Source organism: Pseudophryne corroboree, chromosome 3 (assembly GCF_028390025.1).
Source record: "Pseudophryne corroboree isolate aPseCor3 chromosome 3, aPseCor3.hap2, whole genome shotgun sequence".
Classification (NCBI taxonomy): Eukaryota; Metazoa; Chordata; class Amphibia; order Anura; family Myobatrachidae; genus Pseudophryne; species Pseudophryne corroboree.
Window position 1 is genome coordinate 499,431,497 of NC_086446.1, and position 72,089 is coordinate 499,503,585.

At 47.8% G+C, this 72,089-nt stretch overlaps 1 protein-coding gene across 2 annotated transcripts; it reads left to right on the top strand.

The window, feature by feature from the left end:
- Nucleotides 1-12,261: 12,261 nt before the first annotated feature.
- LOC135056155 (uncharacterized) lies at nucleotides 12,262-39,130 on the top strand. Of its 2 annotated transcripts, XR_010243903.1 has the most exons (7): nucleotides 12,262-12,623; nucleotides 20,186-20,987; nucleotides 21,076-21,438; nucleotides 22,198-22,279; nucleotides 22,397-22,521; nucleotides 30,334-30,768; nucleotides 38,171-39,130. XR_010243903.1 is itself a non-coding variant. In XM_063960994.1 (2 exons), exons 1-2 carry the CDS (start codon nucleotides 30,454-30,456, stop codon nucleotides 38,459-38,461), a joined length of 606 nt encoding a protein of 201 aa, XP_063817064.1. In that variant the 5' UTR covers nucleotides 28,693-30,453; the 3' UTR covers nucleotides 38,462-39,130. The 2 variants fall into 2 exon arrangements, 1 of the variants encoding a protein (XP_063817064.1); XM_063960994.1 differs by lacking the exons at nucleotides 12,262-12,623; nucleotides 20,186-20,987; nucleotides 21,076-21,438; nucleotides 22,198-22,279; nucleotides 22,397-22,521 and having other exon boundaries at nucleotides 28,693-30,768.
- The last annotated feature ends 32,959 nt before the right edge of the window (nucleotides 39,131-72,089 follow it).

The window sequence follows — 72,089 nt, forward strand, 5'->3', positions numbered from 1 at the left end:
GAAAATAAGAGAGAAAGAGGAGAAGAGAGAGAGAGAGAAATGGCTCACAATAACAGTAAGAACAATATGATTGCGGAGAAACACTTACGCACAAGGGGAACGATCGCATGCGCCTCTGGACATCCAGCTCCCGATTTTCAGCAATGATAACCGTTGAAGAGTGAGCTGGATGTGATCGGCTTGTCTATTTATGCCCCACACACAATACAATTCAATGGTCCCTACAATCTCATTGTTCATTGGACATAGGAATTCGGCTTCGCACTATAACAAAAGGTCATAGGTTGATTCATACAGGTGGGCTGTGACGATTTCCAACAGCTCAGGTGGGTGGGATACTGGGTTTCCCGCCGCATGGCTAAGTAAGAGCAAATAATAGTAAATGGACATAAACTTCTTATGTCCATAACTATTCGCACGAGCGATTAATCCGCTCCAAACCAACACCGGAATATTGCTAATTAAATACTCTTCCGATGGGTACTAAACACCACTGTATGACTCCTGTTAGACCCTTCGTACAATACAAAGAGGGATCCCTCTGTCCAGGAACATGCTATATTAACTAAACTTTCAGAATCTATCAAAGGGACCATGATCTACAAAATACATTATATAGTTAAAATATGTAACGATTGAGTCGCACGCTACGATCACATAAACTCTACCGTAAATACGCATACCGTGCGCCTGCGGGTGCCCGCGACTGTGAGTATGCGCACGCACGGGAGAGCGTACGCATGCGCAGCGCGGACGTGTATGAGGTGCAAATATGGCAGTGTGTATAGAGATATTTTTCTGACTTTGACAGTAATCCCATATGGGGACTTTGCAGTAATGGCGGCAGTGGCAAACCCCCAGAGCCGGCGGCAGAGGCCACAGCGGGCGAGAGGCACCACACAGACCTGTTAGTGCTTTGAACTGTAATAATAGCGGCAAAGGCCGCAGCTGACAGGGGACGCCACTCTGGTCCATCCAGGCGCTGAGAGCGCAGCAATGGCGGTGGAGGCCGCCATGGGCTAGAAACGCCATTCCACTTATAAGAGTTCCTTGTGACAGCATCTGCAGACTGGCAGAGAGGAGATATGAATTAAGGATGTTTAGCAGCATGATTGAGACCCGGCCCTGGAACGCTGAGCCAGCTTCAGGAGACACCTGAAAGGTAAATAATGGTGTCCTGTAACCCGGATCGTGACACCCGTGTGTCAACAGTGACCCCCACGTCGCATGTGGCAATTCTCAAATTGCCATATTTGTGGAATTGGCCGGCAGCGTTGTGACAAAGTGGTGGCAAGCGGTGGTATGATAAGTGTTTGTTTTTATCTAAGAACTTAAGTGAATGTGGTAATAATTCCATGAGCGGAACATCCACTTCACCAGAATCAGAACTCAGAGCTTTATTATAATTTTAAAATCCACACAGTGAGTTGCAATCTCTGTTCCCCTCCCCTTCTCTTGTTTTTCTTTACTATTTTATTTTGGTGAAAATGAGATCAAAGATGACCAAGTCTAAGCATCTGATGAAGGATGGCAAACTTGGGCGTGTGAATGATGCATCGGCCTGTGCTGCTGAGACAGTAGGGGATGTATTGCGCACTGGACTGTTACGTACTGCGGGTAGTAATGGTGCCATGCTGATTTCTGATGTGGACTCTGTTATCGACGCGTGGTCTGTGCATATGGCCTTGGACAAATATTCGCTGACTGATATCAAGTATGGGAAAGATACAGAGCATCATGATGGCTGCAAACCTGTGCTTGGGAATGATAAATCGGCCTGGGCTGCTGAGACAGTAGGAGATGTATTGCGTACTGGTCTATTACATACTGAGGGTAGTAATAGTGCGACGCTGGATTCTGATGTGGACTCTGTTATTGATGAGAGGCCTTCTGTGGCTGCCTCAAATGTGGATCTTATCCCCCCGTTCCTGGAAACTGTTGGAGCTGCGTGCTGGACAGGGAGAAAGTGTTCCAGTGCATGAGAGGAGAGAGAGATAGGGCCTGCCAGTGCTGCACACCTGGTGCAGAGGGAGAGTTCTATGGCAGAAACGAGTTCTGCAAACCGAGTAGCTGAGAGAATGTAAGCTACAAATTGCATCGCGACAAGAAAGTGATTGCTCGTGATACCATGAGACCAGGGAGGTCACCGTTAACCCTTGCCTGGATCAAGGCCCTAGTATGACGGACTATGGGAACTTGGACAGTACTGCAAATACCCAGTGGAGGTCGGGCACCTCATATCTACACTGAAGGTCCTGACCTGAATAAGTATCTACAGAGTGCAATTACATCTATGAAGACATATCCAGACTGGGCAACCCTTATGCAGCTGGTGCAACAGTTCCTTGCCGAACGCCAAGCAGCTCTAAAACGTAAGGCTGCCAGGGAGGAAAGGCAAGCTGACCGCCTATACCAGCTGGAGCCGGCTAGGCTTAAAAGTCAGTCCGCAGGCAAAGACTCTCCTGTTAGCAAGCCCTGGTCAGAGGATTCCACTGTGTTGCAACGGGACGGAGGCAGCCAACCAAATGCCCGCTGTGTTTTGGAGAATCAGCTGGCTTTGAACAGTACAACAGATTCTAGATAGAGGGCTGACACCTCTGCCAGTACCAGGGAGATGGCAGAAAGTACTGCAGCCGGGGAGGCTGCAGGGCAACCAACCGAGACAGCGTCGGAAAAGCAATGTGGGTATGGCCCAGATGACCTGTTTTCCAGGATGAGTACGGATGAGCTAATTAAAGACTATCAGCTGCAGGGTCTTGCCTGCAGTGACAATACCTGCAGCGAGATGCTCAGGCAGCTCTGGCAGGTAGAGGAGAGCGAGTGCCATGCCTTCAGCCAGTATAGAATCTCATTTCTGTGGTTAGGTCCCAAGGTGAGTCCTGGATACCTGCTGCATGTGCTGGAGGAATGTTTTGAAGACACATGGAGAGAGGCACGCAATTTTAGGAAGCTCGATACCCCATTCTGGCACGATCACTGTCGCAGAGTGGATGATGAAAGGGGTTCACTATGGCATGCCGGCGGTCGGGCTCCCGGCAACCAGCATACCGGCGCCGGGAGCCCGACCGCCGGCTTACCGACAGTGTGGCGAGCGCAAATGAGCCCCTTGCGGCACGGTGGCGCGCCACGCTATTTTAATCTCCCTCCAGGGGGTCGTGGACCCCCACGAGGGAGAATATGTGTCGGTATGCCGGCTGTCGGGATCCCGGCGCCGGTATACTGTGCGCCGGGATCCCGTCAGTCGGCATACTGAAGACCACCCGATGAAAGACGTCTGCGAAAGCTTCTTTTATCAGTAGAAGCAGTAGTCAAGCCTGCAGGGGTGCCTAAAGAGGAACAGGTATCCCCAACATCTACAGTCAGTGTGGACTATGTTACGGAGTGCTCACATCCCAAGGTGCAGTGTACCCTACTGGGAGGAGCTGTTGGTGTGAACAGCATACTACCAACGTCTGCGCAGAATTTGCAGCTGGAAGAGGCTGATTTCCAGGAGAACCCAATTGTGGAGGAAATTATGTCGACAAGAGAGGTGGGAGTGTCGGATATTATTCCCAAGAATGTGTTCATGAGAACTGACTTTGGACAATTGATATCACAACCTGTGCCTGACATTTCTAAATCTGTGGAAAAACGTGAATGATCTCAGGTAGTATGTGATCATGCTAAACCTTGCAATGGTATTGCTCTGTGTACAGTATCTGTAATGCTATGTGATACTGCTGGATCTTGCACAGAAGTGACTCTGGGTCAAAACGTAATGCCCTGTGAAAATTTAGCATTTTCTACTGTGAAAAAAACCTTGTGATAAAACCAGTGAAATGAACTGCATTGCTGCAGGAACTAACCCTTCTTTTCCTCAGGGGACACCTGCTGATCCGCACAACATTAATGACAATGTATGTAATGCTGAGACTGTTACCAACCAGTGTGTACTAGAAGATAACTCTTTGTCGTTACACAGGGCTGAATCTATAGTCAGAAAGTGCATGCCCTGATATAGAGTTGTGTGGGGTGCAGTTAGCAGATTATGTTCCACCTGTATCAGTAGTTGGTTTGAAGGCTGTATGCAACAATGTGTCCCGCGCCATCCCGATTAATGTGACAGGATGTAACCCTGTTTGTCCACAGGCATCTTACCATGAGGTAGGGATAGGGCACCCTTTCCCATATGTGTGCTACCCAACCTGCCTAAGAGTGAGGTACTTGAATCTGGTTTGGGGCGAACGCACTCCACCTACATGAAGGATAGTGATGTCATTACTGATACTGCAACGTCGCCAGCTTTTCTTGCTATCACCAGTCTCCCTCAGGTCCCGGGTAATCCGGATAACATGCCAATGTCTATGTGTAGGGACAAGGAAATGACTCCCTGTATTGTTGAGACAGCTCAGGTTGATTTGCAGGTACAGCAGGACCAAGATGAAATGTAAATGTTTGTGTCCAGGGAGGGCAGTGAATCCAGGTGTTGAGGAAAGTGCTCAAATTGATTTGCAGGTACTGAGGGGCTCTGAAAACATGGAAATGTCTATGTGTAAAGGAGGGGCAATGATTCTTTGTATTGATGAAAATGCTTGTGTTGTGTTGCAAGTACCCCAGGATGATGCACCAAGTCAGGATAATAATGGGGATGATGTATTGTCTTGTACCCGTGTTACCAGTAATTCTGATGATGCATGTATCAATGTAGGAAATAATGTGTCTGTCGGGGGTGCTGCCAGCATCAGAATCAGCTTTATTGGCCAGGTTTACTTGCGTATACTAGGAATTTGTCTTCGGTTTGCTATACAACAGCCAAGTAGGTAACAGACTCCACAAGATCCCAGTCTTGTGGAGATGGGGCAGAGTGACAAAAGCCGTAGCTGTGACGCAGCTACAACACATGCAATAATAGCAGAGATAGCAACACAGGGAGCATAGTGTATGAAAGAGTGTGTTCCCATCACAAAACACATATTTGCCCACTATAGCAAGGAAGGGCAACCAGCTGACCCTGACTTAGCATCTGTAAGGACGCAGAGCAGTCAGACAGGCTGGGGAGATAAATCAGGAAGAATTTCTCTTAGAATGAGACATTTAAGTGACAATCCCAATGTCCTAGATATACCCCAAATGTGTACAAATGTGTCTGATGCAAGTCAGACCCCAATCACCCCCCTTGGCCCTGGCGCTGAGCAGCTAGCAGAGGGTGGCGTCGGTCAGAGTGAACTTAATAGATTGTCTGGAGACAATGGGAAACTCTTGAGATGGAATCTCACCTTGCAGCAGTATATCTTTACCATCCAGCACAGAAAGGGTTCTCAACACACTAATGCAGATGGTTTATCACGGCAAGGTGAACAAGTAGCGCAGCAATGAGTCGGTGATGTGGGTCACCGTCCCTTGTGTGCCATTTGTTGGGGCAGATGTCATGTTTAAATACAGAAAGGAGGATCAGAAATTATATGTGATCTAAGGTGTGGTGATTACCTGCAGGAATAATCACCAATAATGTTTTCAAGTGACTGTATACATATACTTTTGTATTCTTTCAGCTTCAATGTGACACAATGGCTGACAGGTAATGTCCTACATTTAACCTCCATACATCCAGGCTGGGGGAGATCTGCAGACGATAAAGTTTGAGATGACATGTGCAATGACCAGACCAGAGGCTATAAACTCTGATAAGAGGGAGAATTGTATATTGTCCAAAATATAAATGATCTGTGGTCTGGGATCCTGACATGACCATTGTAAAAGAGAATTGCATTTCTACATCAAAAGCAGATATTGCCAAGCTCTGGACATTGAGGTCTGATAGGCCCAATTAGTTTGTTATGTCAACAAGGGGGGGGGCTCTGTAAACAGACCAGGGAAGGGTGACCAAATGTCCTGATGGGAATGCAGGAGTCCTGTTTCCTGGCTAATGTCATAAACCTCTAAAACATCACATCCACAACTCCAGGCTTAGGAAGATGTGACACCCCCCCAGGGCCCAGATCTCACTTTCTTTGAAAGAGATTCCTACAGTATGCCTTTGGGCTACACCCCTTACCTTCCCCCTTGCCAAGCACCAAGTATGTAAAACTGGTGTATGTGTAGTGTCTAGCAGGGAAGTAGTTAAAAATCTCAAGGGAGGGGTCGAGCTGAAGACTATATCTGTCTCCCTCACGGGGACAGAAAGGGGGTAATTCCAAGTTGATCGCAGCAGGAATTTTTTTAGCAGTTGGGCAAAACCATGTGCACTGCAGGGGGGCAGATATAACATGTGCAGAGAGAGTTAGATTTGGGTGGGTTATTTTGTTTCTGTGCAGGGTAAATACTGGCTGCTTTATTTTTACACTGAAATTTAGATTGCAGATTTAACCCACCACACCCAAATCTATCTCTCTCTGCACATGTTATATATGCCCCCCCCCCCCACCCCCTGCAGTGCACATGGTTTTGCCCAACTGCTAACAAATTTCCTGCTGCGATCAACTTGGAATTACCCCCAAAGTGTAATCTCTTGGGACTCAACACTGTTGGAGATTACCGGAGCTATTCTGTGAGTAAGTGAGCTAGGTTTTCTGTATGTTTAGTTCCTTTCATTTATTGAGATGGCTGTTAATCTTTGTAACCTTTTTGTAAGTAAAGCTCTGAAGTATTATTGAAATTAAACATCTAATTTTAGTTCTGATTCCGTGATTCTTATCAACTCAGGGCCCGTATGGCTCATGTCTACCTACTTTTTTAAGTATTGCAGTGTGTGTGTGACAGGTAGAAGTGAAGGCTACCTTGCGTTTATACGCTAATTTCCTCAGGTCCAATCACATATTATTGGGGAAGAGGCAGGGAGAAGTTGGTTAGAGCTGGAGGTAGAGGCAAGGAGATGTTGGGGTAGGCAATAGAGGGGCTAAGGACAGACAATGCTAGGGATAGGGAGTGGGTAAGTGCAGACAACAGCTGGGGCAGAACTAGGGGTAGGGAAGGGGGTAAGTGTAGACAGCAGTTGGGATAGTGCTGAGGGGAAGGGAGGGGCTAAAGGCAGGCTGTGCTGAGGGTCTAAAGGTAGACAGCTGGGATAGTGCTGGTGGGTAAGGGGCAGGCAGTACTAGGAGTAAGGGGGATGCAAGGGTGGGTAGTAGCTGGGGCAGTACTTGGGGGTAAGGAGGAGGAAAGGGTAGGCAGCCATACTATAACAGCACAAAGCTGTATGAATGAGGGGCAGCCTACACAGTGACGTGACGGGGAATAAATGTTATGTGTAACATGATCGTAGCACTCCATGGGTAACAGACAACTTGGATTGCCCTAACACACTCCACTGACCTTCAGACCAGCACCGCCGACACCTGCCGCAAGCACAGTATGCAGCACAATAATGAGGCAGCAGGGATCCTGGCACACTGTGCACAGAGTGGGCACGCAGCACAGAGCAGTTTGAGCACACACAGTAGCACACCCTGATCCTGTCCCCAATCACTCCCTGTTCCTGAGTCCATGCGGTCTAATCTCATTTTGACTACATTTTAGTATTGGTACATCGCATCCTGTGTGTGTGCAGCCTACACGTCACACAGTTCAGGCAGGGGTGGTTTAAGAGAGAGTCTGTAGGCAGGCTCTGTGTGGGCCCCTTCCTCTTTGGTAGCACAATAGACTTCTATGCATGCTGCACCATCTGCTCCCAAACCTTGTCTGCATATTGGAGGTGATTCAGACCTGATCGTATATTAGCACATCTACAATCAGTTTCTCTGACATGCAGGGGGACGCCCAGGACAGGGCTAGTCTGCCCCGCATATCAGGCCCTAACCCCGCTACACGGGTGCAAAAGCCTTGCACGCCGGCAATTCTTTCGCACCCTCCAAGTAGCTTCCTACCTGCGCAGCTTAGCTGTGCTGGCAGGCGGCTACCCGGTGCGTTCTGGGTCGCAGTGGCTGTGTGTGACGTCATGTAGCCGCCGCGGCCCGCCCCCACAACAGTCCGGACACGCCTGCGTTGTCCGGACCGCGCCCCACCAACGGTGTTCAAATACCATTGGCACGCCCCCTCCTGGCCTGCGACCGCCTCTGCCTGTCACTCAGGCAGAGGCGATCGCACCAGTGAGATGCTTTTGAATCTCACTGGGTGCATACACTGCGCGTGCGCACAATCAAAAGGGCTTCAGGCTGTGATCACTGTTGTAGCAGCGATCGGTCTGAATTAGGCTCATTGCACCTACAACCTCTCTATATACTGCACTTTCACCTTCTTTATATACTGCACCTACTCCTCCTCTGCATGATGCTCCTGAAGAGAACTTTTTATGTATTGTGAACCTTGCTAAACCAACAGAAGAAACCAGAACTACATGGCTGAAGTTTCTCTGCAAAATGGGATTGTCCTGGGGGATAAGGAGTTAACTGTCACAGATTCCCATGCACAGGGAGGGAGGGGGCAATGTAGCACATTCCAGGAAGCTGTGGCAGACAGTACTGTGTGTGCATGGGATCAGTACTAAACCCCGCTGGACGGGATTCCGGCGGTCGAAATCCCGACCACACAATCCCGACAGGGGTGGTGAGCGGAACGCAGCCCCTTGCGGGCTTACCACGCTGTGGGCACGGTGCCTAGCTACGCTCGGCACACTAATTTATTCTCCCTCTATGGGTGTCGTGGACACCCACAGAGGGAGAATATGTCGGGATTGTGCCGGTCGGTATTTTGACTGGCGGGATTCCGTCCGGCGGGATCTTGTTGCCTCCCGTGTGCATTGCTTCAGTTCAGTACACGTACAGCAGAGACCCATGACCAGTCAGTCGGAGCTGGAAACGGAGAGCAGCAGAGTATACAGTAGCTGGGTTGCTTAGCCCAAGGTGTTGTTGTCTGTGTTAGGCACAGAGGCACTGCCAGGGGCAAGAAGAGATCGACAATGCAGCATGCTCCCGCTATAGTGTCTTCCCCTCCCAGGACTGTAGTAACGGAGAAAACTCTGTCTCTCCCGGAGAACTGTGTGCCCTGCGCTGCCTGCTGGTTCAGGCTGAATGTGTACAGTATGTCACAGCACAACAGACAGAGCCAGTGTGACTGGGAGTTACCTTAGTTTGTTCCACATTGCGCATTTTGGCCCTCATTCCGAGTCGTTCGCTCGTTCTTTTTTTTCGCATCGCAGTGAAAATCAGCTTAGAGCGCATGCGCAATGTTCGCACTGCGACTGCGCTAAGTAATTCTGCTATGAAGAAAGGATTTTTACTCACGGCTTTTTGTTCGCACCGGCGAACGTAGTGTGATTGACAGGAAATGGGTGTTACTGGGCGGAAACACGGCGTTTTATGGGCGTGTGGCTGAAAACGCTACCGTTTCCGGAAAAAACGCAGGAGTGGCCGGAGAAACGGGGGAGTGTCTGGGCGAACGCTGGGAGTGTTTGTGACGTCAAACCAGGAACGACAAGCACTGAACTGATCGCACAGGCAGAGTAAGTCTGGAGCTACTCTAAAACTGCTAAGTTTTTTTTGTTCGCAATATTGCGTAAACTTCGTTCGCACTTTTAAGATGCTAAGATACACTCCCAGTAGGCGTAGACTAAGCGTGTGTAACTCTGCTAAATTCGCCTTGCGACCGATCAACTCGGAATGAGGGCCTTTGTCTGTGTGCTCTACTGGAACAGTGGACCAGGTGGAGGGTGATGTGAACGTCGGCGTGGGCGCTGTTGTTGTTCCTCAGTTCCGGGGGCGGAGAGAGGATGGGCTGTGCAAAATCCACTGGACGCGCTCCACTGATATTGGCTACAGTTAATGATTGAGGTCTACCTCACCTGGCTGGCTCCTCCTCCACTTTTGCAGCCGGGCGAGGGAGACATCAATCATTAACTGTAGCCAATATCAGTGGAGCGCGTCCCAGGGGACCCACCCTTTCTGAAAAATTGAGTCCCTGGTCTTCAGTATCGCATTTGCGAATACTGAGATCGTTTTTGCGGACAAATGGGAGCAGATTGAGACGCTGGTTTTGGGCCTGAGGGGCAGATGTATTAAGCCTGGAGAAGTGATAAAGCAGTGATAAGCGCGAGGTGATAACGCACCAGCCAATCAGCTCCAATATGTAAATTGAGTTAGGAACGAATTGGCTGGTGCATTATCACCTTCCACTTATCACTGCTTTATCACTTCTCCAGGCTTAATACATCTGCCCCTGAGTCTCTATTCATAAACTCATCCACAGTCTGTCTTAAGTTTTGCGTCTCTTTCTCATTGCGGGCTAGCTTCGTAGAAATATTTGAGATAATTCCCTTAATGGAAGTAACCCAATCAGGTTCAGCCCCGCTATTCTGGGAAGATGCACTGCCCTAAGTACCCAGTAGTGAGCCCCCTGGTGAAGAGGAACACTCCGCTGTACAAGAAACACACTCCTTGCCTGACATAATGTAAATGTGACAGCACACACACACAGGAAAAGTTTAAGTACAATTAACCCCCAAAGAGCGCTTCAGGGAGACAGTTATTTGGAGCCAGCCCCCACCACACCCTTATTGCTAATGCCAAGCTTAGCCGGGTCGCAGACTAAGTACCCTCATAGGGGACTTAACACACTAAGAATCGCTCCCCACCTGCTATGACCCACTGGTACCGCTGCACGTCCCTGTCAGTCAACGTCTGTGTCCACTGCAGAGGGAAAATGGCGCTGAAGAGCTGCTGGATCCTCTCATAATGAAGGCCCCGCCCCTTCAACGGCGTGGTCTTCCCGCTTTTTTAATACTGGCTGAGGTAATCTGGTGCTTAAAATAGAGAGAAAACCGTTTTAAGGCTATTTTTGCCAGTGTGGGTACTGTGTACAGTGTACTGAGACGCAGCTGTGTACTGTGTCTGGAGACACAATCGCCCTGGTTAGAAGCCATGCGTCTCCGTACCCTAATGCCGCCATAATGGCCTACGACCTGCTAGTCGGCACGCCGACTTAGTATTCACCACTCTTCTTTCTTATGGCTCTGTTAGGGGTGGCGGCGTGCTGCAGGAATGTACGCTCGCCATGGTGGGGCTTGCGAATAGTTCCCTCAGGAGCTCAATGTCCTGTCAGCGTGGAACGGGACCATTAACCCTTCAAGAGGTTGGGCCATCCATCGATGGCACAGCATAAACATTTTTTTTTTTTTTTTGGGGGGGGGGGCGAGGTGATGGGACTCCGAGCATAGTCCCGCCCCGGGGTTGTGATTGAAGTGCAGCTTCTGATGAAAGACTGCCCAGAAGGAAATGTTCCCTGAACAGGTGGAGTCTGGTCGAAGCTGAAAAAGAGGTCACAGTTGAGAGGAAAGGGCCAGGGGCAATGCAGTGTGTTGAAAGGTCATCCTGTGATGGGCGATGTTCGAATGGAAACTAAGAAAATGGTTATGGCTAAAACCAAGTTGGAAAAAGGACCTCTGATATTGCCAGGGGAGGAGCTAGGGCCAAACAGGGTACCCGAAATGTAGCCTTGGTGGCTTGCTTCGCTCACCACGCTTCGGGCTCAGTGGCTCACTTTGCTTGCCACTGGGTTACTAAAGGGAATAGTTGGTGGAGCGGATAGTGAAAAAACTTTTCCGCCGGCCTAGCTCCTCCCCATGACATCAGAGGTCCTTTAGCCCACTTGTGCCCTTATTTATCAATGAGTGATAAATTTCACTGTGTGTGATAAATTTCACCAGCCAATCAGCTCCTAACTTACATGTCACAGGCTGTGTTTGAAAAATGACAGTTAAGAGCGGATTGGCTGGTGCAATTTATCACTCATTGATAAATAAGGGCATTGGTTCTAGCATCTACTCAGAGAAAGTGCCTTATTTACTAGAAAACGTATACAAAATAGACAATTAAAGCTTATTTTCGGGGACAGACACAAATATTTATAAATAGGCTCCCGTGAGGCCATTTTCTGCGTATTTCCAGTATTTTGGCAATACAGTGTATTATTGTTATTGCTGCTTACAGAGAATTTGGGCTTTCAGTTCCATTACTTAAATAAACAAATGTACAGACATAAATAACAGTAATACTATATAGCTTGTGTAACATACTTTGTAAGCATATTAAAAAATATTAACGATATTAAAAATGCCTCTGCCTGCTCGGAGAGGGGCAGAGAGGGAGAGCCCTCCCCGGCTATGGGGATCCAGGCATTCGCCGTCTCTCTGACTAATGTAACACTACTGCACCCCGGGCATTAGGGAAACAGAAAGGGCCCCAATAAGAAGCTGGCCGAATAAAAAGCTAACTTCAGCCTCGCCCATAGGCCCAGACCCTGCAGTACAGCATTCCCAGCCTGCCTGCTCCCGGGCGAGCAGCAGAGCCAGGATTCCTTTCCCCAGCCAGAGACAGGGAGGCCGCGGGCAAATGACTCTCACCCTGGTCACTAATGTGTAACCGGAGGTATGGCCGAGACTCCTGCAGCTGCACCCGGTCCACATGCAGCGCCGTTACAGAGACGGCGAAATGTGTTCATTTATCAAGCGACGAAAAGATTATCAGCCGGACTGGAGACTTCGTTGTGTACCATGCCCCTGAATGGAGGGATGTGTCTTCCTGGCCCCTCCCCTCCGGGCTCCGCAACGACTTCCGGTCACTGAGTAGTGGCGGCGGTAGTGATGCTAGGGTAGCGGACTAGTGGGGAGTCGGCCGGGAAGAGTGCGGCACCGGCACCGGCACCGGCACCAGCAGGTAAGTAGAATAGTGTATTTGGAATGTACAGTAGTACACATTAGTATTATGTGGTGTGGTATAGTGCAGTGCAGGCTAGTGTTACAGTATGTGGTGTTGTGCAGTGTAGTATGATGTGGTGCAGTGCAGGATGGTGTGTAATGTAGTATGATGGTTGGTTCTATATCGGAGGGGCTGAAGGGACCTTGTGACGTATTGAGGGGAGGAGCTACGTCACCAGGGGGAGGAGCTACGGGCGAACAGGGTACCCGAAAAGTACCCTCGCGGGCTCGCTTCGCTCGCCACGCTTCGGGCACGGTGGCTCGCTCCGCTCCGCTTCGCTCACCACCTAATTACTAAAGGTAATAGTTGGTGGCGTGGATAGTAGAGGAACTATCCCGCTGGCCTAGCTCCTCCCCCTTGCGTCGTAACTCCTCCCCCTTACGGAAAAGGTCCCTTAGCCCACTTGATTCTAGCATCTACCGTAGTATGATGGGCGCGCGGTGCGGGATGGTGTGATGGAGTGCAGTGTGGGATGGTATGATGTGAGCTGGGCGTGTTTGACACAGAAGTATGCTTTTTAAATTAAAAGCTGCTTAGAAGCATTTTCTAAAGATTTCTGTTTTTTACACTTCTATACGGGGCTCTGCTGTGGCATATAAGCTGTCCTCTTATCACTCATACTGTACATTACACGCGGGATGCGGTCAAGATCCCGCCGGACGGAATCCCGGCGGTCGGAATACAGGCACCGGGATCCCGACCCGCACAATCCCGACATATTCTCCCTCTGTGGGTGTCCACGACACCCATAGAGGGAGAATAAATTAGTGTGCCGAGCGCAGCGAGCCTGCAATGGGCTGCGTTGCGCTTGCTCCCCTGTCGGGATTGTGCCAGTCGGAATCCCGGCGGTAATATGTACTGTTCCCTTACACGCAGCAGTGTGTCCTATTCAGAGAACTCTGCCTCAGTGCAATTTTGATGTGTTACATCCAGTGCTTGAGATGCTGCTGTTGGCACAGCTCATTGTCATGTGGAGGGATCAGCAGGTTTCATTCATTCATTTGTTTTGTACAGCCCAGCTTCAGTTCTGGGTTGGTGCATATGTATGGTTGGGTTGGATATAGTAACTGGAATGTTATTTTACTCTTTAACTCTGTAAGCTCACTATACTTTGAGACCATATCTCCATAATGTTATTTTTGTTTGCTGCACCATACTGTTATGATTATATAAATGGCCTTATAATAATTATATCATATTTGTTGTCTGAATTACTAATACAGCACCAATAGCACTACATCACAGTATCCTGCACTACACTACATTACACTATTCTGTACTACACCGCACCACATCACGCTATACTGCACGGCAGCACACTATCCTACACTTCACTGCACCACATCACACTATTCTGCACTACACTACATCAAACTATCCTGAACTACACTACACCACAGCACATCACACCACTCTACACTATCCTGCACTCCACCACATAACATCACACTATCCTTCACCACATCACACCAAATTACACTGCACTACACCACACTACATGATATGGTCATACAGCAATGTTGACCAAGGGTCAGGACAATGTGAAAGTGAAGAAAGAGAAAATATGGGAGGTTATGTAGACTGTACAGAGAGGATGTAATTAGATCGGGAGGCATTGAAGGTTATGTGGGTGGGTCTGGAATTTGATAAGCTTGTCTGCAGAGGTGAGTTTTCAGGGAATGCTTGAAGGTTTGGAGACTAGAGGTGAGTCTTATTGTGCATGGCAGGGCATCCCACATAGTGGATGCAGCCCAGTAAAAGTCCTGTAATTTTGAGTGGGTGCGAGTAATGCGTGTGGATGTGGAGAATTGGGTAGGGAGATATTTAGAGATGAGCAAAGAGATGTACGTTGGTGCAGTTTGGTCAAGATCAGCCTCGCAGCTGCATTCAAAATGGATTGTAGTGGTGGGAGCTTTTTTGGAAAGACCAGTAAGGAGACTATTGCAATAATCAATGCGGGAGATATGTTACATGGTTTTGGGACAGATTGAATGTGGGGAACAAAGGACAGTTCAGAGTCAAGTATGACACCTAGGCAGCGAGCCTGTGGGGTAGGGTTGATTCTTGAGTTACCAACAGTGGAGTTGATTCAATTCAACATGAATTGAGTATCATTGGAAAGGAGGTCACGTAGCTATCCAATTCAGCACGCTGTTAAATGTGACTAGTGGATTTCTGCTTGCACCCATCCTGGGGCGTGAGCAGAAAGCCGTAAAAATTAGGTCCGCAATGCTGTTTTGTGCACTAGCGCAGCGGGGCACTTAAGTTAGAGAATTCCTGATTTCATGAGTACACTCTCTGTTTAAGGCACGAGTACTGGCATTCTCCAATATAGTAGTGAGATGGATTTAATAACTCCGGGACCTTCTTCCCGCCAGTATTCAATTTGCGTTGAATTGAATCAACCCCATTGATAGAGATATCAAGTTGGGAACTAGTATTGGCTGGTGTTAATATAATTAATTCTGTTTTAGAGATTATAAGTTTCAGGTGGCAAGATGATATCCAATGGCAGAAAGTCATTCAGTGATGAGGCCCGATACAGGTGGTGACATCTGGGGAGGATAAGTAGATTTGAGTATCGTCCATGTACAGGTGATACTGAAATCTGAAAGAACTGATTAGTTTGCTAAGAGATGAGGTACAGATTGAGAAAAGCAGAGGACCTAATGCTAGCCATACATCAGACCAACTTTTCTCCAACACTCCAAACTTCCAACCATCCAACTTGTCTGTTCAACTAAAACAGTGCCCCACACATCTCACCAACTTTTTACCAGTGCTCCACACATCTAACCAACTTTTCATCAGACCAACCAACCTTCCAACTTCTGTCCAACTTGTGATGTCACCGAAGTAGGCGGACAGTGCCTGCCTACAGTTCTTCAGTTTTGTTTTGTTTTTTAATTTCAAAACATGCAGAAGTGTCTTTTTTTCAGTGAAACTGGGCTTTTCTTTCACCACCATACATTTATTAGATTTACTTATTTTTATACTGAACTATGGATACCAGCATGGTTGGGCTGCCAAGGCAAATATATATATATATATATATATATATATATAAGATGTAGATATTCGGCACTCCCAATGTAGTAAAATGTACAGCTTGCCTGGTGCCCTCTTTTTTGGAAGCACAAGTATTATTTATATATTTTTTTAAAAATTATTATATATATATATATATATATATATATATATATATATATATATATATATATATATATATATATATATATATATATATATATATATATATAATTATTTTTTTTTTTTTTTTTTTTTTTTTTTTTTTTAAATGGAATGGGAAAAACCCGAAAAAAAATTGCGTGGGGTTCCCCCTCCAACGCATAACCAGCCTCGGGCTCTTCGAGCCGGTCCTGGTTCTAAAAATCCGGGGGGAAAACGGACAGGGGATCCCCCGTATTTTTAAAACCAGCACCGGGCTCTGCGCCTGGTGCTGGTGCAAAAAATACGGGGGACAAAAAGAGTAGGGGTCCCCCATATTTTTTACACCAGCATCAGGCTCCACTAGCTGGACAGATAATGCCACAGCCGGGGGTCACTTTTATACAGTGCCCTGCGGCCATGGCATTAAATATCCAACTAGTCACCCCTGGCCGGGGTACCCTGGGGGAGTGGGGACCACTTCAATCAAGGGGTCCCCCCCCAGCCACCCAAGGGCCAGGGGTGAAGCCCGAGGCTGTCCCCCCCCATCCAAAGGCTGCGGATGGAGGGCTGATAGCCTTGAGAAAATTTAAAGAATATTGTTTTTTCCAGTAGTACTACAAGTCCCAGCAAGCCTCCCCCGCAAGCTGGTACTTGGAGAACCACAAGTACCAGCATGCGGGAGAAAAACGGGCCCGCTGGTACCTGCAGTTCTAATGGAAAAAAAATACCCAAATAAAAACAGGAGACACACACCGTGACAGTAAAACTTTATTTCACACATGTCGACACACACATGTTGACACGAAGCAGTCGGTCCTCTTCTCCAAGTAGAATCCACGGGTACCTGAAAATAAAAGATAATTATACTCATCTGATCCAGCGTCCTTATACGTAATGCCACCCCTGTAGTAGTAGCATCCTTATACGTAATGTTCCCCCAGTAGTAGTACCGCCCTTATACATAATGCCCCCCCCAGTAGTAGTAGCATCCTTACATGTAATGCCCTCCCAGTAGTAGTAGCACCGTCCTTATACATAATGCCCCCCAGTAGTAAGAGTCCTTATACATAATGCCCCCCCAGTAGTAGCGTCCTTATATGTAATGCCCCCCCAGTATTAGTAGCCTCCTTATACATAATGCCCCCCCAGTAGTAGTAGCATCGTTATATGTAATGCCCCCCTGTAGTAGTAGCGTTCTTATACATAATGCCCCCCCAGTAGTAGTAGCATCGTTATATGCAGTGATCGCGCTGAGCCAAAAAAAAAGTGGGTCCCAGGGACCCTTCACTTTTAAAAATTGGGGTCCTACCGGTCTTTTTATGGGTCCCATCGGAATGAAGGTTCTTATTAATTTTAATCTTGTTTGGACACTACAAAAGTGTTGCAAGATGGGGGGATGGGGGGTGACAGTGCTGCTGGGCTGTGTAGCATGCAGGACACCCTGCACCAGAGTTGTAACTAGACATTTTGGTGCCCTTAGGCAGAAAGTGAATTGGTGTTCCACCACTCAGACCCTAAAGCATAGGTAGTGCGCGCCGTAGGCGCGCTGCAAAATTTAGGGTGTGGCTTCATAGGGAAGGGGCGTGACCACATAATAGTGTCAATTCACATTACACCACACAGTAGTGCCGCTTATACACATTGCACCAGGTAGAACCTCCTATGCACACTGCGCCAGGTAGAGCACGTCATACACTTTGCACCAGGAACAGCACGTCATACACTTTGCACCAGGAACAGCACGTCATACACTTTGCACCAGGAACAGCACGTCATACACTTTGCACCGGGTACAGCACGTTATACACTTTGCACCGGGTACAGCACGTTATACACTTTGCACCGGGTACAGCACTTTATACACTTTGCACAGGGTACAGCACTTTATACACTTTGCACAGGGTACAGCACGTTATACACTTTGCACCGGGTACAGCACGTTATACACTTTGCACCGGGTACAGCACGTTATACACTTTGCACCGGGTACAGCACGTTATACACTTTGCACCGGGTACAGCACTTACAAGTTGCAGCCATCACCTCAGACCCTCAGTCGTCGTCCCCCCCTTCCACAGCAAGCCCAGCCACCACCTGCTTGACTCACTGGCCACGGACTGCATTCAAAACATACTGATCTGCAGTAATCACCTCTTTTTTTGGACGAAAATGCAGTCAAGAGTTAACAAAAGATAAACATTGCCTTTAAACCTTTATACAATACACTATATACTAGCTTGAATGACACGATGATCTACAACCGCTGACACATGAGACCCGCTGCCTGGCCTCCTCCACACTGCCCCCATGTACTGTAATGCATGTACTGTCAGGGGAATGGCTGTTACCGGCCGGCACACACAAGGGAGACGCCACTGCCAGCACTGCCCTGACCATCCCGCCAAGCTGCTGACAAGGAGCGATCATCCCCTCACACATCACTTTTCTATCACACAAGAGCACACACCCTCAGCCACCTGCTGTCCCGCCACCTACCGCTGCATCTTCCCCCGTCTTGATCCCAGCAAATGGCTTCCTCCGCTGGCTCCTACGGATAACCGATGTGGCAGAGCTTCATGCCCGGCCGGAGTGGACAGCCCCCTGCCACATACGGCGGACTGGATGTTACGGGTCCCGTGCAGAGCAGAGAGGGGAAGGCGGGAGATCACACGCTCCATGGTCTCCTCCCCTTCCTCTGCCATTGGAGAGTTAAAGTGACTGACAGCACAGGACAGCGCTGCTGATTGGTCAGAGCGCGTCCTGTGGGACCCTGCAGTTTTTTTTTTTTGAGTCACCACTGTCAATTGTCGGGTAAAATACGCGCTATAGCGCGTATTTGCGAACACTGATATGTAATGCCCCCATGTAGTAGTAGCGTTCTTATACATAATGCCCCCCAGTAGTAGTAGCATTGTTATAGGTAATGCCCCCCCAGTAATAGTAGCGTCCTTATACATAATGCCCCCCCAGCAGTAGTTTACTGAGACCTTTTCTAAGCTGCTGCTGCTACCCCTGCAGCTATATCCGGGGCTTTTGCATGTGAAAGTGCATCAACCCAGGATTTCTGCATGTTTGAAAGGAAACAACCTAGGATTAAAGGGCCCTACACACTGGCAGATAACACTGCACGATATGAACGATATGAATATGAACTACCGTGCAGTGTGTAGGCACCAACGATCTGCGGCCCGTGCTCGTTCATCGTTGGTGCCCCATCGCTTATGCACGCAGGCCAATATGGACGAGATTGTCCATATTAGCATGTATTGCTATGGTGACGGGGGAGTGAAGAAACTTCACTCCCTCTGCCGCCGGGTCGCCCGCCTGCCGTATCGGCGGTTAGGCAGCTCGGCGGCGGGTCGCCCAGTCTGTAGGACCCATTAGTCTCTGGTCCATGACCCTGCTCCCGACCAGGGTCATGGAGCTGAGACCCGGGAATTTGTCAGCTTGCTAGACATGGCATATTCCCGGGTCACATGTCTGAAAGCAGCATGAGTATTATCTCCATTCCCTAGCGATACTGTCTAAAGGAAGACTGCACCACTTTGCCAGCCAGTCCGGATTCCTCCTAAGCCTCGACTTCGAGTCACATTTTTTCGTTGAAAAAGTTAATAAAAAAGAAAAGAAATGTGAAATAGAAATAAGAAAGTTATTCAGCTATATGCATTTAAAGTTATGTGGTTTTATCATGTTGTGCTTGGCTTGTTAAATAGGGAGAGGCTTATTTCTCTTTAAAAATTATACGACTAAGGGGTTATTCAATTAGCTCTGACAAATTTCTGAACTATCGAATTCAATCCACATGTTTTCACACCTGCGTCAGTGGAAACGCTGCCCGTTTTCGCAGATTTTGAGGCATTTTTCACCAATGCATTTTAACTAAAAAAAAAAAAAAAAAAGGCATTGGCGAAAATGCCTTAAAAACAGGCGAAAACTGCCTGCAATTGAATATGTAGGTAGTTTTCACTGTTTTAAGGCTTTTTCGCCTGGTTTTAAGGTATTTTTGCCAATGCCTTTTCATTTTTTTTTATTTTTGGTTAAAATGCATTGGTGAAAAATGCCTAAAAATCTGCAAAAAACGGCAAGCGTTTCCACCGGCGCAAGTGTGAAAACACGTGGATTTGCCGATCCACATGTTTTTCGCTCCTGCCAGATTTTTCACCTAGGCGAAAAAACCGCTCTTCTATTAAATAGGGAAATCCTCATTCGCTCTAAAAAATAATGAAAAGTGTCGTAATTGAATACCCTTAATCCCTATCTGCTTCCCCTAAGCACCATCATTTCCCCCACTCTTAAATATTTTTTTCCATGTTCTCCCTTGATAAAATATTTTATTTATCTTTTTTTAGGTTTCACATTCATTCCATCACATTTGTTAAAATCATACTAAGTTCATTATGGAGATTTTCCTGGAGTATTTAAGAATGCGTGCTCGGATACAGATTGCTACAGCCCAAGGGTCATCAGACTCACAAGTCGGAGAGCAGCAGCAGCGCCAACAGCGCCAACGCCATCGAAGACGTATGCGCAAGCCACGTACCTTTAGACCGCGACAGACTCTGGACGGTCTACATGAGGAAGACATCATAAGACTCTACAAGTTGCCTTCGGCTGCTATATTGTCCCTTTACGAACTGGTCAAAGACGAGCTGGAGCCAAAGACACGTCGAAGTAATGCCGTGCCTGGAATAACCAAACTGTTGAGCACACTGCATTTTCTGACCTCTGGGTCTTTTCAGCCGACTGTGGCAACTGAGTGTGGATTTTCACAGCCAACATTTTGCAGATTTTTTTCCACAGTTATACACGGCTTACTGAAACACGTCAAGAACTACATTTACTTTCCACGTGATCAGGGGGAGTGGCAGGAGGTGAAGCAAGCTTTTTTTGCCATTGGAGACATACCAAACGTTATGGGTGCAATAGGCTGCACACATGTTGCGTTTACACCCACCCATGATATGGATATGGTCTGTCGCAATAGGAAGCACTTCCACTCTATGAACATGCAGGTGGTATGTGATGCCAACTATAGAATCCTTAACGTTTTTGCTGCATATCCAGGATCCACTGACAACTCTTACGTACTCTGCAACTCTTCTGTTTTTCGTGACTTTGAGGATTCCAAACTGCAAGGAGGATGGTTGTTAGGTGATAAATCTTTATGCAGATTTTTTTTTATTTTTGTTAGATTTTCTGTGCCTTTTTATCAAAATTTGCTTTATTTTCTGATTTGTAGGTGATTCTGGTTATGGCTCGAGATCTTGGCTTCTTACACCCATATCTAGACCTAGTAACCGAGCAGAACGTCGGTACAACAAGGCACACCTAGCCACGCTGCGTGTGATCGATCAGACTTTTGCCATTCTGAAAAGCCGTTTCCGCTGCTTAGATCGATCAAGAGGCACTCTGCAGTACTCTGCGGTCAAAGTGTGTGAGATTTTTACCGTCTGTTGCATGTTGCACAATATATGCGTTCAGCATAACCTTCCAGTGTTGCAGGATCCAAATCTTCCTGAGGATCCTAAAGCATTGCCTGCCCGTGATGGAACTTTCTTAGGTAGTCAGGTTCGTTCGAACCTTATTGAGAATAATTTTTCATGTAAGTATGCACATTTCATTTTTGTTATTTTTGAAATTATTACTTTTTTAAATAAAATTGGAGGATTTATTTAATGTTGCTTTTTTGTTTAAATGATATATATTTATAGTTATGTCATGTAAATTCAAAGGGCCATTTAAACTCTTAAGGTACTGGGTGATTTTGAGCTCAAAATCACCTAGAGCGTATGGCCGGGCGATGACTGCTAATGTGTGCTCACGCGTCATTGCTGGCAGCCGCCGTCCCTCTGCCTGTTTTACTGGTCGAGTGAACTACTTTCCACAGTCTCCTACAGTGGAAAGTTGTTCACCCCCGTGAAAATCGCTCAGTGTCTTTGCACTGCGTGATTTTCCGGCCAGCGATTTTTCACATCATCGCTCAGCATACACACTGGGCAAAAACGCCTTTACACTGGGTACACACTAGACAATAAAGTGAACAATGTGGCCAATACTGACACATCGTTCACGATATCGTGTAGTGTGTATGCACTATGTTGCTGACGATGCACACTCTCGCTTGTCGTCAGCGACATTGCCCATCAGCTGTGCAAGCATGTCTGATAGGTGATATCGCCAGCGAGCGCAGCATGGCCCCCACCGTCGCTGCCGGCATTGGCGAGTGTGTATGAACTTGCCGATGCCTGCACAGCGCCGGGTCCTGACGCGTCGCTGGGTACACACGTCATCTAGTGTGTACCCAGCATTAGAGTAATATGTTTACATGTGTAAAAAATAAAATATGCTATCATTTTACCAGGAGAGTAATTTTGGCGCAATGCAGCGAAAGCAGTACATGGAAACCACCATTTTGAAGACTTGCGATTCCACACCTCAGGACGGTGAGCAATCTGAGTGATTAAAGTTAGTAGAGTGCAGTGTAGTTTGTTCTGACAGAGCTTTGCTGCTTAAAAGGTGACCTATGTCCCTCTTCCACGTTTATTCATGTCACTTGATAGGCACCGCTGCAAAGAAAAGCGCCAACCACTTGTACATAAGGATATGGAAATTACAGAAGATCTTTTCTGTGAGACAGTGCCTTGAAGCCACCTTGGAAGTACTTCCCACACCACATCCTAATACGGTGAGCTGATTCAGAGACTGCACTTAGCTGAGGTGGAATGGTTAGATAGTACCACTAGTTCAGTCATAGCCTATTGGTGTAATGGTAACTACTGTGTCCCTCTTGCACATTTGTGTATGTTATCTTATAGGCATCGCTACAAAGAATTGGGTCTGCAGCTCTGGATGAAAGGCTTGTTTGGAAAGAATGTAAAATAGGTTAACTGAGATGCAGCTATAGTCACACGTGGAAACCACTTTGGAAGACCTTCCCACACCACATATCAATGCGCTGTGGCTTTCTAAGTGATTGCAATTATCAAAGGGGTATTTGCTCATTGGAATTAAAAAAAATGCAAGGGAATATACTGCTGCTACGTACAAAAGTAATCACTTGCACCAGTACAGATTTAGTATATATGTGGTTGCACTATCTGCTGTCCTTATCAGATGACCATCATATTTGAAACAAAAGGGGAAGTCTTTGGCATGGGTTGCTCAGCTTAACTTGTGAAACTAGTAGTATTTTGGACTGTACGTCTGCGCTGCGGCTAGCTATCATGCCCAGCATTTGAGGATTTTTTTTATTTTTATTTTCTCTTGCGTCCTAGAGGATGCTGGGGACTCCGTAAGGACCATGGGGTATAGACGGGCTCCGCAGGAGACATGGGCACTATAAAGAACTTTAGAATGGGTGTGCACTTGCTCCTCCCTCTATGCCCTTCCTCCAGACCTCAGTTAGATCCTGTGCCCAGAGGAGACTGGGTGCATTACAGGGGAGCTCTCCTGAGTTTCTCTGAAAAAATAATTTTGTTAGGTTTTTTATTTTCAGGGAGCGCTGCTGGCAACAGGCTCCCTGCGTCGTGGGACTGAGGAGAGAGAAGCAGACTTACTTAAGTGATAGGCTCTGCTTCTTAGGCTACTGGACACCATTAGCTCCAGAGGGATCGGAACGCAGGTCTCACCCTAGCCGTTCGTCCCAGAGACGCGCCGCCGTCCTCCTTGCAGAGCCGGAAGATAGAAGCCGGGTGAGTATAAGAAGAAAGAAGACTTCAAATGCGGCAGAAGACTTCTGATCTTCACTGAGGTAACGTGCAGCGGTAACGTTGCGCGCCATTGCTCCTACACACACACACACTCTACAGGCACGGATGGGTGCAGGGTGCAGGGGGGCGACCTGGGCAGCAATAAAACCTCTTGGCTGGCAATATTAAGTATATATTCTGCAGAGGCATTAAAATATACGAACCCCCGCCAGTTTTTTGTATTTTTGAGCGGGACCGAAGCCCGCCGCTGAGGGGGTGGAGCTTGATTCCACCGCACTAACCAGCGCCATTTTCTCCACAGCACGCTGCTGAGAAGCTGGCTCCCCAGGCTCTCCCCTGCTGAACACGGTGACAGGGCTTAAAAAGAGGGGGAAGGGGGGGGGGGGCACATATATTGGGCGCAGTGAGTGTATATTGAATATATATATAAAAAGCGCTGTGTATCTGGGAATTGTTTTTCCAGGGTCATTTGGCGCTGGGTGTGTGCTGGCATACTCTCTCTCTGTCTCTCCAAAGGGCCTTTTTGGGGAACTGTCTCCAGATTAGATATTTCCCTGAGTGTGTGGGGGTGTCGGTACGGGTGTGTCGGCACGTCTGAAGCGGAAGGCTCTTCTAGGGAGGAGGTGGAGCAAATGAGTGTGGTGTCTCCGTCGGCAACGCCGACACCTGATTGGTTGGATATGTGGAATGTTTTAAATGCAAATGTGAATTTATTACATAAGAGGTTGGACAAAGCGGAGTCCAGGGAAAATGCAGGGAGTCAATCCTTGTTTTTCACTATGTCACAGGGCCCTTCTGGGTCTCAGAAGCGCCCACTATCCCAAGTAGCAGACACTGATACCGACACGGATTCTGACTCCAGTGTCGATTACGATGATGCGAGGTTGCAGCCAAAGTTGGCAAAAAGTATTCATTATATGATTATTGCAATAAAAGATGTGTTGCATATCACAGATGACCCCTCTGTTCCTGACACGAGGGTCCACATGTTTAAAGAAAAGAAACCTGAGGTTACTTTCCCCCCTTTCTCATGAGCTAAATGAGTTGTTTGAAAGGGCTTGGGAAATTCCAGACAAAAAACTGCAGATTCCCAAGAGGATTCTTATGGCATATCCTTTCCCGGCTAAGGACAGAATACGGTGGGAATCCTCCCCCAGGGTGGACAAGGCGTTAACGCGCTTATCCAAAAAGGTGGCGCTGCCGTCTCAAGATACCGTAGCCCTCAAGGATCCTGCTGATCGCAGGCAGGAGACTACCTTGAAGTCGATTTATACACATACTGGTACCTTGCTCAGACCGGCGATAGCGTCGGCTTGGGTTTGTAGCACTGTAGCAGCTTGGACAGATACCTTGTCTGCTGAAATTGATACCCTGGATAAGGATGCCATTTTATTGACCTTGGGTCACATTAAAGACACTGTCTTATATATGAGAGATACTCAGAAAGACGTTGGCCTACTGGGTTCAAGAGCCAACGCCAAGGTGATTTCTGCTAGGCGAGCCCTGTGGACCCGCCAATGGACGGGTGATGCCGACTCAAAGAGGCATATGGAGGTTTTGCCTTACAAGGGTGAGGACTTATTTGGGGAAGGTCTCACGGACCTGGTTTCCACAGCTACTGCAGGTAAATCTACTTTTTTACCTTATGTTTCCTCACAGCCAAAGAAAACGCCACATTATCAGATGCAGTCCTTTCGGTCGCATAAGTCCAAAAGAGTACGGGGATCTTCCTTTCTCGCCAGAGGTAAGGGCAGAGGGAAAAAGCTGCCAGCTACGGCTAGTTCCCAGGAGCAGAAATCCTCCCCGACCTCTACTAAATCCACCGCGTGACGCTGGGGCTCCGCTGAGGGAGTCCGCCCCAGTGGGGGCACGTCTTCGGCTTTTCAGCCACGTCTGGGTTCAATCACAGGTGGATCCCTGGGCAATATAAATTGTATCCCAGGGTTACAAGCTGGAATTCGAAGATGTGCCTCCTCGCCGGGTTTTCAAATCGGCCCTACCAGCGTCTTTCCCAGAAAGGGAGGTCGTTTTAGATGCAATTCAAAAACTGTGGTAGTCAAAGTTCCCCTGCTTCAACAGGGGACGGGGTACTACTCAACCCTGTTTGTGGTCCTGAAACCGGACGGTACGGTCAGACCCATTCTGAATTTAAAATCCCTAAACCTATACTTGAAAAGGTTCAAATTCAAGATGGAATCGCTCAGAGCGGTCATTGCCAGCCTGGAGGGGGGGGGGGGGGGGGATTTTATGGTGTCACTGGACATAAAGGATGCATACCTTCATGTCCCCACATATCCTCCTCATCAGGCGTTCCTGAGATTTGCTGTACAGGATTGTCATTACCAATTTCAGACGTTGCCGTTTGGGCTTTCCACGGCCCGAGGATTTTCACAATTATCCCATACTTGGACGATCTCCTGATAAAAGCGAGATCGAGAGAACAGTTGCTGAAAAGCGTGTCACTCTCCCTGAGGGTGTTGCAGCAGCACGGCTGGGTTCTCAATCTGCCAAAGTCACAGTTGGTTCCAACGACCCGATTGACTTTCTTAGGCATGATTCTGGACACAGAACAAAAAAGGGTTTTTCTCCCGATGGAAAAAGCCCAGGAACTCCAGAACTTGGTCAGGGACCTGTTGAAGCCGAAAAGGGTGTCGGTCCATCAATGCACTCGAGTTCTGGGAAAAATGGTGGCGTCTTACGAGGCCATTCCCTTCAGCAGGTTCCATGCGAGGATTTTTTAGTGGGACCTTCTGTACAAGTGGTCCTGGTCCCATCTACATATTCATCAGAAGATCAGCCTGTCCCTCAGGGCCAGGGTATCTCTCTTGTGGTGGCTGCAGAGTGTTCACCTTCTAGACGGTCGCAGGTTCGGCATTCAAGACTTGGTTTTGTTGACCACGGACGCGAGCCTCCGAGGATGGGGAGCAGTCACACAGGGAAGAAACTTCCAGGGACTGTGGTCAAGCCAGGAGGCTTGTCTACACATACACATACTGGAATTGAAGGCCATCTACAACGGCCTACGTCGGGCGGAGACTCTTCTTCGCGGCCTGCCTGTTCTGATTCAGTCAGACAACGTCACAGCCGTGGCTCATGTAAACTGCCAAGGCGGAACAAGAAGCAGAATGGTGATGGCGGAAGCCACCAGGATTCTTCGCTGGGCGGAAAATCATGTAAGCGCTTTGACAGCAGTCTTCATACTGGGAGTGGACAACTGGGAAGCAGACTTCCTCAGCAGACACGATCTCCATCCAGGGGAGTGGGGGCTTCATCAAGAAGTCTTTACAGAGATTGCAAGTCAGTGGGGACTTCCTCAAATAGACATGATGGCGTCACGCCTCAACAAGAAGCTTCCGAGGTATTGTGCCAGGTCAAGGGACCCTCAGGCAGTAGCAGTGGACGCCCTGGTGACACCGTTGGTGTTTCAGTCGGTCTATGTGTTCCCTCCTCTTCCTCTCATCTCAAAAATATTGAGAATCATAAGACGAAAAGGAGTACATACAATTCTCATTGTTTCAGATTGGCCTTGAAGGGCCTGGTATCTGGATCTGCAGGAAATGCTCACAGAAGATCCGTGGCCTCTTCCTCTCGGAGAGGACCTGTTGCAACAAGGGCCCTGTCTGTTCCAAGACTTACCGCGGCTGCGTTTGACGGCATGGCGGTTGAACGCCAGATCCTAGCTGGGAAGGGCATTCCGGACGAGGTCATCCCTACTCTGATAAAGGCTAGGAAGGAGGTGACAGCGAAACATTATCACCGTATCTGGAGGAAGTATGTCTCTTGGCGTGAAACCAAAAATGTTTCTCCGGAAGATTTCCATTTGGGCCGTTTTTTCCACGTCCTACAGACTGGAGTGAATATGGGCCTAAAATTAGGCTCCATTAAGGTTCAGATTTCGGCCCTATCCATTTTCTTTCAGAAGGAATTGGCTTCTCTCCCAGAAGTCCAGACTTTTGTGAAGGGAGTGCTGCATATCCAGCCTTCTTTTGTGCCTCCAGTGGCACCATGGGACCTTAACGTGGTGTTACAGTTCCTTAAGTCTCCCTGGTTTGAGCCTCTTCAATCCGTGGAATTAAAGTATCTCACTTGGAAGGTGGTCATGTTGTTGGCCTTGGCATCGGCAAGGCGAGTGTCTGAGTTGGCGGCTTTGTCTCACAAAAGCCCCTATCTGATTTTCCATGTGGATAGAGCGGAGTTGCGGACTTGTCCTCAATTTTTGCCTAAGGTGGTTTCCTCTTTTCATATGAACCAACTTATTGTGGTGCCTGTGGCTACGCGGGACTTGGAGGATTCCGAGTCCCTTGATGTGGTCAGGGCATTGAAAATTTATGTAGCCAGAACGGCTCGGGTTAGGAAAACAGAGGCACTGTGTCCTGTATGCAGCCAACAAGGTTGGCGCTCCTGCTTCGAAGCAGACTATTGCTCGCTGGATCTATAACACGATTCAGCAGGCTCATTCTACGGCTGGATTGCCGTTACCAAATTCGGTAAAGGCCAATTCCACTAGGAAGGTGGGCTCTTCTTGGGCGGCTGCCCGAGGCGTCTCGGCATTACAGCTTTGCCGAGCGGCGACTTGGTCGGGTTCAAACACCTTTGCAAAATTCTACAAGTTTAATACCCTGGCTGATGAGGACCTCATGTTTGCTCGATCGGTGCTGCAGAGTCATCCGCACTCTCCCGCCCGTTTTGGAGCTTTGGTATAATCCCCATGGTCCTTACGGAGTCCCCAGCATCCTCTAGAACGTAAGAGAAAATAAGATTTTAAACCTACCGGTAAATCTTTTTCTCCTAGTCCGTAGAGGATGCTGGGCGCCCGTCCCCGTGCAGACAACATTCTGCAAGAATTGTATATACCGGTAGTTATTGCTTGCATAAGGGTTATGTTACAGTTTTGATTTGTCTTTCATTGATGCTGTTTGTTTCATACTGTTGACTGGTTCGTATATTCCAGGTTATACGGTGTGGATGGTGTGGGCTGGTATGAATCTTGCCCTTGGATTAACAAAATCCTTTCCTCGTACTGTCCGTCTCCTCTGGGCACAGTTTCTCTAACTGAGGTCTGGAGGAGAGGCATAGAGGGAGGAGCCAGTGCACACCCATTCTAAAGTTCTTTATAGTGCCCATGTCTCCTTTCGGAGACCGTCTATACCCCATGGTCCTTACGGAGTCCCCAGCATCCTCTACGGACTAGGAGAAAAAGATTTACCGGTAGGTTTAAAATCTTATTTTTTGTCTTCTCTTGCCTCATTTCCGTCATCTGTCCCCCCCCCCCCATATGTTTTTCACCTACTGTCTGTCCCCTCCCGTCTGTGTATCATATCTCTGTCCCCCCACCTCCATCTCTCACTGTCTGTCCTCCCTATCCACCCCCTATCTGTCTATCAATAATAGCACCAATAATGCATATCACAGGTAGGTAGGCTCCAACATGACATTATTGTTTATGCACTATTGTTAAAATTAACTTAAGTCTCATATTACATATATTTCCCCACATTCTTAAAATTCTTGTGGTAGAGCTCAATTCCATTACACCCTAAACATTGTAGATTAACAGTTAAGCTTAGTACACACTTCACAATGTGTATACCCAGCGACATCGGCAGCGACAGGACCTCGCATTGGCAAGTGCATACACACTTGCCGATGCCGGGAGCAACGGCGGTGGCTGTGCTACATTTGGTTGCATGCCCTCGCTAGCGATGTTTTCCATTGGTCCTGCATGCAGGGACGACGGAGGATGTTGCTGACGACGCGCATCGTCTGCAACATAGCGGGTACATACTAGACAATGTGTGTAGCCAGCAACATCGGCATCAATTGGACCTGGCGGAGGAGCCGGCATTGGCAAGTGCATAAACACTTGTCGATTGCGGCGAATGCAGTTTGGCTCTCGTTCCAATGTCTAGCGTCTGTTCTGGCCGACAGAGGATGTTGATGACGGCGTGCAGGAACGATATAGTGGGTACACAGTAGATGATGTGCCCGATATGTTGGTGTAATCCGCCGGTTAAAATGACATATCGTGTAGTGTGTATCTGGTTTAAGGTCTTCCCTAATACTCCTATCAAAATGGTACTTAAATCTGTTTCTGTGAAAGCAGGATGTTTAAAAAAAAAAGTCAAATCTGTTTAGAAAAAATTATTTATTACTGACAATCTAACAGAATTTTTACCAGTGTTTGTGAACTAAATGTTCAGTGTGAGTCATTTATGAGGGACCTGCCTTTCAATGTAATGCTGTCTTGTTATCTTCTGTTAGTGAATAACAGGTACAAGTGAAACCAGTCTATTGTTCACCAAATTAGACAAACCCACCTTCCAATTACTGTATATAGCGTTCCCTGGAACATACAGTACTAAAGGCCCATACTCACAGAGAGATTTCTGCAAGAGATGTGTTCTGAGCAATTTATCACGGGAGATGTCCCTTGAACATCCCGGTGTCTAGATCTCCCATACACACGTGAGATCTGTGCTGAGCAATCTGTGCTGAGCAATCTGTGCTAAACAAAAAAAAAACCTATTTAAATAGTGGGTTGGTATTATAGTGAGGGGGGTGGGGAGAGTGTGTCTTTTTCTAAACAAAAAAAAGACCTTTTTAAATAGTGGGTTGGTATTATAGGGGAGGGGAGGGTGTGTCTTTTTCTGTTGTGGTGTTGCAGTGGCCATTTTAAAATCAGTGCCTTCATTGCTCTGTGTATAGTTGGTTTGCCTTCTGCACTGTGCTTTGAGAGTTTGCTGTTTATTTAAAAGTGCTTCTTGCCTTTTATCATGGATGAGTACCAGCTGAAGATATTGTACTGCCAGGCTGTTGCAGTGAATGGTTTGGACAGAGAGAGAAGGATGAGGGAGAGGAGACCTACTCGGTCTTGCTAGACCAAGCAATGGCTTTTGGAGAGGGACGCCATGTCTCATACACCGCTTCTACGTGAGCTTCGGGACAATAATCCTGAGGACTACAGGAATTACCTGCGTATGAATGATGATATGTTTCAAGAGCTGCTGCAACTGGTGACGCCTCTCATTGTGAAGCAGGACACAGTTATGCGCAGGGCCATTTCTGCTGAGGAACGGCTGGTCGCTACCCTGCGCTATCTTGCTACTGGGAGACCACTACAGGACCTAAAGTTCTCCACCCTGATCTCCCCTCAGGCTTTGGGAGTGATCATTCCAGAGACCTGCAAGGCCTTATACAGCGTCCTCCGAAAGGACTATCTGAAGGTAAGAACATGTATAGTAGCAACAGTTTGGGGACACTGTGGGGGTCACTATGTGTGCTGAATTTAAATGCAGCATATTTTAATGTTAAACCATTTCTCTCTGTAGTTGTTGTAAAAACTACATGTCCCATCATACCTAGTTACAGTCAAATTGTTTCCAAAGTTTATAAAGGCATGCTGGAACTTGTAGTTTCACATCAACTGGAGAGACAGGGGGATACTCACGGAGATCCATGCTTAAAATCTAAGCAATCGCTATCGCTGCATGCAGGCTCAATCTAGCACTCGCTGGGTGAAATTAGCGGTCCCCCGTCGTCGTCCCTCGCTCAGCACACATCACGCTGTGCTGAGCGGCGGGAGAGATGTGTGCTGAGCGGTTCGCTCAGCACACATCTCTCCCACAACGGCCCGTATATATGGGCCTTTATGTTTAGATCTGCTGTAGGGCCAGTGCTAGGATACTGCCCACCTGCAAAGTATACATTTTCACCCTACTTTACTTTTCCAAGGGACAGTGTACACGTCTCGTTCCAAAAAAAGGGGTCCTTGCGTGCATGAAACGGGGTAATGAGACAAGGGACAAGGATGTAATCCTGCCTCTGTATAAATCACTGGTACATCTGTATCTAGAATATTGTGTTAAATTTTGGGCACCATATTATAAAAAAGATATCGGGGAACGCGCTACTAAATTGATTTAAGGGTTAGAGACACTAGAGTATGAGGAAAGGATTACTAGGTTAAATATGTATTCCCAGTGCAGTTTCTAGCGACGGGCGAGCCGTGCAACCGCACGGGGCGCCCGCCGCGGCACTTTGTGACTACTCCTCTCCTCCCTCTCTCTCCCCCCGAGCGCTCCTGCTCGGGGGGCGGGGCTTCGCGGAATGACGCGTTTGCGTCGTGACGTCACGACGCAAATGCGTCATTAGGCGAAGCCCAGCCCCCCGAGCGCTCCTGAGAGGGAGGAGAGGAGATAACCATCGAAGGAGGAGGCGGCCGGCGCGAGGGACGTGAGTCGGCTGGACCCGAAGAGCGGTAAGATGTAAGTATTCTCTCTCTCTCTCTCCCCCTACCCCTCCCCCCTCCCCCCCCCCCCCCCACTTGACACCTGCCTGCCGCGCTGTGTAATATGGGGACACTTGCCTGGTGTAATGTGTAAAAATGGGACTTTTTTATTTTTATATTTTCCCCCTGTGGTGGGTGTGATATCAGACGAGGCCACGCCCACTTTAATTAGACCACACCCATTTTAATCAGGCCACACAGCCTTGTTGGGAGCGCGCGCGCATGCTTTTTTCTCTATCGTCCTAGTGGATGCTGGGGTTCCTGAAAGGACCATGGGGAATAGCGGCTCCGCAGGAGACGGGGCACAAAAGTAAAGCTTTCCGATCAGGTGGTGTGCACTGGCTCCTCCCCCTATGACCCTCCTCCAAGCCAGTTAGATTTTTGTGCCCGGCCGAGAAGGGTGCAATCTAGGTGGCTCTCCTAAAGAGCTGCTTAGAGAAAGTTTAGCTTAGGTTTTTTATTTTACAGTGAGTCCTGCTGGCAACAGGATCACTGCAACGAGGGACTTAGGGGAGAAGAAGTGAACTCACCTGCGTGCAGGATGGATTGGCTTCTTGGCTACTGGACATCAGCTCCAGAGGGACGATCACAGGTACAGCCTGGATGGTCACCGGAGCCTCGCCGCCGGCCCCCTTGCAGATGCTGAAACATGAAGAGGTCCAGAATCGGCGGCAGAAGACTCCTCAGTCTTCTAAAGGTAGCGCACAGCACTGCAGCTGTGCGCCATTTTCCTCTCAGCACACTTCACACGGCAGTCACTGAGGGTGCAGGGCGCTGGGAGGGGAGCGCCCTGGGAGGCAAATGAAAACCTATTTGGCTAAAAAATACCTCACATATAGCCTCCGGGGCTATATGGAGATATTTAACCCCTGCCAGAATACACTAAAGAGCGGGAGACGAGCCCGCCGGAAAAGGGGCGGGGCCTATCTCCTCAGCACACAGCGCCATTTTCCTTACACAGCTCCGCTGGTCAGGACGGCTCCCAGGTCTCTCCCCTGCACTGCACTACAGAAACAGGGTAAAACAAGAGAGGGGGGGCAAAATAGTGGCAAAAATTATATTATAAAAGCAGCTATACAGGGAGCACTTATTATAAGGCTATCCCTGTCATATATAGCGCTTTTGGTGTGTGCTGGCAAACTCTCCCTCTGTCTCCCCAAAGGGCTAGTGGGGTCCTGTCTTCGTTAAGAGCATTCCCTGTGTGTCTGCTGTGTGTCGGTACGTGTGTGTCGACATGTATGAGGACGATATTGGTGTGGAGGCGGAGCAATTGCCAAATATGGGGATGTCACCTCCTAGGGGGTCGACACCAGAATGGATGCCTTTATTTATGGAATTACGGGATAGTGTCAACACGCTAAAGCAGTCGTTTGACGACATGAGACGGCCGGACAATCAGTTAGTGCCTGTCCAGGCGCCTCAAACACCGTCAGGGGCTGTAAAACGCCCTTTGCCTCAGTCGGTCGACACAGACCCAGACACAGGCACTGATTCCAGTGGCGACGGTGACGAATCAACCGTATTTTCCAGTAGGGCCACACGTTATATGATTTTGGCAATGAAGGAGGCGTTACATTTAGCTGATACTACAGGTACCACTAAACAGGGTATTATGTGGGGTGTGAAAAAACTACCTATAGTTTTTCCTGAATCAGAAGAACTAAATGATGTATGTGATGAAGCGTGGGTTGCCCCCGATAAAAAGATGCTAATTTCAAAGAAGTTATTAGCTTTATACCCTTTCCCGTCAGAGGTTAGGGCGCGCTGGGAAACACCTCCTAGGGTGGATAAGGCGCTCACACGCTTATCTAAACAAGTGGCGTTACCCTCTCCTGAGACGGCCGCACTTAAAGATCCAGCAGATAGGAGGATGGAAAATATCCAAAAAAGTATATACACACATACAGGTGTTATACTACGACCAGCTATAGCGACAGCCTGGATGTGCAGTGCTGGAGTAGCTTGGTCAGAGTCCCTGATTGAAAATATTGATACCCTGGATAGGGACAATGTTTTACTGTCTTTAGAGCAAATAAAGGATGCATTTCTTTATATGCGTGATGCACAGAGGGATATCTGCACACTGGCATCACGGGTAAGTGCTATGTCCATTTCGGCCAGAAGAAGTTTATGGACGCGACAGTGGTCAGGCGATGCGGACTCAAAACGGCATATGGAAGTTTTGCCGTATAAAGGGGAGGAGTTATTTGGAGTCGGTCTATCAGATTTGGTGGCCACGGCTACAGCCGGGAAATCCACCTTTTTACCTCAAGCTACTCCCCAACAGAAAAAGACACCGACTTTTCAACCGCAGCCCTTTCGTTCCTTTAAAAACAAGAGAGCAAAGGGATATTCATATCTGCCACGAGGCAGAGGAAGGGGGAAGAGACACCAACAGGCAGCTCCTTCCCAGGAACAGAAGCCCTCCCCCGCTTCTACAAAAGCCTCAGCATGACGCTGGGGCTTCTCAAGCGGACTCGGGGGCGGTGGGCGGTCGTCTCAAGAATTTCAGCGCGCAGTGGGCTCACTCGCAGGTAGATCCCTGGATCCTGCAGATAATATCTCAGGGGTACAGGTTGGAACTAGAGACAGATCCGCCTCGCCGTTTCCTGAAGTCTGCTTTACCAACGTCCCCCTCCGAAAGGGAGACGGTTTTGGAAGCCATTCACAAGCTGTACTCTCAGCAGGTGATAGTCAAGGTACCTCTTCTACAACAGGGAAAGGGGTATTATTCCACTCTATTTGTGGTACCGAAGCCGGACGGCTCGGTAAGACCTATTCTAAATCTGAAGTCCTTGAACCTGTACATAAAGAAGTTCAAGTTCAAAATGGAGTCACTCAGAGCAGTGATAGCGAACCTGGAAGAAGGGGACTTTATGGTGTCCTTGGACATCAAGGATGCGTACCTCCACGTTCCAATTTACCCCTCACACCAGGGGTACCTCAGGTTCGTTGTACAAAACTGTCACTATCAGTTTCAGACGCTGCCGTTCGGATTGTCCACGGCACCTCGGGTCTTTACAAAGGTAATGGCCGAGATGATGATTCTTCTTCGAAGAAAAGGCGTATTAATTATCCCATACTTGGACGATCTCCTAATAAGGGCAAGGTCCAGAGAACAGCTAGAGAGGGGATTAGCACTGTCTCAAGAAGTGCTAAAACAGCACGGCTGGATTCTGAATATTCCAAAATCCCAGTTAATGCCGACAACTCGTCTGCTGTTCCTAGGGATGATTCTGGACACGGTTCAGAAAAAGGTTTTTCTCCCGGAGGAAAAAGCCAAGGAGTTGTCCGAGCTTGTCAGGAACCTCCTAAAACCAGGAAAGGTGTCTGTACATCAATGCACAAGAGTCCTGGGAAAAATGGTGGCTTCTTACGAAGCAATTCCATTCGGCAGATTCCATGCACGAATTTTCCAGAGGGATCTGTTAGACAAATGGTCAGGGTCGCATCTTCAGATGCACCAGCGGATAACCCTGTCTCCAAGGACAAGGGTATCTCTTCTGTGGTGGTTGCAGAGTGCTCATCTATTGGAGGGCCGCAGATTCGGCATACAGGATTGGATCCTGGTGACCACGGACGCCAGCCTGAGAGGCTGGGGAGCAGTCACACAAGGAAGAAACTTCCAGGGAGTGTGGACGAGCCTGGAAACGTCTCTTCACATAAACATTCTGGAACTAAGAGCAATCTACAATGCTCTAAGCCAGGCAGAACCTCTGCTTCAAGGAAAACCGGTGTTGATCCAGTCGGACAACATCACGGCAGTCGCCCATGTAAACAGACAGGGCGGCACAAGAAGCAGGAGTGCAATGGCAGAAGCTGCAAGGATTCTTCGCTGGGCGGAAGATCATGTGATAGCACTGTCAGCAGTGTTCATCCCGGGAGTGGACAACTGGGAAGCAGACTTCCTCAGCAGACACGACCTTCACCCGGGAGAGTGGGGACTTCATCCGGAAGTCTTCCACATGCTGGTAACCCGTTGGGAAAGACCAATGGTGGACATGATGGCGTCTCGCTTCAACAAAAAACTGGACAGGTATTGCGCAAGGTCAAGAGATCCGCAGGCAATAGCTGTGGACGCGCTGGTAACGCCTTGGGTGTACCAGTCGGTGTATGTTTTTCCTCCTCTGCCTCTCATACCAAAAGTATTGAGAATTATACGGCAAAGAGGCGTAAGAACGATACTAGTGGTTCCGGATTGGCCAAGAAGGACTTGGTACCCGGAACTTCAAGAGATGATCACGGAAGATCCGTGGCCTCTACCTCTAAGGAGGGACTTGCTTCAGCAGGGTCCCTGTCTGTTTCAAGACTTACCGCGGCTGCGTTTGACGGCATGGCGGTTGAACGCCGGATCCTAAAGGAAAAAGGCATGCCGGAAGAAGTCATTCCTACTTTGATTAAAGCAAGGAAGGAAGTAACCGTGCAACACTATCACCGCATTTGGCGAAGATATGTTGCGTGGTGCGAGGATCGGAGTGCTCCGACGGAGGAATTTCAACTGGGTCGATTCCTACATTTCCTGCAATCAGGATTGTCTATGGGTCTCAAATTGGGATCTATTAAGGTTCAAATTTCGGCCCTGTCGATTTTCTTTCAAAAAGAATTGGCTTCAGTTCCTGAAGTCCAGACTTTTGTTAAGGGAGTGCTGCATATACAGCCTCCTGTGGTGCCTCCAGTGGCACCGTGGGATCTCAATGTGGTTTTGGAATTTCTAAAATCTCATTGGTTTGAACCACTAAAAAAGGTGGATTTAAAATATATCACATGGAAAGTGACCATGTTACTAGCCCTGGCTTCGGCCAGGAGAGTGTCAGAACTGGCAGCTTTATCTTACAAAAGCCCATATCTGATTTTCCATTCGGACAGGGCAGAACTGCGGACTCGTCCGCATTTTCTCCCTAAGGTGGTGTCAGCATTTCATCTGAACCAGCCTATTGTAGTGCCTGCGGCTACAAGTGACTTGGAGGACTCCAAGTTACTGGACGTTGTCAGAGCATTAAAAATATATATTGCAAGGACAGCTGGAGTCAGAAAATCTGACTCGTTGTTTATATTGTATGCACCCAACAAGATGGGTGCTCCTGCGTCTAAGCAGACGATTGCTCGTTGGATCTGTAGCACAATCCAACTTGCACATTCTGTGGCAGGCCTGCCACAGCCTAAATCTGTAAAGGCCCACTCCACAAGGAAGGTGGGCTCATCTTGGGCGGCTGCCCGAGGGGTCTCGGCATTACAACTTTGCCGAGCAGCTACGTGGTCAGGGGAGAACACGTTTGTAAAATTTTACAAATTTGATACTCTGGCTAAGGAGGACCTGGAGTTCTCTCATTCGGTGCTGCAGAGTCATCCGCACTCTCCCGCCCGTTTGGGAGCTTTGGTATAATCCCCATGGTCCTTTCAGGAACCCCAGCATCCACTAGGACGATAGAGAAAATAAGAATTTACTTACCGATAATTCTATTTCTCGGAGTCCGTAGTGGATGCTGGGCGCCCATCCCAAGTGCGGATTATCTGCAATAATTGTACATAGTTATTGTTAACTAATTCGGGTTATTGTTTAGGAAGCCATCTTTCAGAGGCTCCTCTGTTATCATACTGTTAACTGGGTTTGATCACAAGTTGTACGGTGTGATTGGTGTGGCTGGTATGAGTCTTACCCGGGATTCAAAATTCCTCCCTTATTGTGTACGCTCGTCCGGGCACAGTACCTAACTGGCTTGGAGGAGGGTCATAGGGGGAGGAGCCAGTGCACACCACCTGATCGGAAAGCTTTACTTTTGTGCCCTGTCTCCTGCGGAGCCGCTATTCCCCATGGTCCTTTCAGGAACCCCAGCATCCACTACGGACTCCGAGAAATAGAATTATCGGTAAGTAAATTCTTATTTTTTTCTGGCTATATGGGGGGGGCACGCAATTTTTTTTTTATAGCAATGGGGGGGGGGGGCGCATTTTGAAATCTCGCACTGGGAGCCAAATTGTCTAGAAACGGCCCTGTGTATTACCTTGAAAAGAGCGGTGGACTCTGTAAATGCATTTAAAAACAGATTGGACAGTTTTCTAGCTAAAAAAAAGTATCCAATGCTTTAGCATTTAATATATTGACATTATGTATATGGGGGTGATACGAAATATAGTTGACAATAGGTACGAAACCATTATTTTGGCTGGTGCACTGCTTAATACAGAATACGGGTTGAACCCGATGGGCTTTTTGCCTCTTTTCAACCTCATTAACTATGTTACTATAAGGAAGGGGCATGCCGTTTACACATAATAATGCCGGCTGTCACGTGTTTTAATTGCAATGTTTAATAATGATTTCTACTTTTGCTTTCTAGTTTCCCACTAAAGCAGAGGAGTGGAAAGTAATTGCCCGGGACTTTGAGGATTGCTGGAATTTCCCAAATTGCGGAGGTGCCATAGACGGCAAGCATGTCCGCATCTCTCCTCCTACAAAAAGTGGATCTCTATATTATAACTATAAAGGTTATTTTAGCATAGTCTTGATGGCTATAGTTAATGCTAACTATGAGTTCATATTTGTGGATGTGGGGAAAATGGAAGAGCATCCGATGGCGGATCAATCAAAGATACTGTGTTTTATGAGAGGCTGCTTTGCAACCAATTAGACCTACCGAAAGCTGAGGACTGCATGCATGGCTTGAATTATGTGTTTGTGGCAGATGAAGCCTTTGCTCTGCACGAGCACATCATGAAACCCTACCCACAAAGGAACTTATCCAAGGAGAAATGCATTTTTAATTATCGGCTCTCAAGGGCCCGCCGCATAGTTGAAAACGCATTTGGGATCTTGAGTAGTAGGTTCAGAATTTTCCACTCTGCTATTGGCCTAAGGGTGGATAAAATAGACTGGGTTGTGTTGGCCTGCTGTGTTCTACACAATTATCTAAGGCGTAAGACTGGCCCAAAATGCCCCCCATCTACTACTCCGGCTAACAACCCTGATGTGGACTCTGCCAGGCTGTCTGCTCAGGCCGACAACTCTGATGTGGACTGTGCCAGGTTGCCTGCTCAGGCCGACAACTCTGATGTGGACTCTGCTAGGTTGCCTGGACTTGAAAGGCCACAGTCCACACCTAATCCCACTTTAAAGGCTAGAAAGGTCAGGGACGACTATCTGACCTTTTTTAATGGAGAAGGTGCAGTGGATTGGCAAGACTCCTACATTTAACTGCTTTTATGTTTGATAGACATTACATATGCTTGATTGGTTTTATATTTTATTGTATTTTTATTTATTTATTTATTTCCAAAATAAAAATGTATCTTGTTTTAAACTTCTGTTGTCAGAGTATGTACCTGTGTGTGTTTTGCATGTATATTAAAAAACAACGTAGCCTTGAGGAACTCTGGGGTCAGGTATACCCAGGACACTTCACGACTGCGTCGTTTTTTGTGGGGGATAAGTGAGGACTAATGGGATCCAACAGTGTGAACCAAGTCAGGCATACCTGTGTGTGCCATCACCCCTGTGTTCCGTCCCAGTCACTGTATCACCTCTGTGTCTGAGGGGGCGCAAATTTACAGTTTGCAGGAGGGCGCCAGACACCATAGCACTGGCCCTGGGAATCAGTATGATATCCCGGCAGCAGGCATCCCGACAGTCATAATCCCAACGTCGGGATGGCGGCCACCGGAATGCCGGCAGCGGCTCGAGCGCAAAGAAGCCCCTTGTGGCTCGCTTTGCTTGCCAAATTTTTAGTCTCCCTCTATGGGTGTCATGGACACCCACAGGGGGAGAATATGTCAGGATTGTGGCTATTGGGAACCCGACGCAGAGATCTTAACCGCATCCCTCTGTAATAAATGTCCCCTTTAACAGTACCTTGAAGGTAGGATTGTCCTCACTTATCTCCCCTTAAAAAAAAAATTTTTTAAGGGGGGATAAGTGAGGACAAATTTGGTACAACAGCATTCCTATCATAACTCCCCCAAAAATTAAAAATATAATGATAAACCATAAAAAATACACAACACTTCTTTTTTGTTTTGAAAATAATTTACTTATAAAAATATATTAATTTTTAACACTTATGCAACTGGATTCATCGATAAGAATGACCAATATCCCAACGTTCAAAAGTCCAGGACAAAAAAACGACACTATGGTAACTATGAACAACATAAAAGAGTCGAGGAAACATGGAACAATTTGTCCAACGGAAACTAAAAAACTAATTAAAAAAATTATAATTTAATAATTGAAAAAAGTAGCCTCGTCCTCTGGGGGGAGCTGTGTACTCAGCATTGCTGAGTACAATCCAGTGGACAAAGTGCTGGTGGGAGGAGTGGGCAGAGTGGGTGTTGGTGGGGGTCCCGGCAAAAAAAAAGGGCGCTGTGGCGGAGGATTACCCGGCGGATAATAGTATGGTTGGGGATAAGGATACTGGGACTGTGGGGCATTTCGTGCGCGCCGCACAGGATTTGACATTAGATCCAGGTCATCGGATAGGTCATTATCCTCGGCCCTTCTCAATACATCAAATACTATGCGCCTGAAAGTTCTAAAAACCGTTTCGGGCATTACACGTATCTGAGATTCTATCGTGTTTGAAAATTGACGATAGAAGTCTGGTGGCCTATTAAGCATTTCCTCTGCCCGCTGGATAAATTGAACCGTGCTGGAGGATGCAGAATCGGAACTCAATGATTAATTCTTTTGTCTCCGCCTTGGTGGTGCTGTCGACCGAGATGGTGCTGACTCCTCACCACTGAGCTCCAGTTCTGTTGCCTCTGTTGCGGAAGTGTTCATTACCTCCGGGGTAGATTCCTGTAAAAAAGAAAATAAAACATTAGGGCGTTGATTAAACAATGATAAAGTTGAACATTTTAAAGTGTTTTAACTTACCGGATTAAGGGTCCCCTCTTCCTCTGGCGTCTTAGGAGACTCTTTATCCAGGCTACCCTGTCCATGTAATTTCGCCTCTCTCTCCAAAAGGAACTTCATCTGTTCATAATACCATAGCGTCGGCTGGTAAACATCATCAGTTCCGGCTCCTGAACGTTGAGACTCGATCACGCGTGTGTGTTCCTTCTTGAACACCGTCCGCAAGTTTGCTATCTTCTTCGCCCAAAGTAGATCAGCATCACTGTTATGGGCTTTGCTGTACTCCACCAATTGTCTGTAGGCCTGATCCTTCTTCTGTCTGTTTGAAAAATCCTTGCTACGGACCTTCCACAGACATTCGCTGGCCCAATACACATCAATGAATCCAGTTGTGAACTCCCGGTCCATGTAAGAAGCCATTGCTGTGAGAAAAATAAAACAACACTATTTAAATAACAAGCAAGCAAAAACTTTAATAAAATATGTTGACCCTCGCATTAAAAAAAACCATGCCGCTTATACACGTGTTGCGCCAGGAAATGGTGCTTATACACACGCTGCGCCAGGTAAAGCCGCTTATACACACATTGCAACCAGGTAAAGCCACTTAAGCACCACAAACATATAGTAACACCCCCTATCCCCCCCCCCCCCCCGCCTGCTAATACAGCTTCAAAGCACATTAAGCAGCCTGTCTAATCATACGGATACATCCATCTTCTCCTAGACCGCTATCACCAGCCGCATCACACTCCCCCATATATGTATCGCTCAATACACAGGACAGCCTCATAAAAACATAATTAATAACAACCCCCCCCCCCACCCGGCTGTTAATACAGCCCACACTCCAGTGGCGTGTGGCGAGGTCAGTGGCTGGTGAGGCACTACAGCCATAATGTTCGCCGAATCCTGCCGATGACCCCCTACTGCCGCCGAGCCAATGCCCGCTACTGCCCCTGTGACGATGCCCGCTGCCACCGCCAATGGCTTACAAACTCGCCCACCATCAACTTACCCAGCCCTCCACCCAGGGCCGGTGCTAGGGTGTTCGGCGCCCCCCCTGCAAACTATAAATTTGCGCCCTCCCATATTCCTTTGGCGCGCACCGGGAAAAGGGGTGTGGTCTCACAAGTAAGGGGCATAGCCACACAATAGTACCCCCATTCCAAATTACGCCACAATGTAGCACAATCTTATTCATCATATACGTAATGCTTCACAAGTAGTAGTAGCATCCTTATACATAGTGCACCCCCAGTAGTAGTAGCGTCCTTATATGTAAGGCCCCCCAAGTAGTAGTATTATTGTTATATCTAATGCCCCCCAAGTAATAGTAGCATCCTATACATAATGCTCCCCCCAAGTAGTAGTATCTTCCTTATACGTAATGACCCCCCTAGTAGTAGCATTTACACGTAATGGCCCCCCCATTAGTAGCGTTGTTACACGTAATGGCCCCCCCATTAGTGGACATTAATTAGTGGACATTCCCCATTAATGGAGAAAGGTCTGAATGGGTTAAAAAATAAAAAAAAATGTGTGAGGTCCCCCCTCCTAAGTATAACCAGCCTCGGGCTCTTTGAGCCGGTCCTGGTTGTTTAAATACTGGGAAAAAAATTGGACAGGGGTTCCCCGTATTTAGACAACCAGCACCGGGCTCTTAGTCCGGTCCTGGTTCCAAAAATACGGGGGACAAAAGATGTAGGGGTCCCCCGTATTTTTAAAACCAGCACCGGGCTCCACTAGCCAGGGACATAATGCCACAGCCGGGGGACACATTTATGTAGGTCCCTGCGGCCGTGGCATTACCCCCCCAACTAGTCACACCTGGCCGGGGTTCCCTGGAGGAGTGGGGACCCCTTAAATCAAGGGGTCCCCCCCTTCAGGCACCCAAGGGCCAGGGGTGAAGCCCGAGGCTGTCCCCAGCACCCCTGGGCGGTGGGTGCCGGGCTGATAGCCATGAGTATGTAAAAAAAAAAAAGAATATTGTTTTTTGTTGTGGAACTACAAGGCCCAGCAAGCCTCCCCCGCTTGCTGGTACTTGGAGAACCTCAAGTACCAGCATGCGGGGAAATAACGGGCCCGCTGGTACCTGTAGTTCTACAACAAAAAAAATACCCAAATAAAAACACAACACACACACCGTGAAAGTAAAAATTTATTAAATACACACTTACACACTCACACATACTTACCTACATCCCACGCCGGTCACGTCCACTTGTCCAGTAGAATCCAATAGGGGTACCTGTAACAATGAGAGACAGATTACTTACCTACATCCCACGCCGGTCACGTCCACTTGTCCAGTAGAATCCAATAGGGGCACCTGTAAAAATTAAAATTACACTGACAAACGAAGTAATCCACAGGAGGAGAGAGATAGAGAGAGAGAAATTAATGAATATTATGCAATCACTGATGTGGGAGGACGTTAGCACAGACAGGGGGGAGTGCTGCTACTGGCTGGGAGGACGGAGCCCGGGGAGGAACGAGGGGGAAGGGGAAATTCCTACCCAGCCACCGCACACATGCGCCGCGCCAGAAGAGGCAGCAGCACCCCCCCCCCCGTTCATACATAAATAATAAGGCCCCCGCCCCCCGACTGTTAATACATAAATAATAATGGTGTCACCCCCCCACCCCGGCTGTTAATACATTAATAATAATGGTTTCACGCCTCTCCCCCCCGGCTGTTAATACATAAATGATAATGGTGTCACCCCCCCATCCTTTTCCTTCCCCTACCCCCCCGGCTGTAAATACATATATGAAAATGGTGTCACCCCCCCCTCCGCCCCACACAGGTGGTCTTCAGTTTGCCACCAGCATACCGGCGCCGGGAGCCCGACAGCCGGCATACCGACACTTATTCGACCCCCCTGGAGGGAGAATAATATAGTGTGGTGCGCCACCGTGCCCGTAGCGTGGTGAGCGCAGCGAGCCCGCAAGGGGCTCATTTGCGCTCGCCACACTGTCGGTAAGCCGGCGGCCGGCCTCCCGGCGCCGGTATGCTGGTCGCCGGCAGATCGCAGTGAACCCCCCCCCCCCCACACGGCTGTTAATACAACCCACACAAGTGCCCAGTTAACATCAATAATAATTGCCTCCCCCCCCCCCCACCGGCTAGTAGTACATTAATAATAATGGTGTCACCCCACCCCCCGGCTGTAAATACATACAGCCCAGTTAACATCAATAACGGTGCCCGCCCCTCCCCCGCTGGTAGTATATTAATAATAACAGTGTCACACCCAAACCCCCCCCCCCCTGTAAATACATGCATGAAAATGGTGTGTGTGTGTGTGTGTCCCCTCACGGCTGTTAATACAGCCCGGTCGATAACAAGGGGCTCAGCGCACCGCACGCAAACACACCCCCCCCCCCCCCCCGGCACCCATCAAGGCCGTTTATGCTGCCCACAGTGCACCCGTTGGCACTTACCGTTTTGCTGCTGCTGACGTGCGTTGCGCTGGCTGGCTGTAGCTGGTGTGACTCTAGTCTGTGGTGGAGAAGCAGGAGACGGAGGCGGGACCAGCAGAGGAAGAAGACGAAGGCGGGACCAGGAGAGGCAGGAGGCGGAGGTTGGACACGGCAGAGGACGTAGTGGCAGAGGAGAGTGACGTACATCGCTGTAGCACGTCGCTCATTCTGTACACACAAGCGATGTGCTAAGCGACTGTACTAGATTTTGCCTGCATGCAGGCCAATCTACAAGCAGCGATAGCGATGCGCGGGGCTGCGCATCGCTATCGCTTTATGGCATACACACTGAGATATGTATGCTTAATTTCTAAGCAATCTAGTCAGATTGCTTAGATTTTAAGCACAGATCTCTCCGTGTGTACCCCCCTTAACTTTTGTTTTTTTTTATGATAAACATGTCTTTCAGTATTGAGAATAAAAATGTTAATGGTACGTAGACTTTTTATTTATTTGCAACTAGTCGAAACATACACACGGGAGAAAATTTGCTAAGCTTTTCAAAACCACCACATCTTCATTGGTTTTGGCTGCTGGATGTAAAGGGGCCATAATATAAAAAATACATTACATGCCATTTTGTATCATTAGAATTGTTGCCCCTTTGGAACCAGTTTTAAGATTCCCTAAAAAAACTTGCTAATACATATACTTCGTTTATTCAGTGTTCTATCTCAAGGTCCCGTGCATGAAAAGATTTGGTTTGTATCAAACAGGTTGAATTCTCCAAATACAGATATTTAAACATGTTATATGCACAATCATTTACTCCATATGTGCCATGCACTGGCTACTTATCCAGTTTTATTTTTAGAATTTCTGATAGAATTGACGGGATGTAGTTATGTGACCTCCCCCTACATCCCACATCCACACAATCCCGACGGTCAGCATGCCGAACAACAGGGACTCTTCCATTTGTGGGTGTCCACGACAACCATAGAGTGGGAATAGAACCCAAGCCCACAAGCATTTCACTTTGGTTCCTAAAAAAAGAAAAAACACAACCCAATTGCTTAGTTCTTTCTGCTGTTAAGCTTATTTTGTGCTTTAAATACAAGTGTAAAGCACTTTATGATATACAAGTTGAGTATCCCATATCCAAATATTCTGAAATACGGAATATTCCGAAATACAGAATTTTTTGAGCGAGAGCAGAATAGTGAAACCTTTGTTTTCTGATGGCTCAATGTACACAAACTTTGTTTAATACACAAAGCTATTAAAAATATTGTATTAAATGACCTTCAGCCTGTGTGTATAAGGTGTATATGAAACATAAATGAATTGTGTGAATGTACACACACTTTGTTTAATGCACAACGTTATTAAAAATATTGGCTAGAATGACCTTCAGGCTGTGTGTATAAGGGGTATATCAAACATAAATGCGTTCTGTGCTTAGACTTAGGTCCCATCGCCATGATATCTCATTATGGTATACAATTATTCCAAAATACGGAAAAATCCGATATCCAAAATAGTTCCGGTCCCAAGCATTTTGGATAAGGGATACTCAACTTGTATCATATAATCACAAGGGCCACATGAGGGAAGAGGGCCCTACTCGTGAGAGCTTACATTCTAAGGGGAGGGTAGACAGACAGGGGTGACACAGATGGGGTACATAGATAATATTGATGAAACATTCCAGTTTTTGAGGGATAACACATGGGATCTGGGATAAATTCCCGGACCCATAGGTTATTGCGGCTCTAAAGGCTACTTATCGGGGGATTATGCTTTGTGTGCCTGAGGCACGTGAAGCATAATCCTCGGTAAGTACCTGCATCTGGGGATAAGCACACAGGCATCGGGGCTAATAGGATATCCCCGGCAAATCCATTTACCGTTTCTAATCGGATATGCCCCTTAAGAGTCCTAATGGGAGAAAAATGCTATATTATGAGGTCATGTAAACTTGTTGAATTCAACCCTGTTTACATTAGTAAAGGCTGTGTTCAAATCTTTATGGTCCCTACCAAGCTCTTTAGAGAAAGGGACAGTAAGACTGGAAATTTTTTTATATTATTATTATTACTACAGGTTGAGTATCCCTTATCCAAAATGCTCGGGACCAGAGGTATTTTGGATATCGGATTTTTCCGTATTTTGGAATAATTGCATACCATAATGAGATATCATGGTGATGGGACCCAAGTCTAAGCACAGAATGCATTTATGTTACATATACACCTTATACACACAGCGGAAGGTAATTTTAGCCAATATTTTTTGTTACTTTGTGCATTGAACAATGTGTGTGTACATTCACACAATTCATTTATGTTTCATATACACCTTATACACACAGCCTGAAGGTCATTTAATACAATTTCTCTATCGTCCTTGTGGATGCTGGGGTTCCTGAAAGGACCATGGGGGATAGCGGCTCCGCAGGAGACAGGGCACAAAAAGTAAAGCTTTCCGATCAGGTGGTGTGCACTGGCTCCTCCCCCTATGACCCTCCTCCAGACTCCAGTTAGATTTTTGTGCCCGGCCGAGAAGGGTGCAATCTAGGTGGCTCTCCTAAAGAGCTGCTTAGAGAAAGTTTAGCTTAGGTTTTTTATTTTACAGTGAGTCCTGCTGGCAACAGGATCACTGCAACGAGGGACTTAGGGGAGAAGGAGTGAACTCACCTGCGTGCAGGATGGATTGGCTTCTTGGCTACTGGACATCAGCTCCAGAGGGACGATCACAGGTACAGCCTGGATGGTCACCGGAGCCGCGCCGCCGGCCCCCTTGCAGATGCTGAAGTAAGAAGAGGTCCAGAATCGGCGGCTGAAGACTCCTGCAGTCTTCTAAAGGTAGCGCACAGCACTGCAGCTGTGCGCCATTTTCCTCTCAGCACACTTCACACGGCAGTCACTGAGGGTGCAGGGCGCTGGGAGGGGGGCGCCCTGGGAGGCAAATGAAAACCTTTTTTGGCGAAAAATACCTCACATATAGCCCCCAGAGGCTATATGGAGATATTTAACCCCTGCCAAGATTCACTAAATAGCGGGAGACGAGCCCGCCGAAAAAGGGGCGGGGCCTATCTCCTCAGCACACAGCGCCATTTTCTCTCACAGAAAGCCTGGAGAGAAGGCTCCCAGGCTCTCCCCTGCACTGCACTACAGAAACAGGGTTAAAACAGAGAGGGGGGGCACTGATTTTGGCGATATTGAGATATATATAAAGATGCTATAAGGGAAAACACTTATATAAGGTTGTCCCTATATAATTATAGCGTTTTGGTGTGTGCTGGCAAACTCTCCCTCTGTCTCCCCAAAGGGCTAGTGTGGGTCCTGTCCTCTGTCAGAGCATTCCCGGTGTGTGTGCTGTGTGTCGGTACGTGTGTGTCGACATGTATGAGGACGATGTTGGTGAGGAGGCGGAGAAATTGCCTGTAATGGTGATGTCACTCTCTAGGGAGTCGACACCGGAATGGATGGCTTATTTAGGGAATTACGTGAGAATGTCAACACGCTGCAAGGTCGGTTGACGACGTGAGACGGCCGACAAACTATTAGTACCGGTCCAGGCGTCTCAGAAACACCGTCAGGGGCGTTAAAAACGCCCATTTACCTCAGTCGGTCGACACAGACACAGACACGGACACTGAATCCAGTGTCGACGGTGAATAAACAAACGTATTTCTCATTAGGGCCACACGTTAAGGGCAATGAAGGAGGTGTTGCATATTTCTGATACTACAAGTACCACAAAAAAGGGTATTATGTGGGAGTGAAAAAACTACCTGTAGTTTTTCCTGAATCAGATAAAATAAAATGAAGTGTGTGATGATGCGTGGGGTTACCCCGATAGCAAATATTGGCGTTATACCCTTTTCCCGCCAGAAATTAGGGCGCGTTGGGAAACACCCCTTAGGGTGATAAGGCGCTCACACGCTTATCAAGTGGCGTTACCGTCTCCAGATACGGCCGCCCTCAAGGAGCCAGCTGATAGGAAGCTGGAAAGATATCCTAAAAAGTATATACACACATACGGTGGTTATACTGCGACCAGCGATCGCCATCAGCCTGGAGATGCAGTGCTGGGTTGGCTTGGTCGGATTCCCTGACTGAAAATATTTTATTCATATAGAGCATTTAATAGGATGCATTCTATATATATGTACGTGAGATGCACAGAGGGATATTTGCTCTCTGGCATCAAGATAAGTACGTTGTCCATATCACCCAGAAGATGTCATGGACACGACAGTGGTCAGGTGATACAGATCCCATACGGCACATGGAAGTATTGCCGTATAAAGGGAAGGAGTTAGTTGGGGTCGGTCCATCGGACCTGGGGACCACGGCAACAGCTGGGAAATCCAACCTTTTTACCCCAAGTTACATCTCAGCTGAAAAAGACACCGTCTTTTCAGCCTCAATCCTTCCTTTCCCATGAGGGCATGCAGGCAAAAGGCCAGTCATATCTGCCCAGACATAGAGGTAAGGGAAGTAGACTGCAGCAGGCAGCCCCTTCCCAGGAAAAGAAGCCCTCCACCGCGTCTGCCAAGTCCTCAGCATGACGCTGGGGCCGTGCAAGCGGACTCAAGGTGGGGGGGTAGTCTCAAGAGTCTCAGCGCGCAGTGGGATCACTCGCAGGTTGACCCCTAGATAGTACAAGTATTATCCCAGGGGTACAGATTGGAGAGTCGAGACATCTTCTCCTCGCAGGTTTCTGAAGTCTGCTTTACCAACGGCTCCCTCCGACAGGGAGGCAGCATTGGAAACAATTCACAAGCTGTATATCCAGCAGGTGATAATCAAAGTACCCCTCCTACAACAAGGAAAAGGGTATTATTTTTCCACACTATATTGTGGTACTGAAGCCAGACGGCTTGGTGAGACATAGTCTAAACTGAAATCTTTGAACACTTACATAAAAGGTTCAAATCGAGATGGAGTCACTCAGAGCAGTGATAGCGAACCGGAAAAAAGGGGACTATATGGTGTCCCTGGACATCAAGGATTACCTCCATGTCCAAATTTGCCCTTCTCAACAAGGGTACCTCTGGTTCGTGGTACAGAACTGTCAATATCAGTTCCAGACGATGCCGTTTGAATTATCCACGGCACCCCGGGCCTTTTACCAAGGTAATGGCCGAAAAGATGTTTCTTCAAAGAAAAAAGGCATCTAAATTATCCCTTACTTGGACGATATCCTGAAAAGGGCAAGTTCCAGAGAACAGTTGGAGGTCGGAAGAGCACTATCTAAAGTAGTTCTACGACAGCACGACTGGATTCTAAATATTCCAAGAATCGCAGCTGTTTTCCGACGATACGTCTGCTGTTCCTAGGAATGATTCTGGGCATAGTCCAGAAAAAGGTGTTCCTCCGGGAGGAAAAAGCCAAGGAGTTATTCGACCTAGTCAGAAACCTCCTAAAACCAGGCCAAGTATCAGTGCATCAATGCACAGGAGTCCTGGGAAAAATGGTGGCTTCTTACGAAGCGATTCCATTCGGCAGATCTCAGGGGATTTGCTGGACGAATGGTCCGGATCGCATTTTCAGATGCATCAGCGGATAATCCTGTCTCCAAGGACAAGGGTGTCTCTTCTGTGGGGGCTGCAGAGTGCTCATCTTTTAGAGGGCAGCACACTCAGCATTCAGGACTGTGTTCTGGGGACCACGGATACCAGCCTGAGAGGCTGGGGAGTAGTCACACAGGGAAAAAATTTCCAAGGAAGTGTGGTCAAGTCTGGAGACTTCTCTCCACATGAATATACTGGAGCTAAGGGCAATTTACAATGCTCTGAGCCTAGGAAGACTCCTGCTTCAAAGTCAACCGGTGCTGATCCAGTAGGACATCATCATGGCGGTCGCCCACGTTATCAGACGGGGCGACACAAGAAGCAGGAGGGCAATGACAGCAAGGATTCTTCGCTGGGCGGAAAATCATGTGATAACACTGTCAGCAGTGTTCATTCCGGGAGTGGGCAACTGGGAAGATTTCCTCAGCATAAATGAATTCCACCCGGAAAAGTGGAAACTTAATCTGGAAGTTTCCACATGATTGTAAACCGTTGGGAAAGACCAAAGGTGGTTATGATGGCGTCCCACCTGAAGCGCCAGGTCAAGAGACACTTAGGCAATAGCTGGGACGCTCTGGTAACACCGTCGGTGTACCAGTCGGTGTATGTGTTCCATCCTCTGCTTTTCATACCCAATGTATTGAAAATGATAGGAAGGAGAGGAGTAAGAACTATACTCGTGGCTCCGGTTTGGCCAAGAAGGACTTGGTTCCCGGAACTTCAAGAGATACTAAGAAGGGTCTTGATTCGGCAAGAACCGTGTCTGTTCCGGGACTTACCGCAGCTGCGTTGACGCCAAGGCGGGTGAACGCCGGATCCTAAGGGAAAGAGGCATTCCGGAAGAGGTCATCCCTACCCTGGTCAGAGCCAGGAAGGAGGTGACCGCACAACATTATCACCACTTAGGTGAAAATATGTGCCAGGGTGTGAGTCCAGGAAGGCTCCACGGAAGAATTTCAACTAGGTTAATTTCTACATTTCCTGCAAACAGGAGTGTCTATGGGTCTCAAATTGGGTCCATTAAGGTTCAAATTTCGGCCTGTTGATTTTCTTCCAGAAAGAAATTGGCTTCAGTTCCTGAAGTCCAGAAGTTGTTAAGGGAGTACTGCATATACAGCCCCTTTGATGTCTCCAGTGGCACTGGGCGATCTCAACGTAGTTTTGGGATTCCTAAAAAATCACATTGGTTTAAACAACTCAAATCTGTGGATTTGATATATCTCACATGGAAAATGACCATGCTGTTGGTCCTGGCCTCGGCCAGGCGAGTGTCAGAATTGGCGGCTTTATCTCACAAAGCCATATCTGATTGTCCATTCGGACAGAGCAAAGCTGCGGACTCGTCCCCAGTTTCTCCTTAAGGTGGTGTCAGCGTTTCACCTGAACCAGCTTATTGTGGTACCTGCGGCTACTAGGGACTTGGAGGACTCCAAGTTGCTGGATGTTATCAGGGCCCTGAAAATATAGTTTCCAGGTTGGCTGGAGTCAGGAAATCTGACTTGCTGTTTATCCTGTATGCACCCAACAATGCTGGGTGCTTCTGCTTCTAAGCAGTCGATTGCTCGTGGGATTGGTAGCACAATTCAACTTGCACATTCTGTGGCAGGCCTGCCACAGTCTAAATCTGTTAAGGCCCATTCCACAAGGAAGGTGGGCTCATCTTGGGCGGCTGCCCGAGAGGTCTCGGCATTACAACTCTGCCGAGCAGCTACGTGGTCAGGGGAGAACACGTTTGTAAAATTCTACAAATTTGATACCCTGGCAAAAGAGGACCTGGAGTTCTCTCATTCGGTGCTGCAGAGTCATCCGCACTCTCCCGCCCGTTTGGGAGCTTTGGTATAATCCCCATGGTCCTTTCAGGAACCCCAGCATCCACAAGGACGATAGAGAAAATAAGAATTTACTTACCGATAATTCTATTTCTCGGAGTCCGTAGTGGATGCTGGGCGCCCATCCCAAGTGCGGATTATCTGCAATACTTGTACATAGTTATTGCTAACTAAATCGGGTTATTGTTGTTGTGAGCCATCTTTTCAGAGGCTCCGCTGTTATCATACTGTTAACTGGGTTCAGATCACAGGTTGTGCAGTGTGATTGGTGTGGCTGGTATGAGTCTTACCCGGGATTCAAAATTCCTCCCTTATTGTGTACGCTCGTCCGGGCACAGTACCTAACTGGAGTCTGGAGGAGGGTCATAGGGGGAGGAGCCAGTGCACACCACCTGATCGGAAAGCTTTACTTTTTGTGCCCTGTCTCCTGCGGAGCCGCTATCCCCCATGGTCCTTTCAGGAACCCCAGCATCCACTACGGACTCCGAGAAATAGAATTATCGGTAAGTAAATTCTTATTATTTTTAATAACTTTGTGTATTAAACAAAGTTTGTGTACATTGAGCCATCAGAAAACAAATGTTTCACTATCTCACTCTCACTCAAAAAAGTCCGTATTTCGGAATATTCCATATTTTGGAATATTTGGATATGGGATACTCAACCTGTATTATTATTCTTGAAAACACATACTTTTGTAATTGTACATGAGTTTACATGTCCATTATAAACAAGAAATCAAGGTATGATGTAATTCTAAATTATTAGTACTGTATACTTTAAGACAAAGGTTCTATCATCCATATAAATATTTTGTAATATATACTTTTCTATAGATCTTTATAATCTAAACATTGGTGTCTCCATATATGTTTATAATGTTTCCTCCTCAAGTTTAATCTGCAAATCACCATAATTAACAACATTATTCCTGAATAGTTTATTTTTCTACCACATTTTAAATCTTTTTTTTTTTTTTTTTTAACAATGTGAAATAGTTACTTTTTATTTTTATAATGTCTGCTCATACAACGCCCTTTCTGTTTCGACTAATGGTGTACGAACGTCTTACCAGTCTGTTTTTGATGTTGGCCTTATTAATACATCTTGATATTTATCATTAATAAAATGTCATTACTCCGTATTATTGTTTTATTATCGAACATAAATTTGTAACATTTCAATCAAACTACAGTGTCATTTTATTTATAAATGATGAAGTCTCTCTACTATGCTTTCATTTCAGGGTGATTTCAATTATTGTTTTATATTGACTAATAAAATAATATTATTATTATTATTATTATCCTTTATTTACATGGTGCCACAAGGGTTCCACAGCACCCAATTACAGAGTACATATGTACATAATTAAAACAAGAAAACAGTGACTTACAGTTAAAGACAATAAAGGACAAGTACAGGGTAACTAAGCATAACTACACCAGTAAACGACATAGAGATAAGTTCCAAGGTGGCCAGAAAATTGCGGGATTTGGGCAGTTGAGGATTATTAAAGTAAGAAAAGGATAAGCACATGAGGGAAGAGGGTCCTACTCGTGAGAGCTTACATTCTAAGGGTAGACAGACAGGTAAAGGTAGACAGACAGGGGTGACACAGATGAGGTACATAGAGAGCATGGAACAGAGGGTTAGGATGAGATTTGGCTGGGTTTGGTAAAGAAGTGGGTCTTAAGAGCCCGTTTGAAGTTTTGTAGAGAGGTGGAGAGTCTGAGGGGGAGAGGTAAAGAATTCCAGAGAAAGGGAGCAGCACGTGAAAAATCTTGGAGATAGGAGTGGGAGGAAGTAATCCGTAGGCAGGAGAGTCGGCGTGCATTAGCAGAGTGAAGAGGACGGGTGGGAGAGTAAAGGGAGATGAGGTCAGAGATGTAGATGGGAGAGGAGTGGGTGAGGGCTTTGTAAGTGTGTGAGAAGTTTGAAATGGATTCTGAAAGGGAAGGGGAGCCAGTGAAGGGCTAGTAGGAGAGGGGAGGTGGATGTAGTGCGTTTAGTAAGGAAGATGAGTCGGGCTGCAGCATTGAGGATAGACTGGAGTGGAGAGAGGTAAATGTCAGGGAGGCCAGTTAGGAGGAGATTACAGTAGTTCAGTCTGGAAATAATCAGTGAGTGAATAATGATCTTAGTGGCGTCCTGGGTGAGAAAAGTTCTGATCCTGGAAATGTTTTTGAGATGAAAATGACAGGTTTGTGAGAGGTGCTGAATGTGTGGTTTGAAGGAGAGGGAGGAGTCAAGGATTACGCCAAGACAATACTTGGGGGCTAGAGGAGATAGTCGTGCCATCAATGGATAATGAGATTGTGGGAGGTGAGGTTGTGCGGGAGGGTGGAAAGATGATCAGCTCAGTCTTATGCTACCCATACACTTATGCGATTGCTTTTGACGCGAGATCGGGCCCGATTTCCCTTGAAGCTCACCTTGAGACAAATCTTATCGAAAGTGCATTTTTAGTGCATTCGATGCGCATACAATCCTGAGATCTATCTCGTGCCCCTTACGACCGGAAATCGGGTGGTATCGGATGATCGAATTCGAGCGCATCTCATGCTGACCAAAAGCACACCAGATTTATCTGCCAGATTAAGAAAAATTTAAGTAGTGGGCTGTACTATGTGGGGGATATATAAACAAGCAGCCATTTTATAGTCTGTGCACTTCTGTTTGCTCTGTGACTAGAGAAGTCTGGTTTATACCTGCTGCTCGTTCCACATTGCTAGCTACCGTGCACTGCTTTGTTCTGCCTGGCATTACAAAGTGTTTCTATACTGCTGTGTGTGTGTGATTCTACTCGCTATCAGGCTCTCATGTTCTACTCTGTGCTGAAGGTGAGGGCAGACAGGGAGAGGGCCCAGCAAAGGCGGAGGGAGAGATCTTGCTGGACCAAGGAGTGGCTGCTTAAGCGGCCTACTCGCTCCTACATGCCCCTCCTGGATGAGATCAGGGAGAACAACCCGGATGACTACCGCAACTTCCTGCGCATGAATGATGACACCTTCCAGGAGTTGCTGCGTCTGGTGACCTTCCCCCTCCCCTCATACAGGAGCGGGATACCAAATGGCAGGTTCCTATCCCTGCTTAGGAGAGGCTTGTGGCTACCCTGCGGTTCCTTGCAACTGGACAGTTGTTTGAGGAGCTGAAGTTTGGGACCCGTATCTCTGCGCATGCTTTGGGACACATACCTGAAACCTGCAAGGCTATCATCAAAGGGCTTCAGTATAAGTACTGCAAGGTAAGAAAATTACACCACACATTGCTTGTCGTATAACAAAATATTTCATTTTGCAAACTGAATTTGCGTAGAAAAATATATGCTTTTTATTTCAAGACATAATTGTATATGCAGCCAACATGGCTGAACTTTTTAACAACAAAATAAAGGTTTCATTATGCATCATGCATTATGCATTCGGACATGATAACAAAATTCTATATATAGCAACAAATGTGGTGCATTTTGATATTACACCGTTGAGTGGCACCGCAGGCAGGGGCACAATGCACACATGCAACTTGGGGTAGGAAGATGGGTCCCCGGTTCCATCAACCTGCACCAAGTTGCATGTGTGCATTGTGCCCCTGCCTGTGGTGCCACTCAACACCGTATTATCAAAATGCAGCAGATCTGTTGCAATATATAAGTGCTGTATGATATACAGTGCAATATGATATACATTGTTTTTTGAGTGGCAGCGCTTTCAGGGGCATAATGCACACATGCAGTTAGGCCAGGCTTCAGGCTCCCCGGCACCATCAACCGGACCCAAGCTGAATGTGTGCATTGTCCACCTGAAAGCGGCACCACTAAAACGCTGTATATCATAGTGCAACAGATCTATCACGGTATATACCAGGGCAGCAGGAATGTCATATATACCAACAGATGTGGTGCATTCTGATACTGCGGTGTTGAGTGGCACCGCAGCCAGGGGCAGGACGATGGGTCCCCGGTACCATCAACCTGTCCCTAGCAGCATGTGTGCATTGTCCACCTGAAAGCGTTGACACCGTAGTATCAGACTGCACCGCATCTGTTGGTATGTATAACAAGGGCACCAGTAATTGAGAATCACACTACATTTGAAAGAGACTTGTCTCCTCCTCCTCCTCCACTTGTTTCCCCTGTGACACCAAGGAGGTCATAATTGCGGAGGAGACGGAGGATGTGTGGCTGGCTTGGGAAGTGTAGCTGGTTTGAGGAGGCGATTGGAAAGTAGGGGAAGGGTGTGTGGATGGGGTTGGGGGTTGACGAAAACGGGAAGGGTAGATGGTTTGATGAGGAGGGGTTTGAGCCTGTGGTTGCGGATAACCGGAATGATAGCTTGGATGCGGAGTAGTAGATGTAGGGTAGGTGGGTTGTGGTGAACAAAAGGACAATGGGAGATGAGGAGCAGGTGCTTTTGGTTCTGGGCCATTGACGCTCCACTCTGGTGTCAGATGCCCTGATAGTGTTTGGTTCAAAACCTGCAACACCAGGCGCTGGCACTCTACCTGCTGCTGCGCAAAAAAACTACCGCATAGTTTTGCTGACATACGAAGCAAAGTCGTCAAACTCATCAGGTTTACGTATCAGCTGTGAACAGGCCTCCGCTAGTAGAGGGTCCTCTACAAATTTTGTTTTCCGTGGCTGCTTCTTCCCAGTAGGTCGCGGCGGAGAGGTAGGCTCCTCAGGGAAGGTGTTGATGAGGGCAGGGGTACGGCTGAGGTCTTCTTCAGGTGTCTGTAGGGTAAAGAGAAACATTTAGTGGATAGTCTAATTTTTTTTCTCTTACAGTTCCCTACAAGAGTGGCAGAATGGCAAGCTATTGCAGAGGATGGAATTACCCAAACTGGTGGTGCAATAGACGGGAAACATGTGCGCATCACCAAACCCACCAACAGCGGGTCGGACTACTACAGTTACAAAGGCTACTTTAGCATTGTTCTCATGGCGGTGGTCAATGCAAACTATGAGTTTATTTTCCTTGATGGGAAAAATGGTCGTTGCTCAGATGGTGGATCTTTGAAAAATACGCGCTTCTATGATAGGCTCACCACCAACTCCATTCATCTGCCGCTTGTGGAGCAAACAAAGAATGGCCTGGGATTTGTGTTCGTGGCAGATGATGCCTTTGCACTGCACGAACACATAATAAAGCCCTACCCGCAAAGAGTTCTGAACCACGATAGGTGCATTTTTAACTACTGCCTTTCTAGGGCCCGCAGGGTTGTTGAGAATGCATTTGGCATTCTCAGCAACCGGATCAGGATCTTCCACAAACCCATTAACATGAGGCTGGACAAAACTGACTGTGTAGTTACAGCATGTTGTATACTACACAACTTGCTCCGTTGCAAGGTCACGAGGCAAATGCCTTTGCTCCCAGCCGGACCGGAAGATCCAACCAGCCTGTGGTGACCGCGCCAATTTCCTCCTTGGGACCACCTGCAGCAACTATACGCGGCACTGCAAGGGCAAAAGAGGTCAGGGAAAAATATACGGCCTTCAATGGGGAGGGAGCTGTGGCATGGCAGGAGCAATCTATTAGGTAAAAACAATTTAAAAGGCAACTTACCCCTTCAGCCTCCTTCATGTCCAGACTTCCCTCCTCGAACTCGGCCATCACCACCATGGACTCCTTAGCAGACCTTTTCTCCAGGAGGAAGTTGAGATCTTTAAAGTACCACTGCTGCGGCACATACACCTTGTCTGCACCAGCCCCTGACCACTTGGACTCCTCCACATTGCGATTTTCTTTCACAAATACTGTTAGAAGATTGGCAATCTTCTTTCGGACCCAGGCAACCGAGGCAGCAGAGAAGGTGGGCTTGGAGTACTCCACCATGCGCGTATAAGCAGCCTCCCTCTTCTGCTTGTTGCTGTAGTCCGGTGAGGACGTCAGCCACAGACACCCCTCCTCGCGGTACAAGCTGATGAAGCTGGAAAGAAAATTGCGGTTCTCATAGGACATCTGCAGAATGCAAAAAGGAAAATAAAAAAACATAAAAAAAACCTATTCTGGTTAAATAAAGTTTGTTTTCTAGTTACGGGTGTGAGTTATCAGTAATATGTTGTGAGAATACATTGGTGTGCAGGGCGCAGTATAATGGCGTTTAGGGCGCGGCCGCATGGGGCTTGCAGTAGTGCAGCATTTTAGGCAGGGGGGCCAGTATAATGGTGGGTGTAGCATAATGGTGGGCAGTGGTGGTAAAACAGCATATTAGTCATTGGTGGCCAGTGGCGCAGTATAATGGCGTTTAGGGCGCGGCCGCATGGGGCTTGCAGTAGTGCAGCATTTTAGGCAGGGGGTCTGTATAATCGTGGGTAGAGCAGCAGAAACGGTGGACAGTATTGGTAAAAAGGAATAGTAGTCATTGATGGCCAGTGGCGCTGTATAATGGTGTTTATGGCGCGGCTGGCTGGGGCTTGCAGTGGCGCAGCATTTTGGGCAGGGGCCTATATAAACGTGGGTAGAGCAGCATAAAGGGTGGGCAGTGTTGGTAAAAAGGAATAATCATTGGTGGCCAGTGGTATAGCCTGCCTACCTTGTGCGGTGTTTGTGCGGAGCTCAGCAGCGTGCTTGCAGCCTCCTCTCCATTCATCTGCGCAGTGAGGGGAAGAGCAGTGGCCAGGATGTCGTCTCCTGTCTTCACATATCGCACATCGCGGTGTGATGCATCGAAAAGAGGATTTTGGTACTTACCGATAAATCCATTTCTCTGAATCCTCTAGGGGACACTGGAGTCCTATACAGTAGGGGTGTGAAGCTTGCAACCGGAGGTGTGGCACAATCTAAAAATTAGCATTGTCAGCACAGCCGGCTCCTCCCCCTTCACATCCCTCCTCCCTCAGTTTGGAAAATTTGACTGAGAAAATAGGACATGATACTATAGCACATGGCGAGGAACTGAACCGTACAACATATCAAACAGCATCCAAGAAACTTCTGAACCGAAAAACTAACGCTGCTTGTACGAACTGTTTGAACAAGAACTTTGAACACAGCAGGTTGACAGCACCGAGGCGGGCGTCCAGTGTCCCCTAGAGAATTCAAAGAAATGTATTTATCGGTAAGTACCAAAATCCTATTTTCTTTCATCCACTAGGGGATACTGGAGTCCTATACAGTAGGGGACGTCCCAAAGTTATCCCCAGGGGAGGGGGTGCTGTCAGTGGCCTGCAAAACTAAACGTCCAAACTTAGAGTCTCCGGACGCAAAGGTATCAAACTTGTAAAATTTTGTGAACGTGTGGGCTGAGGACCATGTCGCAGCTCTGCAAAGTTGAGTAGTGGAAGCACCTCTGGCAGCCGCCCATGAGGCACCCATTGAACGGGTGGTATGAGCACCCGTCTGAACCGGAACCTGTTTGCCACAGGAAATATAAGCTTGCCGAATGGCCAGTCTAATCCACCTAGACAAAGACTGCTTTGAAGCTGGCCAATCCTTCTTAGGCCCATCATAAAGAACAAACAAATGGACCGACTTTCTGAAGGACGACGTAACTTGTACGTATACCCGTAAAGCTCGGACAACATCCAAGGACACGTCCCCCTCTGCGAGACCCTGGAAGGATGGGACCACAATTGGCTGGTTTACATGAAACCCCGAAACAACCTTAATAAGGAAATCTGCCCTTGTACGAAGTTCTGCCCTATCCTCATGAAAAATTAAAAAGGGACTCTTACACGATAAGGCTCCCAACTCAGAAACCCGCCTGGCCGAAGCCAAGGCAAGCAACAATGTGACCTTCCAAGAGAGAGATTTCGGGTCTGATCTTGCTAACGGCTCAAAAAGTGGTGATCTCAAAAATTCTATCACCAAATTTAAGTCCCATGGTGCAGTAGGAGGATGGAAGGAAGGTTGTATCCTCAGAACCCCCTGTAAAAAGGTTTGAACCTCTGGCAAGGATGCTAACCGCTGTTGAAATAGGATGGAGAGAGCTGAAATTTGAACCTTCAGAGAGCCCAGCCTCAGTCCTATGTCCAGACCGGCCTGAAGGAAGAGTAGAAATCTGGATAAGTAGAAGTTCGTTGAATTCCACCCACGTTCTTGACAACAGTCCATGTACCTCTTCCAAATCCTGTAGTAGTGCATGGCTGTGAACGGCTTCCTAGCAGCAATCATCGTAGGAATGGCCATTCTTGGTATCCCTCTGTTCCTTAAGATCCGGGTTTCAATAGCCACGCCGTTAAATGCAGCCTGTTCAGGTCTGGGTGTTGAAACAGTCCCTGAGATAGCAGGTTCTCTCTCTGAGGTAACCGCCATGGATCTTCCGCTAGTAACCCTCGCAGGTCTGAGTACCAACTCCTGCGGGGCCAATTTGGTGTGATTAGAATTGTCCACACTCGCTCTCATTTCAAACTTTTCAGAACCCTGGATATGAGTGGGAAAGGTGGAAAAATGTAAACCCTCCTGTAACACCAAGGAAGTGTTAATGCGTCCACTCCTCCTGCTGCTGGATCTCTTGTTCTGGACACATATCTGGGCAGCTGATGGTTTTGTCGAGACGCCATTAGGTTGACCCGAGGTAGACCCCCATCTCCTCACCACCATGTTGAAAATCCGTGGATTTAGGTACCACTCTCCCGGATGCATGTCCTGGCGACTGAGATAATCTTCTTCCCAGTCCTCCACACCTGGAATGAACACCGCCGAGAGGATGATGTTTCGCCTTTCTGCCCACGACAAAATCTTTGTGGCTTCCTGTAACGCCATCCTGCTCTTTGTTCCTCCTTGACGGTTTATGTAAGCCGTCGTTGTGACATTGTCCGACTGTATCTTCAAGTGTTGACCCATGACTAGGTCTTCGTCTAAGAGAAGCGCGTTGTAAACCGCTCTCAGCTCGTGAATGTTTATGGGGAGTCTGCTCTCCTGTAGCGTCCATCTGCCCTGAAACTGATGTTCCTCCATGACAGCACTCCAGCCTCTGAGACTGGATCCTCCAATCCCAAATGCCGAATCTCTTGCCTGCTGTGAGATTCCTGTGCAACGACCACCAAATTAAGGAGGTTCGTATGCGCGGTGGAAGTCAGATTCTTCAATATAGAAGCCAGTGCGAACCTGCTCCCTGAGCGATGAGGTTGATCTGGAATGGTCGGGAATGAAGTCTGCCGTACTGGAGAGCTTCGAACGACGCCACCATCTTCCCGAGAAGTTCCACACAGAGGTGTAGAGAAACGGTTTGTGTTCTCAGTACCTGAGCAACTAATCGCTGTAGGTCTTGGACCTTGTTTTCTGATAGGAATACTCTCAATTGTACCGTGTCCAAGATGAGACCGAGGAATTGAATCCGTTGAGTAGGCATGAGGTTGTATTTCTGGAAATTCACAATCCACCCATGTCGAATGAGAAATTGATGAGATGTCCGAACATCCTTGTTCAGCTGTTCCTGAGATGATGCCTTGATCAGTAGATCGTCTAGATAAGGTATAATCGTGACCCCCAATAGTCTCAAACCTGCAACCATGATTGCCATGATCTTCATGAAGATTCTTGGGCTGATGATAGACCGAACGGTAAGGCCCTGAATTGGTAGTGATCCGTCACCAGTGCGAACCTTAAATAAGCCTGGTGAGGAGTCCAGATTGGGATATGCAGATATGTGAGGTCTCTGTTGAAAATCTAGTTTGTACCCCTGTGAAATTATGTCGTTTATCCAAGGTTCTTGTGAGGTTTTGGCCCAGATGTTCTGAAAACCTTCCAGATGTGCGCCCACCAAGGGGGACCCCAGGTGAGCTGGGAGGCTGTCATGCCACGGTCTTGTCAGCAGGTTTATCCAGCTTTCTGGCTGCTGCCTGGGAGCGGCCTCTACCTCTGCCCCCACGTACTTGTGTACCGAAACATATTCCTCGGGCTCGAAAGGACTGCGATCTAAATTAAGTAAACGCTGGTCCCGAATAACCTCTCCTAACCTGTGGAGCGCTCTCGTATAAGGAGTAGGTAGAAAGGTGGATTTCCCTGCCGTAGCCTGCGAAATCCACTTGTCCAACTCTGAACCAAAAAGCATCTCACCCCCTAAGGGGATGGATTCTACCGCCTTCTTGGTGTCAGAGTCTCCTTGCCTTTCTCTGAGCCATAAAATCCGTCTAGCCGATGCGGAGATGCGCGATGCTATTCTGCTAATATCCTTTGAGGCTTGACACAAGTATGAAGCAGATTCTCAAATGTGTTCCGCCAGTTGGGTAATCTCTTCTAAGCTATTTTCCTCCTCAATGGCCTGTACAATACGTCCAGACCATACTCCCATGGCTTTGTTGACCAAAGCACAGACGATCGCCGGTCTCTGTGCTGCACCTGCTGCTACGAAAATGGACTTTAAAGCTGTGTCAACCTTACGATCTGAAGCATCCTTTAAAGTCGTTACATTAGGTATTGGTAAGATTGTCTTCTTAGACAACCGTCCTAGGGAAGCATCCACTATTGGTGGATTATCCCACTTATCCATTACACCTTTAGGTAGGGGATAAGTTACTTGAAACCTTTTTGGAAATTGAAAGCGTTTGTCAGGTTGTTTCCAAGCCTCCTCCATTTGAGATTGGAGGGATTTAGGAATGGGAAACACTGCTGTACGCGGCTTTTGGGATTCGAACAATTCGAATTCTTCTGGCTACTTTACTTCTTCTACCTTTTAAAGTTTAGGATCTCCTTTACAGCTTCAATTAAAGACTCAAGACCTGAGATTGCCGTGTCCTCTTCTGGAAAGTCGGCATCTAGGTTAGATTCAATCAACTGACTTTCCTCTGTATCAATGAGAAGACCCTCTTCCTCGTGTGTTTCCGGTATAATAGAAAGAGGTCTTTTAACTGCCTTGCGCACATTCGTGTTAACTCGATGAGAAATTATTCCATCGTCTTAGAGAATCCCGCCGCCCATTCCGATTGCTGCTTGTGTGATTCTGCCATCTCCTTGCAGATTGTCTTCCCATGACCTAGACGGAGCACTGCTCCCAGGTGGAGCGTCCTTGTCTAAGCAGGAGTCGCACACCCTGGAGCTGCCAACCCGCATGCTTTTCTTGTTACACTTTGTACAGACATAGCAGGTCTTGGAAGTCCTGGTTGCTTTAGACATGTTGTTTAAACCCCTTACCAGGGTATTACGCAGCACTTTTACCCTTTAAACTAGGAAGAGAGAGACTGAGAGATGACGGAAGCAAAGGTATCGGATCATGCTGGAATTACTCTTCCGTCTTTAGATAGAAAAGGAGCAGGACAAAATAATAATAATAATGAACTAAAAGAAAAAAAAAACACCAGCCGATTCGCAACCCTCACACTCCAACCGTAAATCAGCTACGATGTTAGAGTTGGTATACGCTTGCTTCCGTGTATTTTCTTCAGGATCTTTCAAACAGAATTCCTTTTGAAAATATAATAAGTATAGTATAATTACTTTTCAGGAGATCCTCCCATAACGTTTATATATATATATATATATATATATATTCTATACCAGCAGAGGGAGCTGTTAGCAAAACTATCCAGTCTGAACAGCAGGGAAAGCTATTTTTGTAATAAAAAGACCTTTCCCTATGTTATTCGCAGAGGGGGAGGACCCTTGTCCCCTCAGGTTGGCGCCTGAATGTTATAATTAATATGGCCGCCACTTTTATACCTGTAACGTCCACTTAATATGCTTAAAACAATGGCCCCAGTGGATGTTCACCTAACAAAATACCCTTTACTATATTTGCACAGATCCTCTAACCCGTGGACACTGTACGCTATTAAAAACCTGCCCCACGCTGCTTAGGGATCTCCTCAGTCGCGTGAATGCGGCGTCTCTCTGGCAGCGTGCGCGCTGCGGGACCGCTCTCACCCGGTCCCACAGCGGCGCCACTACATCCACGTCTCGTGCGTTCTCCCACGCGACCGAGGTATCTCCTCAGCCGCGCGGCATAACTGTCATAGCTCCGGCCAGCGCGCGCGCCACGGGACTCAGCCCCCTAGCGTCTCCCGCACAGCTTCTAGCAATAGGGGAGACCCACTGTAACTAGATATAGCCCAAATATATATATATATATATATATATATATATTGGTAAAAGAAAACAGGGCATTCTATCTCTAATGAGGCTAACAGCTCCCTATAGACTATACTAGGGCCCTCGAACAGACCAGTACACACTCAGAAAAACTGATGAGGATCTTCTCTGGAGAGATGCAGGCCCCTTCAAAAGGTATCTTTGTCTCTTCAGTATGAGTGAGCTGTGTCCCGCTTTTAATAGGTTGACGCAGCACCTTAATGAATTTTAGTCAGGAGCTCAAGTGCTCCACGTGCTGTACCTCCAGCACAATTTTTCAAATTGGGGGAGGAGCCGGCTGTGCAGACAATGCTAATTTTTAGATTGTGCCACACGTCCGGTTGCAAGCTTCACACCCCTACTGTATAGGACTCCAGTGTCCCCTAGTGGATGAAAGAGAAAGTGGTAAAAAACAGCATGCTATCACGCCCCGATTCGATAAATATTAAGTGCAGCACATAATATCTTGAGACGCAAGATTCGACCGGCGTGCCCGCGCATCACGTCGAAAGGTACCTTAAATGTGCATACAATCCCCCGATTTCTCTCACAGATCCAGTCGAAATCGAAGGCTAGTACCGATAATCTCATAAGTGTATGACACCATTAGAAAGGGAAAATGTAGGCTGTAGAGAGAAGTGAGTAGGGTCACAGGTTATGGGGTAATAAATAGCTGCAGCACCAGTTTATGTTGCAGTAGACCAGAAAGATGTACTGTATAGTGTGAGAAATGTAATGAAGGGACAGGAATAAATAGTATAGTGATCTAAATATAAGTTTTTACATATAGTTGATGTGAAATTGCCTATATTCTCATTATTACACTGTTTCCATTTTCTCTGACGTCCTAGTGGATGCTGGGAACTCCGTAAGGACCATGGGGAATAGCGGCTCCGCAGGAGACTGGGCACAAAAGTAAAGCTTTAGGACAGGCCTGTCCAAACTGCGGCCCTCCAACTGTTGAGAAACTACACATCCCAGCATGCCCTGACACAGCTTTGGCATTCCCTGACCACAAAACTGTGTCAAGGCATGCTGGTATATGTAGTTTCACAACAGCTGGAGTCCAGCAGTTTGGACATGCCTGCTTTAGGACTACCTGGTGTGCACTGGCTCCTCCCCCTATGACCCTCCTCCAAGCCTCAGTTAGATTTTTGTGCCCGGCCGAGAAGGGTGCACACTAGGGGCTCTCCTGAGCTTCTTAGTGAAAGTTTAGTTTTAGGTTTTTTATTTTCAGTGAGACCTGCTGGCAACAGGCTCACTGCATCGAGGGACTAAGGGGAGAAGAAGCGAACTCACCTGCGTGCAGAGTGGATTGGGCTTCTTAGGCTACTGGACACCATTAGCTCCAGAGGGACCGAACACAGGCCCAGCCTCGGAGCTCGGTCCCAGAGCCGCGCCGCCGGCCCCCTTACAGAGCCAGAAGCAAGAAGAGGTCCGGAAAAATCGGCGGCAGAAGACATCCTGTCTTCACCAAGGTAGCGCACAGCACTGCAGCTGTGCGCCATTGCTCCTCAGCACACTTCACACTTCGGTCACTGAGGGTGCAGGGTGCTAGGGGGGGGCGCCCTGAGCAGCAATAAAAACACCTTGGCTGGCGAAAATACATCACATATAGCTCCCAGGGCTATATGGATGAATTTTAACCCCTGCCAGATTCCACGGAAAAACGGGAGAAAAGGCCGCCGAGAAGGGGGCGGAGCCTATCCTCAGCACACTGGCGCCATTTTCTCTCACAGCTCCGTTGGAGGGAAGCTCCCTGGCTCTCCCCTGCAGTTACTACACTACAGAAAGGGGTTAAAAAAGAGAGGGGGGCACTAATTAGGCGCAATATAACAATACAGCAGCTATAAGGGGAAAAACACTTATATAAGGTTATCCCTGTATATATATATAGCGCTCTGGTGTGTGCTGGCATACTCTCCCTCTGTCTCCCCAAAGGGCTAGGGGGGTCCTGTCCTCTATCAGAGCATTCCCTGTGTGTGTGCTGTGTGTCGGTACGTTGTGTCGACATGTATGAGGAGGAAAATGAGGTGGAGGCGGAGCAATTGCCTGTAACAGAGATGTCACCCCCTAGGGAGTCGACACCTGAGTGGATGAGCTTATGGAAGGAATTATGTGACAGTGTCAGCTCTTTACAAAAGATTGATGACATGAGACAGCCGGCGACTCAGCCTGTGCCTGTCCAGGTGTCTCAAAAGCCATCTGGGGCTCTAAAACGCCCGTTACCGCAGGTGGCAGATACAGACGCCGACACGGATACTGACTCCAGTGTCGACGATTAAGAGACGAATGTGACTTCCAGTAGGGCCACACGTTACATGATTGAGGCTATGGAAAATGTTTTTACACATTTCTGATAATACCAGTACCACTAAAAAGGGTATTATGTTGGGTGAGAAATAACTGCCTGTAGTTTTTCCTGCATCTGAGGAATTAAATGAAGTGTGTGATGATGCGTGGGTTTCCCCCGATAAAAACTGTTAATTCCTAAAAAGTTATTAGCATCATACCCCTTCCCGCCAGAGGATAGGGCACGTTGGGAAACACCCCTTAGGGTGAATAAAGCGCTCACACGCTTGTCTAAACAGGTGGCACTACCGTCCCCGGATACGGCCGCCCTTAAGGAACCTGCTGACAGAAAGCAGTAAAATATCCTAAAATGTATATACACTCACACGGGTGTGATACTGCGACCAGCAATCGCCTCAGCCTGGATGTGCAGTGCTGGGGTGGCTTGGTCGGATTCCCTGACTGACAATATTGATACCCTAGATAGGGACAGTATATTACTAACTATAGAGCATTTAAAAGATGCATTTCTATATATGCGTGATGCACAGAGGGATATTTGCCGACTGGCATCAAGAGTAAGTGCGCTGTCCATTTCTGCCAGAAGAGGGCTATGGACAAGACAGTGGTCAGGTGATGCTGATTCCAAAAGGCATATGGAAGTATCGCCTTATAAAAGGGAAGAGTTATTTGGGGTAGGTCTAACAGACCTGGTGGCCACGGCAACGGCTGGAAAATCCACATTTTTACCCCAGGTAGCTTCTCAACCTAAGAAGACGCCGTATTATCAGGCGCAGTCCTTTCGGCCCCATAAGGGCAAGCGGGCAAAAGGCGCCTCATTTCTGCCCCCTGGCAGAGGGAGAGGAAAAAGGCTGCAGCAAACAGCCAATTCCCAGGAACAAAAGCCCTCTCCCGCCTCCGCAAAGTCCTCAGCATGACGCTGGGGCTTTACAAGCGGTCTCAGGCACGGTGGGGGCCCGTCTCAAGAAATTCGAGACGTCTCCCCCTCGCCGTTTCATAAAGTCTGCTTTACCGACGTCTCCCTCAGACAGGGAGACAGTATTGCAAGCCATTCACAGGCTGTATTCCCAGCAGGTGATAATCAAGGTACCCCTCCTGCAACAGGGAAAGGGGTACTATTCCACACTATTTGTGGTACCGAAGCCGGACGGCTCGGTGAGACCAATTTTAAATCTAAAATCCTTGAACACTTACATACAAAGGTTCAAATTCAAGATGGAGTCACTCAGAGCAGTGATTGCAAACCTGGAAGAAGGGGACTATATGGTCTCTCTGGACATCAAAGATGCTTACCTACATGTCCCAATTTACCCTTCTCCAAGGGTACCTCAGGTTTGTGGTACAGAACTGTCACTATCAGTTTCAGACGCTGCCGTTTGGATTGTCCACGGCACCCCGGGTCTTTACCAAGGTAATGGCCGAAATGATGATACTCCTTCGAAAGAAGGGAGTTTTAGTTATCCCTTACTTGGACGATCTCCTGATAAGGGCAAGATCCAGGGAACAGTTGGAAGTCGGGGTAGCACTATCTCAGATAGTGCTGCGGCAGCACGGTTGGAGTCTCAATATTCCAAAATCGCAGCTGATCCCGTCGACACGCCTTCTATTCCTAGGGATGATCCTGGACACAGTCCAGAAAAAGGTGTTTTCTCCCGGAGGAGAAAGCCAGGGAGATATCCGAACTAGTCAGAAACCTCCTAAAACCAGGCCAAGTGTCAGTGCATCAGTGCACAAGGGTCCTGGGAAAAATGGCGGCTTCCTACGAAGCAATTCCATTCGGCAGATTCCACGCAAGAACTTTCCAGTGGGACCTGCTGGACAAATGGTCCGGATCGCATCTTCAGATGCATCAGCGGATAACCCTGTCACCAAAGACAAGGGTGTCTCTCCTGTGGTGGTTGCAGAGTGCTCATCTTCTAGAGGGCCGCAGATTCGGCATTCAGGACTGGGTCCTGGTGACCACGGATGCCAGCCTGCGAGGCTGGGGAGCAGTCACACAGGGAAGAAATTTCCAGGGCTTGTGGTCAAGCCTGGAGACATCACTTCACATAAATATTTGGAGCTAAGGGCCATTTACAATGCCCTAAGCCAAGCAAGACTTCTGCTTCAAGGTCAGCCGGTGCTGATCCAGTCGGACAACATCACGGCAGTCGCCCACGTAAACAGACAGGGCGGCACAAGAAGCAGGAGGGCAATGGCAGAAGCTGCAAGGATTTTTCGCTGGGCGGAAAATCATGTGATAGCACTGTCAGCAGTGTTCATTCCGGGAGTGGACAACTGGGAAGCAGACTTCCTCAGCAGGCACGACCTCTACCCGGGAGAGTGGGGACTTCACCCAGAAGTCTTCCACATGATTGTAAACCATTGGGAAAAACCAAAGGTGGACATGATGGCGTCCCGCCTAAACAAAAAATTGGACAGGTATTGCGCCAGGTCAAGGGACCCTCAGGCAATAGCTGTGGACGCTCTGGTAACACCGTGGGTGTACCAGTCAGTGTATGTGTTCCCTCCTCTTCCTCTCATACTAAAAGTACTGAGAATTATAAGACGGAGGGGAGTAAGAACTATACTCGTGGCTCCGGATTGGCCAAGAAGGACTTGGTACCCGGAACTTCAAGAGATACTCACGGAGGACCCGTGGCCTCTACCTCTAAGAAGGGACCTGCTCCAGCAAGGACCCTGTCTATTCCAAGACTTACCGCGGCTGCGTTTGACGGCAGGGCGGTTGAACGCCGGATCCTGAAGGAAAAAGGCATTCCGGATGAAGTCATCCCTACCCTGGTCAAGCCAGGAAGGATGTAACCGCAAAGCATTATCACCGCATTTGGCGAAAATATGTTGCGTGGTGCGAGGCCAGTAAGGCCCCGATGGAGAAATTTCAACTAGGTCGATTCCTGCATTTCCTGTAAACAGGAGTGTCTATGGGCCTAAAATTGGGGTCCATTAAGGTTCAAATTTCGGCCCTGTCAATTTTCTTCCAGAAAGAACTAGCTTCACTACCTGAAGTTCAGACGTCTGTAAAAGGGGTACTGCATATACAGCCTCCTTTTGTGCCTCCAGTGGCACCTTGGGATCTCAATGTAGTTTTGGGGTTCCTAAAGTCACATTGGTTTGAACCACTTGAATCTGTGGAGTTAAAATATCTCACATGGAAAGTGGTCATGTTGTTGGCCCTGGCCTCGGCCAGGCAGGTGTCAGAATTGGCGGGCTTTATCCTGTAAAAGCCCTTATCTGATCTTCCATTCAGACAGGGCGGAATTGAGGACTCGTCCTCATTTTCTCCCTAAGGTGGTTTCAGTGTTTCATCTGAACCAACCTATTGTGGTACCTGCGGCTACTAGTGACTTGGAGGACTCCAAGTTGTTGGACGTAGTCAGGGCCTTGAAAATATATGTTTCCGGGACGGCTGGAGTCAGGAAATCTGACTCGCTGTTTATCCTGTATGCACCCAACAAGCTGGGTGCTCCTGCTTCTAAGCAGACTATTGCTCGTTGGATTTGTAGTACAATTCAGCTTGCACATTCTGTGGCAGGCCTGCCACAGCCAAAATCTGTAAAAGCCCATTCCACAAGGAAGGTGGGCTCATCTTGGGCGGCTGCCCGAGGGGTCTCGGCGTTACAACTTTGCCGAGCAGCTACTTGGTCAGGGGCAAACACGTTTGCTAAATTCTACAAATTTGATACCCTGGCTGAGGAGGACCTGGAGTTCTCTCATTCGGTGCTGCAGAGTCATCCGCACTCTCCCGCCCGTTTGGGAGCTTTGGTATAATCCCCATGGTCCTTACGGAGTTCCCAGCATCCACTAGGACGTCAGAGAAAATAAGAATTTACTTACCGATAATTCTATTTCTCGTAGTCCGTAGTGGATGCTGGGCGCCCATCCCAAGTGCGGATTGTCTGCAATACTTGTACATAGTTATTGTTACAAAAATCGGGTTATTATTGTTGTGAGCCATCTTTTCAGAGGCTCCTCTGTTATCATGCTGTTAACTGGGTTCAGATCACAGGTTGTACGGTGTGATTGGTGTGGCTGGTATGAGTCTTACCCCGGATTCAAAATCCTTCCTTATTGTGTACGCTCGTCCGGGCACAGTATCCTAACTGAGGCTTGGAGGAGGGTCATAGGGGGAGGAGCCAGTGCACACCAGGTAGTCCTAAAGCTTTACTTTTGTGCCCAGTCTCCTGCGGAGCCGCTATTCCCCATGGTCCTTACGGAGTTCCCAGCATCCACTACGGACTACGAGAAATAGAATTATCGGTAAGTAAATTCTTATTTTCTTACCTTCAGGCCACCCATCACTATCTTCCTCCAGATGGGCAGAGAATGTGGAACCCAGCGGCCTGGTATACCTGTAAGAGAAATTCTGCATAGGGCTGCTACCAGTCCTTTTATATCTTTACTTGCACTGCAGCATGCTGCCACAGCATGTATATCATAAAAAAGGGGCCCACCGGTAAACAAGTGCAGGGCATTCGCACCCGTGATCCCATAGCATTTCATGGTGCGAGCGGCACGGCAGCATGGCGTACTCTGTCAGGTACATGCATGGAAATCTGCATGCTGTGCCGCGCTGCAAGCAACAATGTAAGTGCAAGCAACAAATCTGTATGTACTGCCTGTGGTCACTATACAATAAAATGGTCAATATATAAACAATGACTGGCGTCTGTCTTTAGTTAGTGTGCCCTTGCTCCTAGATCCATACCACAAACGTATGTCACTCAGCATCTCACTATGGGGCAGATGTATTAAGCCTGGAGAAGTGATAAAGCAGTGATAAGTACAAGGTGATAACGCACCAGCCAATCAGCTACTAACTGTAAGTTTACATATTGGAGCTGATTGGCTAGTGCGTTATCACCTTGCACTTATCACTGCTTTATCACTTCTCCAGGCTTAATGCATCTGCTCCTATGTTTCCCTCCTGTGCAGCGAGAACACATGTGCTGGGTGTGCAAAGAGTCACCAGCATGGGAACCAGGGGGCAGCGGAGGTCTCTGACCATTTTACCCAGTTTATCTTCTCTCATACAGTAGAACCCCATATTATATCCCCTGATTTTACATTCTCCAACCTTACAATAGTTTCACTGTCTTTCATACATAATATATGTCAGCTGGCCTATTGTTCTTATTTTCTCTGACGTCCTAAGTGGATGCTGGGACTCCGTAAGGACCATGGGGAATAGCGGCTCCGCAGGAGACTGGGCACAACTAAAAGAAAGCTTTAGACTACTGGTGTGCACTAGCTCCTCCCACTATGACCCTCCTCCAGACTTCAGTTAGAATCTTGTGCCCGGCTGAGCTGGATGCACACTAGGGGCTCTCCTGAGCTCCTAGAAAGAAAGTATATTTTAGGTTTTTTATTTTACAGTGAGATCTGCTGGCAACAGACTCACTGCAGCGAGGGACTAAGGGGAGAAGAAGCGAACCTACCTAACTGGTGGTAGCTTGGGCTTCTTAGGCTACTGGACACCATTAGCTCCAGAGGGATCGACCACAGGACCCGACCTCGATGTTCGGTCCCGGAGCTGCGCTGCCGGCCCCCTTACAGAGCCAGAAGCAAGAAGTGTTCCGGAAAATCGGCGGCAGAAGACTTCTGTCTTCAACAAGGTAGCGCACAGCACTGCAGCTGTGCGCCATTGCTCCTCATGCACACCTCACACTCCGGTCACTGATGTGTGCAGGGCGCTGGGGGGGGGCGCCTTGAGGGCAATATAATACACCTTGGCTGGCAAATCTACACCATATATAGTCAGGAAGGCTATATAGGTGTAAAAATACCCCTGCCAGAATTCCAGAAAAAGCGGGAGAAGTCCGCCGGAAAAGGGGCGGGGCTATCTCCCTCAGCACACTGGCGCCATTTTTTCCTCACAGCTCCGCTGGAAGGACGCTCCCTGGCTCTCCCCTGCAGTGTCAAGCTACATAAGGGTAAAAAAGAGAGGGGGGGCACTAAATTTAGGCGCAGTATATATAATATAAGCAGCTATAAGGGAAAAAACACTCATTTATAGTGGGATCCCTGTGTTATATAGCGCTCTGGTGTGTGCTGGCATACTCTCTCTCTGTCTCCCCAAAGGGCTTTGTGGGGTCCTGTCCTCTGTCAGAGCATTCCCTGTGTGTATGTGGTGTGTCGGTACGGCTGTGTCGACATGTTTGATGAGGAGGCATATGTGGAGGCGGAGCAAATGCCGATAAATGTGATGTCACCCCCTGCGGGGTCGACACCTGAGTGGATGGTTCT

Excerpts from the sequence above, each read along its gene's own strand:
- LOC135056155 (XM_063960994.1), top strand. The coding sequence starts at position 30,454 with ATGTCTCATACACCGCTTCTACGTGAGCTTCGGGACAATAATCCTGAG. Across the intron at positions 30,769-38,170 it reads TCCGAAAGGACTATCTGAAG|TTTCCCACTAAAGCAGAGGA; the intron begins GTAAGAACATGT and ends TTTGCTTTCTAG.